The sequence below is a fragment of the Pinus tabuliformis genome, chromosome 2_2, assembly GCF_031772625.1.
Source record: "Pinus tabuliformis cultivar Carrire ecotype Pingquan chromosome 2_2, CPIR1, whole genome shotgun sequence".
Taxonomy (NCBI): Eukaryota; Viridiplantae; Streptophyta; class Pinopsida; order Pinales; family Pinaceae; genus Pinus; species Pinus tabuliformis.
This window is the reverse complement of record NC_142300.1, coordinates 899,126,365-899,198,453: the sequence shown is the minus strand read 5'-3', so window position 1 is coordinate 899,198,453 and position 72,089 is coordinate 899,126,365.

Here is a 72,089-nt window from a genome sequence, read left to right as displayed (position 1 = left end):
TTCATAATTTTTAATGAGGAATCCAAAAATACAAATTTTTCCTCCAAAGGAGGTCCCTAGAAAAAGCGAATGCCAGGTGGCGCTACGCACCTACCAGAAAAGCCTGTGTTAAAAATTTCTATGCGTAGCGCCACTGATTCTGTGCGTAGCGCTGTTTTCAGATCACTTTTTGGAGGCCTTCCCGGTGTCCAAATTGGGTGCACGATAGCTTGTTGGAAATATTATTGAGTCTAATTTCCAACACACCTTGAATTTTTCAATTGTGAGTTCATTTTCCCTACTAAAAGTCAAATCTCCCAAGACTGGTCAAAATATGCAAAATGAGGTTGTCTAAAGGCAGAGTGCTATTTCAGTCAACTTTTGAAGGTCTTCCTCAACTCCAAATTGAGCTCATGATAGCTCATTGGAAATTTATTTGTGTCTAGTTATCATTTAACTCATCAAGCAAGTTATTTTTCCAACCAAGATAGGAGAAATCTTGATTTTTCCAAGGTCACTTCAAAGGTGCATTAATTCTCCTGAGGCAATTGTATTTTTGAAATTTTTATAAAACCATGACGCTGTGTAAAACGTGAAGGAGTGTTTTATTCCTTGGCCTATTTTGGACAAAAACCTCTCTCACTTTCTCCAAATTCATTTTTTATTGCTCATAAACATCATTTGAGTAAAACCTATCCCGATGTGTGGAACAGGGGATTTGTCGAAATGAAGGGGATAAGGGGCTTCTAAATTCTTGAGAAAATTTTTGGAAGTAGGGAGGGATGTTAGGAAACATGTGAAAGTGGAATTTCAAAGATTGAGTGAGGGGAAGGGGTCCAAAAGGGAAAAACACAGGCCTAGTCTAGAAAATTGCCAAATTGTAGCAAGAAACTAAGGTTTGTGAGAAAATGAGGAATTTAAGGGATATCAGTGATGGGAAGTGTTTAATAAGATACATTAAGGATATGGGAAGGTGTATGAACATCAGAACACAAGATTTCTTGATAATTTGACCATCCAAGAGAAATTACCTTCAAAACCCTAGGAGAGGGAAATGAACCTTACCTAGGCACAACTGAAGCATGAACAAGATGTAGAATGACCCATTGGAAACTGACATGATGATGAAAACCCTCTAAATGATGGTAAACTCAGCTGAATGGTGACATGAACCTCTTGGGAAGAATCACTAATAGTTTCATCATCCCTCTCATATGCTGAATCTGTTTCCATATTTGCCACTATATGGTGTTAAATGATGAGTATGAAGAGATTTTATATCAAGAGTAGGTGTTTGTTGTTTGATGAATGGGATTGATGAGTGGGACTGATGAATGAGGGATTTGATGTTGGATGTATGGTTTTAGGGAGTGATAGGGTTTGGGGATGCAAATTAGGGTTTGGTGTAGAAATTTTGAATAATATGACACTTATCCACAGAGATTATCCCGATTATACACTATTGCGGAATACATGCATAATACATAACCTCCTCTACGTTGATCATCAATTTAGCAGCATTAAAAACAATGAAACATCAATCGCATGCACACATTAACACAGTATGTAACCAAGGGAAAGCTTACAGCTGAAAACCCCACACTATCTGTATATTATAATGATTGAGAACATGTAACAATACATAGTACAATACTCCTCACAAGTACTCAGTACTATCTCCACCTGTTACACACAAAACTAGCTCAGATCCGAACAAGTCACAGGTTCAAATCTTCTCTGCTGCTTTGCCTGCCTCCACTGCACAATGCAAAGTGAAAATCACGTGAGAACAGGATACAATTGCCTTGATATTGGCCCACGCTGCGCAATCCTCATTGGCATTACTCAATCTATGCATGTGCAAAATCTCATGCATAACTGATAGTCACAACTCACCCTTTCACTTACCTCTAACACCTGTCTCTGTTGAGCTGTCCATGCACTGAGTTAACTGATGTATTCTTTAGTTTCTTTATGAGTTAATAATTAGTGAATTAATTAATCAATTCACACAACTCATCACTATTGTATTCTGCAGTTAGACTAAATACAACTAGTTTAACCAAGTCAAACTAAACAGAACTCCATCAACTCCACATCCAACTCCACAGAACTCACATGGATGAGTTCTAACTGAAGTCCTCCATGCAATAGCTCAACTAACACATAAGAAACCACGTGATTCCTTATGTCAGCTGCATGTGCCACATCCGTAGCTCGAACTGAAGTGCTCCAAGAGAATAAGATAATGTTTAGAGTCCAAATATTACTAAGGGCTAATAATATTTGACTGTTTCTATTTTTAGCCTGGCAGTCTAAAAATAGACTCTGATCAGTCCGCTGTGAACCAAAAATAGAAGTCCATATATTTTTTTCCCGACATGACCAATCATCCATAAACAACATCTTGCAACTCATAGCCCATGATCCATATGTCTAAAAATAGACATAGTCTAAAAATAGACTTTGCGCCAAAAATAGCCTGCGGGCCCACTTAGTGAAGGCGACTCCTTTCCACTAAGCTCCATCATCTTGTTGCATTTTCAACATTTGGCAATAGGGGGATAGGATGAGTGTGAATGAGAGAAGGAAGGGAAAATGAAATGAGGGAAATGTAGTGAAGGGGAATGTAACAATGATGCAGGGGAGAAAAATATCAACAATGACAAAATTGCAAACCCTAGACAGTTTTTGTAATGTAACTATGTAGCAAACTAGGGTTTAATTTTGTCCCTATTAAAACACCATCAATGAGGAGTAAATCTCTTGGAATGGCAAAGTGGAATGTTTCACTTACTTGAGGAATGAAGCTTGCAAAGATTTGGAGCTTGGGAAGGTCGATTTGGTGAAATTTAAGCTTGGAGGGTAGGTGCGCCACACCAAGAAACAGGAGCGTCGTGCCCAACAGGTGCGTCGCGCTTGTTCACTTCTCTTTGCAAATTCTGCGCTCTGTGCACCACGCTGACCAGGTGCACCGCGCCTCTACCTAGGTGCACCGCGGCGTGAAGCTTTGCACAATTTTGCTGCTATTTTCTCCTTTTGTGCCTCAAATCGCGATTTTGCTTGTTCACTCTCTCTTTAACATGAAAAATGAAGTCTTCAATACAAAAACACTTTATATATACCCATTGAATTTAATTTTTCATTTAAAAGAACCCACTTTTCTAATGTTTGCTTTTCACTTGTTCTTTAAAAACTCTATTTTGCATTTTGGATCTCTTTTTGGCCTTTGATGGACTAATGCTTTGAATTTCTTATCTCTTTTGCAGCAGCTGGAGTGCAGGAGTTTGGCAAGGTGACCAGGGCTGCATTTTCGGACTTATTACATATAGGAAAATAAAATTACATGAAATTTTATACATAAAAGAAAAAACTTTGTTTTTCCTCAAAGCAGGGTTTTGAGGAAAAATCAATCACTGAGTATGTCGTTATTGAAATTTTTGATGCTGAGACCTTATTAGACCTCCTCATGTGCCTGATGACCATTATTGAGCTTTTACATGACTATGATGACAAACCCTAGACCTAATGAGTCCTAAAACCCTAAAAATGACTTTAGCAAGTGTAAATGCAGAAAATGACTGTAAATGACCTGAATTTGTGAAAATAGGCCAGCAGGTAAAGACCATGAGGGAAATTTGAGACTGAGCCACTACCATCAGATGATCCATGACCTAATGGAATGCAGTTGATCAGATGAGACACCTAAGAATGCATGCAACAAGAGAATTTTGATCATTGATGGAGTGATAAAGATACCGACACTAACATGTGTCACTTGTCTAGCCTGGTCCAATGGGGCTACTTCTTGCTTCCGTCGTGGCTTCCAAATGAGCTTGGATCTCTCACTTAGAGGCTTCACTACATCTTTCCACTATCTTTTAGCCATGTGCAAAACTTGACTATGCGCCTAAACTTCACTACACTCCTTTTAAATCTGCTAAGTTGACTTTTGGGGTCCCTATATTTGACTTACTCCATCTCACAAACTATGAGACATTTTTGGGACTTCCATGTACCATTTAAAAGTTATTTATGAGCTATTTCCACCTATAGGGGTTTCACTTGCACCTGAGATGATCTGGTGCTCTAGAATTGGCTCTAAATCCTTTGCACCTTTTTGCTGCCATTTTGTCATAGTGCTCCATCATGATGCCTTCTTTGACACCTGTGCCACCTCTTGAATATCAGGAAATAGTCTATTTCGATCACCCTATTAGCATCATTAACAACATATATCAATAATCTCCCCCTTTGACATTGATGGAAACACTAAAATCAAACAACACATCTTTTGCAATCAGATTTTTCTCTTTTTAAGTCTTTCAAGTTTTGCTTTGCTCCCCCTGAGATGGGACTCCTCCTTATCCTTCAGTTGTTTTGGTACTGCTGCTATTTTTGTTTCCTTTCACACCCTTTTTGTTTTATCACCAAATCACTCCAAAACCTCTTATTATTTGATTTGATAATACTTGTTTGATTTTATCACTATCACTCCTCTTTTGACATCAATGTAAAAAAAGCCATCATCCTCCCGCTATCACCATGCTTCTCCTATATTCAATCCTTTCTCTAGCCTTTTGATCCTTGTGGACCTAGAAGCTTCACCATTATATGCTAAAAAATATAACAGCTTCCTTGCTTTCTCTTGGAGGAGGAGCTAGTGAAGGGAGGCAAAATAAATGACTCCCACTATTTTTCTAAAATATTCAAACTATTCTCTAGGGAGTGGATTTTTAAATATATCAACAACTTGTTCACTGGTGGTAACATACTCAAGCTTCACAATCTAGGTTGTAACTTACTCTTTCAAGAAATTATACTTGATGGGGATATGCTTGGTCTTAGAGTGAAATATTGGATTCTTCGACATGTTAATTGCACTTTTGTTGTCACAAATTATGGGGATTGATTGATCATAAAAAACTTGTACATCTTGTAAAGTTTGCTTCATCCACAAAAGTTGAGTACACCATGATTTTTCTGCAATGTATTCCACTTAAGTTGTTGATAAGGAAATAAAAACTTGCTTCTTGCTCAACCATGAGACTAGACAGTTTCCAAAGAAGAAAAAATGAAAGAAAAATTATGGCAATAAGGAGATCTACCACTCACAACTAGCAAGATGCAAGTATTGTCACTCCTAGCTTCCCACAACCTACAAGGTTGACATCGTAACAACTGGAGGAAAAAGAGAAAACAGGATTTTCTATAGTTGTGATAGAAAATACACTAAAGGTCATAAATGTGGTGATAATAACTTATTTTACATATATTGTGAAAAGGATGAAGAAAATAAATAAGAAACATCAAAAGAAGAAGATATACACCAGGAACCAACCCTACAGGTTGAAAAACAATAAATGAATTTGACCATATATTGTAATGCATTGGTGAGAATTACCACTCCTCAAACTCTTAAGATAGAATATATATCAAGAAGAGAAAGGTAATAGTGTTGATTGTTTCAGGTAGTTCTCATAGTTTTATTCATTGCAATATAACCAAGGATTTGAATTGTAGAAATTTTGAATAATTTAACACATATTCAACAGAGATTATCCTGATCATACAATTTAAGCGGAACATGTATAATACCTAATCTCCTCTACGTTGATCATCAATTTACAGAAGCAGAAACATCCACAGGCACACATAGAAGCATCAATCAAACTCATAAACACAGTATGTATCCTGGGGAAAGCATCTCGCTAAAAACCCCACACTATCTGTATATTATATTGATTGAATCATGTAAAAATACAAAGCATAATACTTCTCACAAGTATCTCCACCTGTTACACACAATACAGCTCAGATTTGATCTCCAAATCTCTCTCGCTGCTTGCCTGCCTCCACTACTCAAACCTGCTCGAGAACTGATGAGAATAGCTTCCCAAACTCGTTTTTCACCTGCAAAATAGTCACTCACTCTTTGTGGACGTGAGAAAAGGCTAAAATGTGGGTCAAATACGTGAGCAAACTCATTGGCATACTCAATCCCTTGATTGTGCAAGATCTGATGCACAACTATAGTCACAACTGATAGCAATCTGATTCTCTAACACCTGTCCCTGCTGAACTGAACATGCACTGACATGCAACTGAGTTAACTGATGTATTCTATAGTTGCATTATGAGTTAATAACTTGTGAATTAATTAATAACTAATTCACCCAACTCATCTTTAGTCTATTGATCAGTTAGACTAAATACAACCAGTTTAACAAAGCTAAACTGAACACAACTCCATCAACTGTACCTCCAGTCCACTAAACTCAACTCAATTGAGTTCTAACTGAAGTCATGCATGCAACAACTCAACTGACTCATAAGAGAAACGAATTTCCTTCTGACAGCTGCATGTGCCACTTCCGTAGCTCAAACTGAAGTGCTCCAAGAGAATAAGATTAAGTTTATAGTCCAAATATTATTGTGAGATAATAATATTTGACTTTTCTATTTTTGACTTTGATCACTCACACTGTGATCACTCACACTGTAATCACTCACACTGTGATCACTCACACTTTCATCAAAAATAGAAGTCCATCTATTTTTCCCAACTTGATCAATCATCCATAGACATGATCCATATGTCTAAAAATAGACATAGTCTAAAAATAGACTTGCGCCAAAAATAGCCTGTGGGCCCACTTAGTGAAGGCGACTCTTTTCACTAAGCTCCATCATCTTGTTGCACTCTCAACAAGAATTTCTTGTTGCACACTTTTCAACACTCCCTCTCAACAAGAAAGGCTTCCTCTCAAACCCGATCCTGTAACTCTGGAATGTTCTCCATGCAACACATTTGGCCGGTCCACTTGCTCTGTCATCAAAGTCTCTGACTGCTATTGCCTCTGTCAACTGAAACTCTGCATCTCTGTGCTCTTCAGTATCTGACTGCTCTAGCCTCTGTCACTTTGATCTCTGACTGCATCCGTGCTGCTGCTGGTTCTATCTCCCAGCATTGCATCCGCACTGCACCTCCCAACTGACCTCCCTGTTGGGATAGAAACATCCTCTGATGCTGAAGCTCTACCTGCTGCTGACAAGTGCTCCCTCTCTGAAATCTGCGCTACTGCAACATCTCCATGCATCTCGCACCATTGCACACCTCTCTGTGCCACCTAACACTGTGCAAAACACTTGTGCCTCTCGCATTGCTACAGCCTGCTAGCTATGCGCTGTCCTGGGATTCCCTGCACTGTCGCTCTCTGTCGCTCCATCCGCATCTGTCTCTACCCAATCAGTCAGTTCCTGCTACTACACATCGGGGCTCCCGTAGCAAGGTCTCATCCAAGAGGTTGGGTACCTCAAGGATCTTTCCCCTCCTCCTTGGGACAATCAATCCACATCACCCCACCTCCTACCTGGAGGTATGGATGCATGCGATCCCTCAGCCCACCTGGCTTGAAGTTTCCCCCTACTGGAGGTCTCTGGATGAATAGATGTCTCTACTCGATCTCCTTTCAGCTTCCCCTTTTGTGGCTCCTCCACAACCTCCTGAAGCTGCTGCACCAATCGTGGCTCCTCCACAACCGTCTGAGACTTCTTCTGGCTCTGCATGTTGAGAGGTAATATACGCTCCCTCTCAACCACCAAGTCTCCATCAGTTGCCTTGTTGCTCAAGGCTTTGCATGCATCTTGAACCTCAAGAGCATACAGGTTCTTGACCCGTGAACCAATCTGCTTCACCTGTCTAGTGATGATGTGTCTAAGGAAAACCTTTCCCTTAGTAAAGACCACATCATATCCTCTGTCTTCCAACATCGCGATCGACACCAAGTTTCTCTTCAGTCCTGGTACATACTTGACATTGGTCAAGGTAAGGCGAGCTCCATGCTCCCTCTGAAAAATAACCGTGCCTACACCTGAGACACTATACTTCTCATCATTACCCATCCCTATGAGTATCTGGAGATCTTTCTCCTCCAAAGTACTGAACAAACTTTTGTCACCGGTCATGTGGAAAGAAGCTCCACTGTCAAGAAACCAACCACTTCCCATCATGGATGAAACCATGCATGCGAAGAGTGTGAAGTCCAACTCAAACTGTGAAGCAAGTGAGGCTGCCTCACCTTCAGATCCTTCCCCGGATCCCTTCTTGGACTTCTTCTTTGGGCAATTAGTAGCATAATGACCCAACTCATGACAACGAAAGCATCTCACCTTCGCCTTGTCAACCTTCTTCCCATCATTGGAAGAACTGGATTCGGAAAGAGAAACCTTCCCCTTCCCCTTCCTCGCCTTACTCGCTAAGGCACAGTTCTCCTCATCCTGCATGGATGAAGAACCGTCTCTGGTGCTCCGCCTGATCTCCTCCTGCACAAGATCCGACCAAAGTCTCTCCCATCCTGGCAATTTCTCCCGACCATTGATAGAGTCCTGATAGGAATGCCAACTCTTCGGAAGACCAAGGAGAGCCAAGCTCACCAAGTCCTCATCATCGACAGTAACCCCCACACTTCCCAGCTCATCTCGACACTGAGTGAACTTCGTGAGATACTTGGGAATACTGTCTCCCTTCTCGCATTTGATGTTTCTGAGTTTATCTTTGAGCGCCAGCTTCCTCTGATCGCTCTTGCTTTGGAATAATTCTGTTAGTGATTTCCACATCAAATATGGAGTAGCCTTTCCATGGAGGCTGGACACAATGTGATCCTTCACGCCCTCCAACAGAATTCTTCGACATTTTGTGATCTTCTTTTGCCAAGCATCAGCTTGAGTAGCATCAGTAGGCTTTGGGATATCCGTATCTATGAACTCCTTCAGCCCGTTATCATCCAATACTACCTCCATCCTGTCCTTCCATGCAATGTAGTTTGAGCTGCCCTCAAGAGCATACTCCAATCGCAATCCGTTGAAAGACATTGCTGCGTTGTCACCAAGAAAACACTGCTGCAAATTCGAATTCCACCAGCAACCAACTCAACTGCTTCCGATCTAGAATTCGTGACTGAATAGTAGATATGATGATCAATCCTCGCTTGATATCCTATAAAAATCTCTTCTACAAATCAAGCTGCTCTGATACCATGTAGAATTTTTTTCTACAAATCATCTAGCTCTGATACCATGTAGAAATTTTGAATAATTTAACACATATTCAACAGAGATTATCCTGATCATACAATTTAAGCGGAACATGTATAATACATAATCTCCTCTACGTTGATCATCAATTTACAGAAGCAGAAACATCCACAGGCACACATAGAAGCATCAATCAAACTCATAAACACAGTATGTATCCTGGGGAAAGCATCTCGCTAAAAACCCCACACTATCTGTATATTATATTGATTGAATCATGTAACAATACAAAGCATAATACTTCTCACAAGTATCTCCACCTGTTACACACAATACAGCTCAGATTTGATCTCCAAATCTCTCCCGCTGCTTGCCTGCCTCCACTGCTCAAACCTGCTCGAGAACTGATGAGAATAGCTTCCCAAACTCGTTTTTCACCTGCAAAATAGTCACTCACTCTTTGTGGACGTGAGCAAAGGCTAAAATGTGGGTCAAATACGTGAGCAAACTCATTGGCATACTCAATCCCTTGATTTTGCAAGATCTGATGCACAACTATAGTCACAACTGATAGCAATCTGATTCTCTAACACCTGTCCCTGCTGAACTGAACATGCACTGACATGCAACTGAGTTAACTGATGTATTCTATAGTTGCATTATGAGTTAATAACTTGTGAATTAATTAATAACTAATTCACCCAACTCATCTTTAGTCTATTGATCAGTTAGACTAAATACAACCAGTTTAACAAAGCTAAACTGAACACAACTCCATCAACTGTACCTCCAGTCCACTAAACTCAACTCAATTGAGTTCTAACTGAAGTCATGCATGCAACAACTCAACTGACTCATAAGAGAAACGAATTTCCTTCTGACAGCTGCATGTGCCACTTCCGTAGCTCAAACTGAAGTGCTCCAAGAGAATAAGATTAAGTTTATAGTCCAAATATTATTGTGAGATAATAATATTTGACTTTTCTATTTTTGACTTTGATCACTCACACTGTGATCACTCACACTGTAATCACTCACACTGTGATCACTCACACTTTCATCAAAAATAGAAGTCCATCTATTTTTCCCAACTTGATCAATCATCCATAGACATGATCCATATGTCTAAAAATAGACATAGTCTAAAAATAGACTTGCGCCAAAAATAGCCTGCGAGCCCACTTAGTGAAGGCGACTCTTTTCACTAAGCTCCATCATCTTGTTGCACTCTCAACAAGCATTTCTTGTTGCACACTTTTCAACATGAATTTCTTTCTATATCCAATACCAAAGTGTTGTGATGGTTGAAACTAGAGGAACTATAAATTGCTCAAGGAAGTGCCATAATATCAATCTAACCATGGTGGAATATGTATTGAATAGACCAATGCTTGTCGTTATAATGGGTGGTGTAGATTTTGTATTAGGAGTCAAATGGTTACAATCTATGGGGACGATAGCTTTTAATTTTCAATAACATTTCTTTAATTTTTTATCAAAAGGAAAGGAAATTGAATTAAGGGGTATTGTAGGGAAACCTGGGAAGATAATTAGTTCAAATGGAATGAAAAAGATTTTGAACAAAGAACAATGAGGGATAATTGCACAATTATGTTCACTACATATTCAAACATCTAAGTCATCCATTTCTTTAGATTTCGAAAGAGTCCTTGACAATTATTCCAAGTCATTTGAGGCTCCCAAAGGTCTCCAACCTTTTTTTTATCATGATCATGATATTCACTTGATTCCAGGAAGTGGTCCTCCAAACATTACACCTTATAAATATCCTTATTCCTAGAAGAGTGAAATGGTTGCAAAAATTCTAGAGGCAGGTATAATTCAACCTAGCCAAAGTTATTTCTCTTCTTCAATAATATTGGTGCACAAGAAGGATGAATCATGGCATATGTGTCTGAATTATAGAGAGATCAACAACCTCACTATTAAAGATAAGTTTCCCATTCCTGTCATTGATTAATTGTTGGATGAACTACATGGAGCAATTTACTTCATGAAGCTAGATCTTCATTTAGGATATCATCAAAATAGAATGAAGATAGAAGACATTTTGAAAACAAAAATTAGAACTCATGAAGGTCGTTATGGATTTGTCATGCCTTTTGGCCTTACTAATGCACCTTCCACATTTCAAGTTTTGAGTAATTCCACTTTCAAACCCTTCCATAATAAAATTGTGTTAGTAATTTTTGATGATATACTAATCTATAGAAAGTATTGGAAACATCATGTTCAACATGTTAACAGGGTGCTCAAACTACTAGAGGAGAAACAATTATATGCAAAATCCTCCAAATGTTTGTTTGGGTACATGAAGTTATATTTGGGTCATATTGTATCTGATGAGGGTGTTAAGGCAGAGCCTAAAACAATTAAAGCCATCAAGGAATGGAAAATTCCCACAACCTTAAGGCATCTTCGAGGGTTTCTCAGGTTAACAGAGTATTATTGCAAGTCTGTTAAGAATTATGGGAAGATAGCAACACCTTTAACAAAATTACTGAAGAAAGATGCATTTTTTTGGACTCTAGAAGCAACTAAGGCCTTTGCACATCTTAAAGAGGCAATGTGTGAAGCTCTGATACGTGAATTCAAAAAAATCTTTATTGTGGAATGTGATGCCTCAAAAAATGGCATTGATTCTATTTTAATGCAGGAAGGAAGACTCATTGCTTTGAAAGTCGTACAATCAAGGGAAATTATTTATAGAAACTTATTTATGAGAAGAAATTGTTGAAAATACTACACGCACTAAAGAAATGGCACCCTTACCTAATGGGAAGAGACTTGAAGGTAAAAATAGAACATGATGGTCTTAAATACTTCTTGGAACAAATATACCTTCAAAAGAGTAGCAAAAATGGGTCACAAAGATGTTGGGTTATGAATTTGAGATCATCTACAAAAAAGGGTAGCAAAATGTTGTTGCATATGGAATCTCAAGAAGTGATGAGGGTGTGGAAGCATTGCTTTGTTCCATTTCTATTATCCAACCTGTTTGGATAACATAAGCAAGGGGTGAATGGAAGAATTATGAAGAAGTATAGACACTCATTCAAAAGTTGTACTAAGATCCCAGTGCATCTGATTCATTTATTTGGAAAATTGATTCACTTTGGTACAAAGTTTGCTTATATCTATGTGAGAACTCCCAACTTAAACAAAAGGTTCTTTTGGAATTACACACCTCTCCTCTAGGAGGGCATTCAATATTTTTTAAAACTTACCATAGGGTCAAGAAGGAATTTTTTTGGGATGGAATTAAATATGATATTCAAACTTTTCTGGTGGAATGCTTGGTTTTCCAACAAAATAAAGTTGATACAATTAAGACCTTAGGTCTTTTACAACCATCAGTCATTCCAATTCAGCATTGGAAAGAGGTCTCAATTGATTTTATCATAGGTTTACCCAATTCTGAAGCAAAGAGTGTCATCATGGTGGTAGTTGATAGACTTATCAAGTATGCACATTTTTGTGCAATGCCCCATCCTTTCAAAGCTAGTACAGTTGCTATTGCATTTGTGGAAACAATTCAAAAGCTACATGGAAACCGAAAGATTATTGTAAGTGATAGAGATCCCATTTTCCTTGGAAATTTTTGGACAATTATTTTCTTGTCTTGGTACTCAATTAGCTCATAGCTCATCTTTTCATCCTCAATCTGATGGGAAAATTGAGATAGTGAGAAAATGTTTGGAAGGATATCTTCATTTCATTATATATGATAAAAAACACAATGGATCAAGCGGTTACCCCTCAAAGAATGGTGGTATAACAATTCCTTCCATACTGCAGTAAAAATGACCCCATTTATGGTGCTTTACGGATATCATACACCTTCCATCACATTGTGTTTAAGAGACAATCATAAGGTTCAAGTAGTGGAATATAACATCAAACATCAACAACAAGGTCTCCAACTCTTAAAGGATAACTTGAGTCTAACACAAAATTAAATGAACCAAAAGGTGGATCATCATCGTAGAGAAATAAGTTTTGATGTGGGAGATTTGGTATTTTTATGACTATAACCATAAAAACAAATGTTCGTCAAGCAAGCTAAGAAGGATAATAGATCATCACCCAAGTACTATGGACCTTACAAAGTGTTGCAAAATATTGATACTATGGCATACAAATTGGAGTTGCCTACACTTTGGTGAGTACACCTAGTTTTCCATGTTTCATGCTTAAAGAAAGTTATCAGTGACAAGCTCCCAATTCAAACAATGTTGCTAGAACTTGATGAAGAAGTTAAAATAATATTGGAGCCTGAATAAATCATAGAAACAAGAATCCAACAGTGTTGGCTTAGTGGGGCTTGACCCATGTTCAGAGGCGATTGAACCAAACAAATCCCGGTACTACTGGCCCTTTCGGCAATAGTCCATAGAGCGGAGACTGAGGTCTCACCTGAAGTAGTATGGGAGGGTGATAGAACTAGGTTTCTGCACCCTAGAGATGTATGATGATTTTCAGTGGTCCACGATTCAACCCAGCGTGCACGTCTCTATGTGCACTTACCTATACCTCGCAGCCTGAGATGTTGCTGTCGCACAACCCTACTCAGGGCCCGAACAGTGTTATTACCCAAGTCCTTGCTCGCATCCTAATATTATGTGATTACCTGAGCTTATTTGTACTCTTTCAGTTATACTTAACAATATTCACAATTCATATAGGTGCATGCAGTAAATAAACAATATAATTGCAAGTAATATCAAACATGTAATGACACAGAACAAATACACATAATTGGTAACAAAGATTCTTTTTATTATTTTCTTCCTTCTATTACATACTCAACTATACCCTACGCACTCAGCTGCAAAGCCCTTTTCTACTACTACGACCCAAGACACTTTTACTCTTGCTCTATGCTTCGATATCTATCAGATTCCATTCATTCCTTGACTACTTAACTACTTTACAACTTAGAGCCTCACTCTATTTATACAATCCTATGGTCCCCAGATGATGGGTAGGCTGAATTTACATTCAAAACTTAGGGAAGATAGCCCTATGACTCTAACATACAATTCATGCTCCGTGCCCGTAATTTGTGGAGTCTTTACAACAATATTAATCAAAACTTGGGCTTTGAGCCCCAAAACATGTTGTGGGGGGATTCCATGCCCAACAAGCCCCCAACACAAACATCGTGACTCACCCTCGAGTCACTCTATTGGTGCGGCGATCTTGGCGCGAAGTCCCTCCAACTGATCCCAAATGGTCTTGATGTTTGCAGCACACTCAGCTAGTGCTTGCTGAACCTGCTGCATTATCTCTTATGAGGCCTCTATTTCTAACGTGATGCACTACATCTATGCATGCATCCCCTAAATCTGCACAAGCTTTCCTTCAATATCTACCATGATTGTGAAGGCTTCATCGATCCCTGGCTGGACGAGCGCTTTGAGAACTGCTTCCTTATGGCACACCGCGTCCATCTGTTCCTTTAACGCTTTGGCTTGCTGCATCTTCGCAAGCCGCTGAGTGAGGAATACTATCTACGTAGTCCCCCTGATGCTGTCGTATTGATGTTGGAGTTCGCATGCCTCTGTCTCCATCCGCTGGATATTGAGATCCTCCTGCAAAGTCGTGAGGACCTCTAGTGCCTGTTCCAACATATTTATATAGTCGCGTACTACACCTCCAATATCTTCCAACCCTGCTGTAATAGCGTTGGCGCACTGTTCTCTGATCTCTAGGGGAGTGGAAGGCTACGCCTTCAACCGTAGCTCGGTAATCTGAAGGTTCATCTCTAGCTGAACCTTTGTTGTCTCTTCTCTCACGTCGTAGACTCCACTTGCCAAACTGTGGATCTGCACTTCTGCCACTAGATCTGCTGTGATAGCCAGCTCTGGGATGCGTCGGCAAGCGTCATCTACCATCTGTACCAACCGTTGATTCTACGACACCAACTCATCGCCCTGCAAGCTGAGCTACTCCATATTGATCTTTTGTTCACTAAGAACTTGGATCACACGGTTCTCCCTAGCAAGCAACTCTGCTGTTATTCCATCCTGTAACAGATATAGCGTTTCTCAGGGAAGGGCAGCTAGATTAAGGCCAAGGCCTTTCATCATGCTGATCGAAAACCGATCCATCGCATCTAATGATACTAATGCTCCCTCTGGAAACACTATTGTGTTGGCCATCCTCGTGCGCAACATCTGCTCTGCTACTGAAGTGCCTGTTGTGACATGCATGGAAAAGGTACCTTCCTCAGGGGGCCACACCTGTAACTCCTGCAACTTCACCCTAAGGGCCCCCAACACAGACTGGTGCTTCACTTGTGACATCGTGAACCGTTTCACCGATGTCATGGAGATCACCTTTGGTTAAGGTGAGCGGGTCAATGGCTAGCTTCGAGGCCTTAACCTTCTTCCTTGGGCCCAATCTCTCTACGATGCACGACCATTTGAGTTGTGTGGACGTAATCCTTGGGTTTGCGCTCCCTTCTACTATTTCTATGTCCTTTGCCTTTTGCCCTGATGACGTTGCTTGGCCCTCCTCTTCCTGTACCGTTGTTGCCTCTGCTGTCTGCACTGTTGCTACTATTTTTGTTACCTTTTGCTCCGTAGCTTTTTGTTTCGCTTCACGCACTGCCCTTACCTCAGCTATCGCTTTTTTGTTCCTCCTTCTCTATGCTAATTGGGTGACGCACAGCTTAGCATCGTCCTTTTTATTTTCTGTTTTCGCCTGCTCGAGTTCTGCCAGATCCGGGGCACACCATTCGAGAGGCCATCTCTCCAATATAGTGAAGATTTCATTGTCAGTGGCTACAAATGGTAGCTCTGTCCACTACTACACTGGATCCTTTCATGCCCTAATGTAAATGTTGTGCATGTCCTCCTTGAAGTCTGCAAAACTCTGCAGAATATTGTGCACCGTAGGTGACAAACGTGGCCTCTTGTTGATCCACATTTAGATGCTTGCCTCCATGAGCACCTAGAAAATATTTGTATCGCAAATTTGTTTCGCGTCCTTGGTGGCCTAGCGCGAAGTGTACTTCGCGGCCTCTGGTAAGTCTCGATCAATGTTCAGGAACTGACTATCCTCTGGAAGTTCTCCCGCTACCAGCAATATGGATAAGAGAAACCACATGTAGTGGAAGGTCTTACCCTGCTCCTAGGCTTCGCGATAGTTTAGAAAAAATTCCTCACAGAGGAATCCGGCCTAGTTGAACTGGACCCCCTCCATGCACTGCTTGGCCAACGCGACCACCAGTGCTGGTACCTCATCGGCGCAGCATTTTCCCATCACTTTACCAGCCAGGAGTTGGGTGGCTACGCGCACCCCTTTGTCCTTAATGCTGGAGATGGCATAGCCCCTCTTCTTTTTCTCCATCTTATACTTTGCCTTCATTCCTTCTGTGAGAGCCAAATCACTACTTTTTTTGGCTATAGTCGCAGGGTCCTTTCCCTTACAGGGGAGCCGAGAAATACGGTAGATGAGGTCTGCAGTGACGGGAATAGGCTCCTCTAGCTATAGGTACCCATCATGCACTAGGCAGAGTATCTTCCTGATGACGAAAATGGTGATGGGCGTGTGGTGGAAATGTGGTATCCATAACAAGTGCAGCAACCTGGCCTTTTCCACATCGCGCAGCCATTTACGTGGATCTAATGTTATCACCACCCCCTTAGTATTCTGCTTCATTAGATTCGCCATCTCTAGGTGCGAGAACTTCTTCCTGTCCGTGAGGTCCCTATCTTCAAATTTCATGGTGCGCATGGGGCCTAGGTGCGAGCCCTCAAATACAATGCCATCGGGGAGGAGCGGGGTCTGGAGTGAACTCTTTGTTGCATCCAGATCCTTTGGTACTTTTGTTTTCCCTTTCCGTGGAGGGACGTAAGCAGGAAGTTTTGTTGCAAAGTGCAATGGTTGGATATCCTCCTCCACATCTTCTTCTTCTACGGTGCTGATCAGGGCCTGCAGGTCTTCCTCTTCCTCATTTGTTTCGATAGTGACTGCCTTCCCCTTTTCTTCCATTGATAATTTGCTGTGCCGCGGATTCCTCAAGGACATGCATACTAGACCCACTGCCTGTTTATCCTTCTTCGACCGCGGTGTCCATGGTGATTTGGGGATTTATGTCACCGCTCCAATGCCCTTGGGAACATCCTGTACCATGGGGGCCTGCGTGGCCTCGATGGCAGTTCCTTCTTCAATTCCCAACCTATCCTTAGTGGCTGTCATCATCTCTACACTGTATTCTGTCTTTCGTGAACTCATGGGCTCTATTATCGCTTGACTCTCAACACTTTGTGCTCTACTCAACAGCTCAATTCTCAAATGACTAAGTGTTGTTCGGTGGCTATCCCTTTGAGTTTTATAGCACCTTTTGAATTCAAATTCGACTGTTCCCCCTAATTCTGGGCCATCAATGCTTTCTTGGTGGTAGATTTTCCCAAATGGTCTCAGCAATGGAACCATTTGTTGGCCTAGTGGGGCTTGACCCAGGTTTGGAGGTGATTGATCCAACCAAATCCCAGTAAACAGTTCACGGAGCGTAGACTGAGGTCTCACCCCAAGTAGTATGGGAGGGTGCTAGATCCAGGTTTCTGCACCCTGGAGATGTCTGATGATTTTCAGTGGTCTGCAGTTCGACCCAGCGTGCACGTCGATACACGCACTTACCCGTACCTCATAGCCTAAGATGTTGCTGTCACGCAGCCCTACTCGGGGCCCGAAAAATGTTATTGCCCAAGTCCTTACTCGCAACCTGATATTATGTGATTACCAGAGCTTATTTGTACTCTTTAAGTTATACTTAACAGTATTCACAATTCATATAAGTGCATGCATTAAATAAACAGTATAATTCCAAGTAATATCAAACATGTAATGACACAGAACAAATACAAAGAATTGGTAACAAAGCTTCTCTTTATTATTTTCTTCCTTCTGTTACAAACTCAACTCTAACCTGTGCACTCAGCTGCAGGGGTTTGCACACTCAGTTGTGGACTCTACTAGGCCTCTATGCACTCAGCTGCAGACCCTTTTTCTACTACTACAGCCCAAGGCACTTTTACTCTTGCTTTATGCTTTACTATTTATCAGACTCCATTCATTCCTTGACAGCTTAACTACTTTACAACTTAGAGCCTGGCTCTATTTATACAATCCCATGGTCCCCGGACCATGGGTAGGCTGAATTTACATTCAAAACTTAGGGCGGACATCCCTATGACTCTAACATACAATTCACACTCCATGCCCGCAATTCGCAAAGTATTTACAACAATATTACTCAAAACTTGGGCTTTGAGCCCCAAAACATGCTATGGGGGGGATTCCATGCCCAACAAATAGCTATGAAACAGATCAATTTTAAAGTATATCATTATGTGGAAGAACATACTATTGAACACTCCACAAGGGAGGATGAATATTTTATTGAGAATCATCAAAAACTACCCAAGCGTTGAGGAAAACACCTTTTTGAAGGAGAGGGGCATGTTAGGTACCTATAATAATAGTGTAGCCCCGATATTGTTATTTTTGTGCCCCAAAGAAGCCCACTATCATTATTTTTGTGCCTTTACATTATTATTGTTATGTAGCCCCTAACTATATTTTGACCCCTTAGACTCCTATATTTACCAAGGAGACCTTTTCATTTGAATAATCTAAGAATTGTTCATTTATGTGATGTAAAATGATGTTTCCCCCTCAAAGAGGCTTATTTTCAAGTTGTTGATATATCTTTTCTTCTATTTTTTGATTTGGTTACATAACAAAAATTGTCGATGACATAACAAATTCGTTGCGAAAAATCAATTGTTGTCGATCTATCAATGCTAATTTTTCCATCATTGATTGAAATCTTATGCTTAGTGATGTTGGTAGAGTGACTCCAACTTCTTTCAATATTCTGAGGACCCATTTCGTTCAAAATATGTATGATTTTGGTGACTGACTAACCGTCGTTATAATCCATCATGAGACACCACAATACTCCTATATCCATTGATCTTTTGATGAAATGTTTCATTGAAAAATGTATGATTTTTGGAGTAGATCGACCACCCCTGTCGTCAATCGTGAAACACTAGAAGAATGCCCTTTTTTTGGTTTACCAATGGTTGATAGACATCAAAATTATGACAAATTTGGAAAACTCCGATAATACAACTATACAAGGTTTCATTTTTAGTAAAACCTACTTTTGTCCTTATAACGACAAAACTTCGTGGCAATAGAAACAAAAGGCCATTGAAAATTAGCTCAATTTTTATTAGTGACTAATAAGGAAAACATTAATACAATAATAGAAATGTAATAACTCAATATTCCAATATTAACAAGACATAGATATATTTGCATGCAACTTGTCCATGAACACACTTAATAGTTGTAGACACACACATTTATTGATACCCTTAATATTGTTGGTATGAAGATAAAGACTTTCAAGTTTGATTAAAATGACATCTACCTCAAGTATGTTTCTTGTTAACATGTTTGAATAAAAAATTAGAAGGGTCAACTTGCCTAATTTTGTATTGCCTTTAAGGATACTATCAATTAACATGTTTGAAGCAAGAAATTGTAAAAAGGAGAAGAGTAGTTTCATAGAGATAGAAGAATTTTAGCCCAACATGTTTTCGAATATAGATAAAGGATTCTAAGTTCTATAGAAAGTCAAATTGAACTAGAAATATTCCACTTTATTTTTTTATAGAGAAAACAATACTTGATGACTAAGTGTAATTTCCTAGAGTTTGAAGGAGGTGACCAACAAGATTGTTAAAATAAATGTCTAATACTTAGAGAGAGGTGCATTTTCTCAAAGAAGTTCAATACTTCAATTCATAAGACTAATGAATAAGGAGAGATATTCTAACTTGACTAGATGGCACAATTATCTTAGTCTAGTCTTTGTTGAATTTTTTTGAAAGAATGATTGGTTATTATAAATACCACCCTGAAGGTTATTATAACCAACACTTAAAAATCGTAATGATTGAAAAGATGCATAATGTTTAGGAAGCTGGCCTATCAATTTATTTTCCCTTAAATATAGTGCTAGAAGTTTGATGTAATTGGCGAAAGATGATGAAAGATTCCTGGAAAATCTATTGGAATGAGCAGAAAAAACCTGCAAGAAAATTGGAAAGACTATGTTTAGGGGTCCGCTAAATTTGTTCTCATACATATTGACATGACTTAACCATCTACAATTCTATAAAGATGTGGGAATCTTTCCATTTAGCACGTTTTTGGATAAATCTAACATTGCTATATAGACACATTTGCCAATATTCTCAGGTATTTTTCCATTAAGCTTGTTGTCAAACAATAAAAAATCCGGCATCATTATGCAATTCCCTAGAGATGCGAGAATCCTTCCAGTCAAGTTGTTGGATGAAAGATGCAGGTTCAATAAGTTATGCAACGAGCCCAATTCTACTTTAATTCTTCCACTCAAGTTGTTGGATGACAAATCCAAACTCTCTAATTTCTACAGCGAGCCCAATTCTCCTAGAATTATTCCATTCAAGTTGTTGGATGACAAATCCAGCCTCTATAAGTTCTACAGTAAGCCCAATTCTCATGGAATTCTTCCACTCAAGTTGTTGGATAAAAAATGTAGCGTCCCTAAGTTTTGCAAGGAGCCCAATTCTTCTGGAATTCTTTCACTCAAATTGTTGGATGACAAATGCAAACTCTCTAATTTCTACAACGAGCAAAATTCTCTTGGAATTCTTCCACTCAAGTTGTTGGATGACAAATCCAACCTCTCTAAGTTCTGCAACGAGCCCAATTCTCTTGGAATTATTCCACTCAAGTTGTTCGAATGTAGATCCAGCTGTTGTAAGTTCTGGAGTGAGCTCAATTCCACTACAATTATTCCAATCAAGTGGTTGCCACCTAGAGATAGGTCCTCTAGGTTCTGCAGCAAGCCGAATTCCACTGGAATTATTCCGCTCAAGGAGTTGGAATAAAAGGAAAGATACAATAGTTGTGTACAACTACCCAGAGCTGGAGGGATGTGACCAATCAACTTGTTCTCGTAAATGACCAATTCTTGTAGGGATGTGAAATTGCTCATAGAAGTTGTGATACTTCCAATGAGAGAATTCTAGGATAAATCGAGATATTTCAACTTGACTGGACAACTCAATTCCATTGGTATGGTCTCGATCAAATCATTTTCTGAAATATCCAGAGTTCGCAGTATGGAGAGGCTACCAAGAGATGGAGATAGAGTACCGTTGAGAAAATTGTTGCTGATATTAAGAATTTCCACCTCTTTGACCTTCCCAAACTTGGGTGGAATTATTCCACTAAAAAGATTATATGAAAGATCCAACATATGCAATAAGGAAAGGTTGCCCAGAGTTGGCAAAAGAGTACCCTCAAAGTATCGCCAAGGAAGTAATAGGGAAATAACTCTATTAGTGTTTTTTTGGCAAGAAACACCATTCCACGAGCATACCTTCATTGAATTCCCAATTGTCCAATTGGACAAACATCCTCCTGGATCCGATGTGATGGCCTTCTTGAATGACAAAAGAAAGAACAATAAGAGAAGAAGAAGCAGGAAGAAGAAGAGAGGAAAAGCACAATAACATAAGAAACGATGCAGAAACAAGCTGAAGAGAAAGAATAAAACTGACCACCAGCAGAGGAGGAGAGCGGAAAGATTCATGACAAGGAGCTTGCTCAGGAGATTTAAGAGTTGATAGATATTATAGATATGGAAGAGGGACTAGAGCCATAAAATCAAGATTTCGACCTGAAGGCAAGTACACAATAGGTCACCGTTCAATCTCTACCACCACCAGCAACAAATTTAGCTCCAAACAAGGAAGAGGAAGTTTCTCCTCTTGATGACAATTTGGTTATGGACGCGTACAATCTATCATACAATGAACTTCGGAAGAATATTGTACATGCTCATAAGAAGCATTTTCTGGATGACCTCGTATCACTTGAATTCATTAGAGAAAAGGTGATAGTGGCAGACACCAGGAAGAATCTCGATGAAATTGTCATAGCCAAATTGGCCTTTGCGGGTGTAGCTAAGTCAATCCTGAGTATTTGGTGGTTGAGAATAAGCAATTGGAAAAAAAATTGTGGGTTGTTAGGAAAGAGGTAGAACAACTTCACGTAGCAGCTCAGAATGTAGCTTTTGCATAGTTCCATCTAGAGGAAATGAAGGCATCGATACTTGCTAAAGTATCGACACTTGGAGATACCATGTGGAACCTCTATGAGGAGCTTGTTACTATGCATATGGTAGCTGTCCACTTGCATGGATTACAACAGAAATGGAAAGAATTTTTCAAAACTATTAGAAATATACAAGCTTCCATCGTTGTCGTCCATGAATAGTCAATGTGATACAAAGGGGAATTTCTTGACTTGGGAAAGAAAACAAAGAAACAAGCAGAGTTGGAGAAATCAAGAGTATCAATATTGATCCAGAATAGAAAACATCTTGCCTAGTTCATTGGTAGCATTCAGGCCTCGTATTTATGGTTATACAATAGTATGGATTTCTTGGTGAACTTAGACAGGATCCCATAAGTTGGCTCACTCACTAAAGCCAAACCTAGGAACTAGGTCAGGCAAGAGATTGAAGAATACTTGGAGCAGCTTAGACATATTTCCACCAAGAAATATTTGGAGGTGAATAGATAGAACATGCAGAACTACATTGGTGGCCTTGTCCAAGTGAGAACAATGTTGCTCCTGCTCTAGAAGGAAGTTCAAAATAGTTCCAAATCCTTGTACCTGGATTCCATGGAGGTTAAAGTTTGCATCCAGCCGAACATCATCGCACAGTTTGGGGAAGTCATTGCACAATACCATGCTTGGCACAGACACATGACCGAAAAACATCAAGTGGAATTTTTTGAGCTAGAATTTCTCCAAACGCAACCATGATAATATTTTTTCTTGTTAGGGTGTCTACTTGGCTCTACCCTATTTTGTCTTATACGGGTATGAGTGTATTGTAATATTCTTTTGTAAATAATTTGTATGAAATTCCAAGTGTTAACTGCGGAATATGAAGAGTCATGATGTAATGTAATTGAATAGTAATATGTAAAGAAGTTGAAGAGTCATGAGGGAAGTCGAAGAGTCACCCCTTTTGTTATAAATACATCCTCTTAACTCATGTAAAGGGCTTTTGGGGAGCCAAGCTCTTGGCTAGGCTTAGGCTTAGAATTAGGAGCTTGGGAGTTTTGTGAGAGCCTTGGATTCTCTGTAGCATAGAGGGTGTATATTTCTTTGGAGGAGTAGGTGATCTTGACTTCACGTTCCACTATTGAGGCAAGTGGTCTGTCAATGGTATATGTTTGATTGGAACTTTCACTTTAATAAAAGCTCAGAGGCTGCACATTTTTGTGCATCTGTTGTGAATATAGTAGGACTATTCCTGTTGTATTTGCATGTATGCTATTTAACTTAGGCTTATGCATATGAACTATTTCATTTTCATTGGTATGAATCTTGTTGAATGTATGTTGTTGTATTATTTCATCACTATTAACTTGTGAGCTATTTCGCATATTAGCTTGTGATGTCTTTATACTCATGTGTCTCTTTTAAGTTGTGTATTATTATAGGCTTCTAAGGGGCTCACTCATTTTCCCTTCATGTGTTAGAACCTTCATGCATCACACTTGACTCTTCGCAGGGTCACACACTTGTTCTCACCAAAGTCACCATACATCATTCTATGCGTATTTGCAGCCAAGGCATATCATTAACACCCACTCCATCAACAACCATGTTGTAATCCATATGGGACTCCTACACCAAATGGTGTGAGGTCTAATTGGGACTTCATATTAGGGAGATCCCCTGAATGTTGGTGGATCCAACACCATCAACAAGACCCTAATCATATTTTGACCCATTAGACTCCTATATATACCAAGGAGGTATTGTCATTTGAATAATCCATGAATAATTCATTTGTATGATGTAAAAGAAGGTTTCCCCCTCAAAGAGGCTTATTTTCAAGTTGATGATCTATTTTTTCTTTTGTTTTTGTGATCTGGTTACATAAAAAAAAGTGTCGATGACATAACAAATTCATTGCGAAAAGTCAGTTGTCGTCGATCTATCGACGCTAATTGTTCCATCATTATTTGTACTCCTATGGTCAGTGATGTTGGTAGAGTGAATCCAACTTCTCTAAATATTCTGAGGACCCATTTCATCGAAGTATGTATGCCTTTGGAAATCGACCAACCATCGTTATCATCCATCATGCAACACCACAAGACTCCTACATCCATTGGTATTCTGATGGCATGTTTCATTGAAAAATATATGCTTTCGATAGTAGACCGACCAACCCTATTGTCGATCATGCAACACCATAAGATCTCCCTTTCACTGGTTTACTGAAGTATGATAGACATCATAATTATGAAAAATTTGGAAAACTCCGATAATGCAACTATACCATGTTTCATGTTTAGCAAAACCTCATTTTGTCCTTATAGCAACAAAACTTCATGGAAATAACAACAAAAGGCCATTGAAAATTGGCTTAATTTTTATTAGTGACTAATATGTAAAGCATTAATATAATGATAGAAATCTAATAACTCAATATTTCGGTCTTAAAAATACATGGATATATTTTCATGCAACTCGTCCCTGAACAAACTTAATAGGCATACACACACACATTTGTTGATACCCTTAATATTGTTGGTTTGAAGACACATAATTTCAAGTATGTTGTTGGTTAACATGTATGAATAAAAGATTAGAAGGGTCAACTTGCCTAATTTTGTATTGGCTTTAAGGATACTATCATTTAGCAGTTTCCTAGAGATAGAGGAATTTTAGCCCACCATGTTTTTGAATATAGGTAAACGAGTCTAAAGTTATATAAAAAATCCAATTCAACTAGAAATATTCCACTTTAATTGTTTATGGAAAAATCAAATACTTGATGACTAAGTGTAATTCCCTAGATTTGAAAGGACATGACCAACAAGATTGTTAAAATAAATGTCCATTACTTATAGAGGTGCATTTTCTAAATAATTTCAATACTTCAACTCATAAGACTAATGGATAAGGAGAGATATTCTAACTTGACTAGATGGCCCAATTATCTTGGTCTAGTTTTGTTTTAATATTTTTTTAAAGAATGATTGGTCAGATGTGTGTACAATTACAAAATATTTTGTGGTATAGACGCTGTTGAGATAAAGTGTTTGTAGCACTTTCCAAATTATGGTGGAATTCTTCCTATCAAACATTTTTCTCAACGCTGAAAAGTTCACAATAAGGAGAGGCTACCAAGAGATGGAGAGATACTACCTTCTAAATGTAATCCATAAAGAATTATTGCAAAGACTTTTAGTGTGTTTTTTGCAGGAAACAATCTTCCATGATTATAGCTTCTTTGAGTTCTCAATTGTCTAGTTGTACAAAATCCTTGTGGATTTAATGTAATAGCCTTTTTCAAATGAAGTTTTTTCCTGCATGTTCCTTTTATTTCTACATGATGTCAATTGACACATGAAATCGTCCAAAGTGCATTGCATCCAAACAAAATTGCAGGGTTAAAGTGAAGTACTTCCACTAGGTGTGGGGTCATAGAGATGATCATATTCCTTGTGAAATATCATAAGACAAAGAATATATTGATCTCCTTGAGAAATTAAATGTTACAATAGTTGGAATGTCCAATGATATTATTGTTTCCATTATCACAAACCCCACACGCATCAACATGACTTCTTTTTAAATTGATTGGTTCCATGACCTATATATCATATTTTTATTGATTTAGTAATTGATTAATAATAATTAAATTTATATGAAAAAAATATGTATTAAATTAACAATTGTGAGGTGTCCAACAATTATACAGCTTGAGTGGGCCTAATGGTTAAGAGCATGTGTTTCCTCTTAAGAGGTTGTAGGTTCAAAACCAAAGGGGGGTAGAGTATGAATGCCTTTGTAGACTTAAATCATCAATTTCAATTCATAAGTAACCATAATTTATAAAATAAATTAAAAATGGCTTAATCAAATAACATATGAAAAGCATTTGGAAGGAGAGGAAAAGCATAAAGGAAAAAAGATGTTAATTTTTCACAAAGATTCTCAACCAAGAATGTTTGTTTCTAAATGTATAAAAAAGCTCAAACATAAGAACCATATGTCACTTCATTGTGTACACTTTTCAAAATACTTAAAATATACATGTAAACTAGGAAGTAAAAAACTAAAAACATGTGAAAGAAATCATAATTAAGTGGAGATGGAAAACATAAATAGATAACATAATAACCACTCACATTTTATTCATCAAAATATTATATATTATTTTAATTTCCAATACATATTTGATCAAAATAGTATTATGGTTTGATAAAAGATAAGTCATTTAGGGAATCGATACACTCCATAAAATGGTTTTATTTTTGGAGGTACCATCCAATGCCATGCTTTATCCCACATAATTATTAACGTTACAACTCCACCAAATCCAAGTCCTACCCCTAACCCTAATGCAATTAATGAGATATGTTCATCCACACGACTCAACCATCTTTGGTCATGACTGACATTTGGAGAGACTCCATCTCCTTTTTTTGGGGTAGCTTTATTGCATGATTGTAAAGGATACCCACATAGGCACTTGTTCTTTTGAAATGAAGCCACACTGAAAGTGTCCATCTGCATTCCTTCAGGGATTCGCCCACACAATCTGTTAAATGATACATCCAGGTATGCCAACATAGTTAATTTAGAGAGTTCTTGAGGAATCTCTCCACTCAAATTATTTTTAGACAAGTCTAATTGCTCTAGAGTAGATATCTCACTTAGAGATGCAATAATTTTTCCTTCCAAGTGATTTCTAGATAGATTCAACAAACGCAAGGCACTCAAAATTGCCATGCTTGAGGGAATTTCTCCAATAAAATTATTGCTAGACAAATCCAAAATGGTATTTGTTAGCAACATATATTTTAGAGAATACTCATAACCTTTAATGTTCACTTGCACATCAGTGTAAAATGTACTACCAGTGAGCTGGGAAGACGAAGGTATTTGAAATCCTAAGAGTCTCCCTAAATTAAAAGGTATTCTCCCCGTAAAATTATTATTAGATAAATCCAACACCTATAATTTAGGAAGATTTGTGATCCAATCAAAAATACGACCCTAAAGGTTATTATAACCCAAACTTAAAACTCGTAATGATTGGAAAGATGCATACTATTTAGGAAGCTAGCCTATCAATTTATTTTTCCTTAAATCTACTGCTATAAGTTGGGTGCAATTGGCTAAAGATGATGGTAGATTCCCAGAAAAACTGTTAGAATGAGCAGAGAAAACCTCCAAGGAAATTAGAAACACTATGTCTAGGGATCCACTAAGTTTGTTCTCAAACATCTTGACACGATTTCAATGTGTACAATTCTGTAAAGATGCGGGAATATTTCCATTCAACAAGTTTTTGGATAAATCTAATGTGTATAGAAAGACACATTCGCCAATATTGTCAGGGATTGTTCCACTAAGCTTGTTGTCGAACAACAACAACTCGCTCATGTATGTGCAATTCGCTAGAGATGCAGGAATTCTTCCACTCAAGTTGTTGGATGACAAATACAAATACCCTAAGTTCTGCAGTGAGCCCAATTCTCCTAGAATTTTTCCACTCAAGTTGTTGGATGAAAAATTAAAAATCACTAAGTTCTGCATCGAGCCCAATTCTTCTGGAATTCTTCCACTCAAGTTGTTGGATGACAAATCCAAACTCCATAAGTTCTGCAATGAGCCCAATTCTCTGGGAATTCTTACACCCAAGTTGTTGAATGATAAATACAAATTCTCTAAGTTATGCAGTGAGCCAAATTCTCCGGGAATTCTTCCAATCAAATCATTATATGAAATATCCAACACACGCAAAAAGGAAAGGTTGCCCAGAGTTGGTGAGAGAGTACCTTCGAGACTTAGTGCAGAAAGGCTTAGGTCAGTGACTCTGCTAGTGTCGTCCATGCAGAAAACACCATTCCACGAGCATACGTTCGTCGAATTCTCAGCTCTCCAGTCCGACAGCGATCCTAGTGGATCCGATGTGATGGCCTTCTTGAACAATAGAAGCGCCTCCATGTCCCATTTATCCTCCATTGATGTGAGGGTGCATTCTTTTGAAACAAAATGATGATGGGGCTCCCTTAATGAATTGAATGTTGTGGCAGCTTCTTTGTCCAACACTGCCAACAGTATCAAAAAGCAGACAATCCCTTTATCCATGGCGCTCTCTCTGTGTCCAATGCTTTGCATATGAATTCACTACCTATACATATCCCTTTTATAGCAATTGCTAAGAGTCGTAGAAATTGGTTGGCGTGATGAGTGGGTAAACACAGATGGAGAGATACTACTTTCCAAATGTAATCCATAAAGGGTTATTTCAAAGACTCTTTTTGTGTGTTTTTTTGCGGGAAACAATCTTCCATGAGTATAGCTTCTTTGAGTTTTCAATTGTCTAGTTGTACAAAATTTATGTGGCTATAATGTAATAACTTTCAGAAATTATTTCCTCCATGTTCCTTTTATTCCTACATGATGTCAATTGACACATGAAATCCTCCAAAGTGCATTGCATCCAAACAAAATTGCAGGGTTAAAGTGAAGTACTTCCACTAGGTGTGGGGTCATAGAGATGATCATATTCCTTGTGAAATATCATAAGAAAAATAATATAATGATCTCCTTGAGAAATTAAATGTTACAACATTTGGAATGTCCAATGATATTATTGTTTCCATGATCACAAAGCCCACAAGCATCAACATGACTTCTTTTTGAATTGATTGGTTGCATGAATTATATATCACATTTTTATTGATTTAATAATTGATTAATAATAATTAAATTTATATGCAAAAAATATGTATTAAATTAACAATTGTGAGGTGTCGAACAATTATACAGCTTGAGTGGGCCTAATGGTTAAGAGCACGTGTTTCCTCTTAAGAGGTTACAGGTTCAAAACCACCGGGGGGTAGAGTATGTATGGATTTGTAGACTTTGTAGTTAAATAGTGGTCTCATACACCAATGTGGTGTCTGGCTTGGCCACGACCTTAAAATTGGATAATAATAATAATATATTTCCCTCTTAAGATTTGTTTAATTTTTCCATTTTACTTTTATTTTAAAAATTTCCATAATAATAAAGTAAACATCTTTTTTTCCTTTCAATACAAATTTGTTAATATTTATCTTCAAAAATATTTTTCTCAATAAAATGAATTTTAAGATTACAATATTCATTGAATTTTTTACCCAAATTAAAATATGAACACGAAGAATCATCAACTTCAATTCATAAGTAACCATAATTGATAAAATAAATTAAAATGGCTTAATCAAATAACATATGAAAAGCATTTGGAAGGAGAGGAAAAGCATAAAGAAAAAATATGTTAATTTTTCACAAAGATTCTCAACGAAGAATGTTTCTTTCAAAATGTATGAAAAAGCTCAAACATAAGAACAATATGTCACTTCATTGTGTACACTTTTCAAAATACTTAAAATATATATGTAAATTAGGAAGTAAAAAACTAAAAAATGTAAAATAAAATAAAATAATTAAATGGAGATGGAAAAGAAAAATAGAAAACATAAAAACCACTCACATTTTATTCATCAAAATATTAGATATTATTTTAATTTTCAATACATATTTCATGAAAATAGCATTATGGTTGACTAAAAGATAAGTCATTTAGGGAATCGATACACTCCATAAAATGGTTTTATTTTTGGAGGTACCATCCAATGCCATGCTTTTTCCCACATAATTATTAATGTTACAACTCCACCAAAGCCAATTCCTACTCCTAACCCTAATGCAATTAATGAGATATGTTCATCCACCTGATTCAACCATCCTTGGTCATCACTGACATTTGGAGAGACTCCATCTCCTTTTATGGGGTTAGCTTTATTGCATGCTTGTAAAGGATGCCCACATAGGCACTTTTTCCTTTGAAATGAAGCCACACTGAAAGTGTCCATCTGCGTTCCTTCTGGGATTCTCCCACACAATTTGTTAAATGATACATCTAGGTATGCCAACTTAGTTAATTTAGAGAGTTCTTGAGGAATCTCTCCGCTCAAATTATTTGTAGCCAAGTCTAATTGCTCTAGAGTAGATATCTCACTTAGAGATGCAGGAATTTTCCCTTCCAACTGATTTCTAGATAGATTCAACAACCGCAAGTCACTCAAATTTCCCATGCTTGAGGGAATTTCTCCAATAAAATTATTGCTAGACAAATCCAAAATGGTATTTGTCAGCAACACATATTTTAGAGAGTACTCATAACCTTTAATGTTCACTTGCACATCAGTGTACAATGTACTAACAGTGAGCTAGGAAGACGAAGGTATTTGAAATCTTAAGAGTTGTTACACTAAAAAATGTCACCTTGACTACTTACAGTTAGTATGGCTCAAATCAACAGTCATGCTACCCTCTTAGGCAAGTCTATGCCTCTGTTATCCATCTCAAACTCAAAGAAGAGAGAAAGTCTTGTAAAAACTATGTTTATCTCTGGGGTCGCAGGTTCTCTCTAGCCTTACCTGCGGGGACGCAGCCCATGTTCACAAAAGCTGCGTCCATGGACGCTCTGTATGCTAAAGGACAGGTGCGTCCTCCTGTAAAAGGCAAAATACGCAAGTTTTATCTTGAGAAAGTTACTTGTGGTTACTTCTAGAACATTCTAGAGGTCGGTTTGATGAAATGGATACGCCTCCAGTTGGTTCATGTATCTCTATTAAGAGGGGACTTATCCCATCAAAAAAGGAGCTATCCCACCCATAGAGGGGGATGATCCCATTGATAGTGGACCTGAATAACCTCTTTACAACACTATAAATAAAGGCATTGAGCCAGAAGGAGGAGAGGTTGAAGCTATACATTTTCTTTGGGTAAATGCTGCAGGATTTAGGTCTTCCATTAGAACCTTTGTGAGGAGAGATTGTCTTTACATGATTCTATTTGGAAGTGGGTGAGCTTTGTCAAAGTAGAGGAAAACACTTGATGGACCCTGGGAGGAACTTGCACAACACCAAGGCCAGGTTGTAAGAGTTTCTTTGTTTCGTTATTAATACAAACTGGTTTATTTTTCTCAATAGCTTGTGTTAATGAGTTATTTCATGTGTTCCTTGGTCTGCATGTTGAATGTATGTTTTATTATATGAAATACAAGTGCTCGGTAATTGTTTGATTGTTTGTGGTTGCAGGAATTGACTTGAAGGGGGAGCTCATCTGGATCGTCAAGAACGGACGTCAACAATAGCGTTTTGGAATAAGGTAAGCCTAAACACTTGTGCTTTTCATATTGTAAAAGGTATATTTAGAGAAAGATCACTCCATTTTGTCTTGTTTGTCGCTAGAGAGTTCATACTCCTAGGGAGGTCAGTTGTGTCAGCCCAAATGACTTTTTCCGCCACGACAAATTGGCGACTCCGCTGGGGAATCCATTAATGAATGAGTCTTTTCCTTTATATGAACTTTGCTTTGTGAAAATCATTTTTATTTTCTGGTTTTTGACTGTGAGAATTAGTATTTGGGTGGCTTAGCTGTAGATTTAGTTGGCTTTAGTTTTTCTTCCTTTTTCCAGAAGGACGCACTCTCTGTGTGCTTCACAGTGCGTCTTTGGACGCGCTGTTGTCGACTGCACAGTGCGGGCCTGCACCTGTGACAACGGGTGGCCTGCGTCTTCCTGTAAAAGTTAAGAAAATTCCATTTTTGCTTTAAATTGCTTTTAGATTTTGTTTTTCCTTAGGGTTTTCTGCCCAGATCCTTTAGTACCCTGTCAAGAATTCTCACCTGAACTGGTTTTGTGAGCTTTGAGTGTTTTAGTGGATTTCAACGAAGTTTAGACCTAGGGTTTGATTTTTGAATAGGTTCTGTAGTGACTTTGAGCTTAGAAAGTTGTCCAGCCTTAGATATCTCTGGTTAGTCAACCTTCTTAGAAGTCGGGCCTGTCGTAAAGTCTCCTTGTTTGAGCAACTTGCCATTTGAGTTGTTTTGGGTCAAATTTCGAATTGCTTGTTTATAAAGTGTTGATTTCCATTTAAAAAAAAAAAACAAAAAGATTAGAGTTTTGTTTTGGCTAGTTTTTGGTTCTGCAATAAGCTAGTCCTTGATTCGATTGTGATCAAGTAAAACACCTTAGAATAATCATTGTTAGTTTTGGCCTTGTTAGAATTGCTTAGAAAAATTTGCCTTTAGTTTGTTTATGAGTGGATTTTCATAGATTTTAATAGTTGTTAAAGATTGATTTTTGGTTATATTAGATTTATTTGCTTTGTTTAAAGAAAAATACAAAAACTTCTTCTTTAAAAGTCTTGTTTCAAGTAGCTTTTTGTTTTTCAAAGAAGAAAATAGTTTTTTCGTGCATGTAAAGAGAAGTTATGTTTTTATGCTTGGAAAAGAAAAACGAATTGTTTCTTTGATTTCCTTCAATTAAGAAGTTGCTTTTATAAAAATTGCATTCTCTCAACTTTTTAGTTAAAACAATTTATCGAAAAAGCAAAAGTAGTGGCTAAATCATCCTAGGTGCATTTTGTAGTGGTTTCGAGTCGAGTCAACACACCACTAGTTTCACTTCCATCACCTTTTGACTTAAAGAACAACCTTAAAAGTAACGCTTAAATTAAAATTGAACTAGTAACTTTTATTTTCTAGGGCTCTGAAGCACCAACATAGCTTAGGCTAGGGTCTTGGAGTAGGTGAGTACTTAACTCTCCAAGACTACAAAACCAAACAGTTAGTCTATCTTGAGTAGAACAAATCCAATTGTTTCAGTTACATTCTGGGAAAGCTCCTCTTAAAGGAGAAGCACGAGCTCGTGTCCAAACCAGTGAGGGGATCATTCCTCCCTCGTTGGGAACGATGCCAGTCAGTACGTATTAAAAACGGTAAACCTCGGATTAACCATTGTCGAGGAGCCAGGGGTCACTTATCGGTAAACCTTGGATTACTGTCAAGGAGCCGGTAAGGGGATTAGAGCTTGTTACTCTGCCCTTGCGTGCTGTCGGAGTTTAGACTGTTCCCCCAGGTGTAATTGTTGTGATTGGTAACCTTAGTGGCCATAATATCTAGGATTCTACCCAAGGTGACGGTGGAGGGAAGGTCCCACTGTACCTGGAGCAGACGTCGGCTATACTCACTTGGATTTTCTGGGGGGTACGCTTCACTTCGAGACGGTTAAAGTGGAGGTACTTGGTCCAGTCTATTCATTAAACAGGTTGTCGGCGTAACTGTTCCACCCGCCATTTCTGTACTGAATCCTGCGAGGTTGGGCCTAATCACCAACTAGCGCTTTTGGTCCAGAAGATACTGTTTGTGTGTGCTTGGACACTCTAGATTATTTAGGTGTGTGCTTCAAATTTGTTTGGTTCTTTAGAAGACTTAGGTGGTTTGATTTGAAATTTTTTACTTTGTTTTCGTGTGTTGTAGTTAAAAATCATTAATTGTGGCGGAATTACCGAGACGGTCCCGTCGCATTGCGGGCCAGTCTCCTGAAGTTGTTTCTGTGGCCGAATTGTTGAGAAGATCCCGTGAACTCAGGGGTTCACCTCCTCGAGACGACCCCAGTATTTTAGAAGGTTTAAAGGTCCTTGTAGGTTCACCTAGAGACAGTAGAGTAGGTTCGCCTGAAGAAGGAGAATCTTCCTTGGTAGTCCATCCAAATTACCAAAGTTTAGAAACAGGTTACAATCCCGAAGCTGTTACAGTTTCCGAGCTTGCTGGTAGTTTCTCATCTGCCAGTGAAACAGGCGAAGAACCTGAAATTTCCGAACCTGTTACTCCAACTCCTAGTGTTCCTGATTCACCAAGAATAGAAAGAATTATCACCGAAAATCTTCCTGTTGGGTTAATCGCAATAGAAGAACTTGTTCCAGAGGAAGAACTAGGCGTTTATGATTCTGAAGATATAATTACCCTTGATCTAAGGGAGCGTGAGTCCATCTTTTACAGTCCTCCTAGAAGTGAACCTTGGTACCTTGCTTTAACCAATTTTTTAGACAACTCAGTAGGTTTTTCTACACCTCGTACTCCTTTTCCACCCGGAGGAATTCATAATCCTGTAAATATGTCTGGTTCGTCATCTGTGTTTACGCAAAGTCCCGAATCATTTTTACATGGTGGTCCTTCTATTCCTACTGGGTATCAATCACTTTCTGGTACCTTTGCGGGAGCATCTCCTCGACCCATTGATCATGGGTTATTAGTTGGAAACAGTGGTAATGTACCATTGAGTATAGGTGATGTTTATATGATGTCAGGTTCAACTCCCGTTAACCAACCTCAAGGTGGCCAATTACCACCTGGGGGGCAACCTTCGTTAATGCCTGGGGGGCAACCTCAAGGTACTTCATTCGTGTCTGGGGGGCAACCTCAAGGGTATCAACCCCAAGGGTATCAACCCCAGCCTCAATATGTACCCCAAAGTCAACCCCAGTATCAATATCAACCTCAAGGCTGGCAACCTCAAGGATGGCAACCCCAAGGGTATCAACCCCAAGGGTATCAACCTCAAGGATACCAACCCCAAGGTCAAGGTCAACCCCAGTACTCGTATTTACCTCAAGGTTATCAACCTACGGGTCAGTACCCTGGTCAAGGTTATCAACCACCTCAAGGACAGTCATATGGGACTGCACCTTACAGTTATCAACCCTATCCTCAATACGGTTATGGATCTCAGTATCCTCAACCTGTTACGAGTCAATACCCTGGAATGTTAACATGGGATCCGTCACAAGGTCAACAGATGTTGCAGCCAAGTATACAGTCGGTACCTCAAGCAGGACAACCTGTGGTTCCTGGTCCACCCCAGCAACCGCAACCTGTCCAGTCAAGTGTTCAGACCCCTGTAACTTCGGTAGTTACTCAGCCGCCAATTGCACCTGGTACTCCACCTCACACGGCTGCAACAACTACCGCTTCATCTACCATGGTTACTTCTGGAGTATCGACAGCTCTGGTTTCTACAGTCCCTGTAACCACGCCTCAGACATCTATACCGTTGTCTGGATCTACGGTCCAAACCACAGTCCAGATGCCTGTAGGCCCACCTGGTACAAGTACGGTTGTTACTACTCAACCTCAATTTGTTCAACCTCCGTACCAGGGACCGTATCAACCTGCGCAAGCTGCCCAACAACCGGCTTACCAGTATCAACCGTATCCTGGGTACACTTATCAACAACCTCAGCAACCCCAGTACGGTCCGGTTAATCCTGGTTTTCCAGGAGGATATAATATCCCCAATGCGATTCCTGTTCCTAGTTATCCTGGATATCCTCCTCCTGGGGCTGGTATTGTGACTCAAAATTTTAGAGATCCTAACCGGCAGTTACCGTTTATTGCAACTTTAGATTTACCCGACTTGACGCGCCTAACGAACGATCCAATTCAATATCAACAGTTCTGGCCGCCAATGCCAAATAAGTTGCCCAGCGATATACCCAAGTTCGAAGGTAAGTCTGGAGAGGATCCATCTAATCACGTGATGACTTACCACCTCTGGTGTGCATCGAATTCCATCTCAGATGATTCCATCCGCTTACGTCTTTTTCAGCGTACACTCATTGGTCTCGCGGCCAAGTGGTACATTGAGTTGCCACGGGCCTCTTTTTACAACTTTAGCCAGTTAGCTACCTCGTTCTTAACACATTTTCAGTTACCAGTCAGATACGATAATGGTACAGAATTATTAACTTCGCTAAAACAATCGACGTCCACGTACATTTCTGATCACATCCATGAGTGGAGACGTCGAAGGAGATTAGTGAAAGTTTTTATCCCGGACCAAATCTTAGCTGAATGGTTTGTCAAATCATTATTACCACGAATTACTGAAGATGTAGCTAAGGCCGGCGTAGTTACTGAGGAGCAAGTCATTGCTCAAGCACAGTACCTTGACTTAGTTTACACTCAGTCAGGTACGTTACACGAGAAAATCCCGGATCTTCCCAAGTCAAACCAAATCGTTGCTGCTCCTTCGGGATCTCATGCCACTGATGGTATGATTGGTATCGTGACTACGAAGAGCAAGAAGAAGTCTTCCAAGGCTTCAACTACTCCAATTATCACTTTTCCTGATTCTCCGACAGGAGAGTCTTCTCCTGAACTCACCGCCGACATTCACGCTGTCGAGTCATCTACGGCCAAACCAAAAAACGGTGGAAAGAAGAAAGGAAAGAAGAAGGCCAAAGCAGACAAGGCTCCAAAGGAGAAAGTAGAAAAATCGGAAACCAATGACGAAAAGCGCAAACCTCGTTATCCTTGTCTCATTTGTGAAGAAGATCATTTTACGAGAGACTGCCCTCATCGGGCCGAGGTAGTGAAAATAGTTAAAGGTTCTCCCACTCCTGCTGTGTTAAAGAATCCATTTCCAGAGCAGGAGAATAAGATGATAGGTTCTTCTTCGAATGCCAGTGAAGAACCCATTTTGATGATGTCTCATGTCAGGATTGCGACTCGATCGCAAGATTATGGTAGTAAGGCTCCTGTTGATGGTAAAGAAGCAGAATCTTCTCACTCTAACCCATCAACCTCAACTCCTGGTTCCGATCCACTACAGATCGAAAAACCTAACCCAGACTTAGTGATTAAGCCGCCCGCCAAGGGTGTACTTCGAAGGTCTGCTTTCAATCCACATGCGAGAGCAGCCCAGAATTACAACATTGTTGAAGACTTAGCTGTTTCACCTTCAGCAATGTCGGCACTCGAAGTGCTGCAATCATGTCCAGCGCAACGAAAATTGCTTTTGTCGGCTATCGGAGCTGTCGATGTTCAGGACCCGAACCTAATGATCTTTGATCTAGAAAATAGTACACCACGTCTCCCCCATCAAATGGCTTTCCAAATCCCAGTGATAGTCAAAAACAGGCCTATTCATCGGACTGTGATTGATGAGGGAGCTTCTACGTGTATTATGTCGATTCAATGTTGGAGATCGCTTGGTTCTCCTTCGTTGAACCAATCCCCCACCATCCTTAAGGCCTTTGATGGCCGTGGGTTCCGTCCGTTTGGTATTCTACAAGAATTGCCTATAGGGGTCGAAGGTAAAACCGTTAGTCTGGATGTGGAAGTGGTTGATGCCCCTCTAGACTACAACCTTCTCTTGGGTCGAAGTTGGTCATATGCTATGACAGCGGTCGTTTCATCGGTCTTCAGAGTCATTAAATTCCCACATAACGGTAAGATCGTGACTATTGATCAGCTGACATACTTTTCATCCGACCCATCCTCTTCAGAAACTATCCAACATGTTGGTAAAACGACAATCCCTTACAAGGACATTGGTGTAGGTTTAGTTAAGGATTCCGGTTTACTGGGAACTTTTCCTCTCCCTCCACTCAATGTAGATCCTTCATTTGCAACGATTCATATGATCACGTCAGAAAACATTATTCATGATGATCCTTGGTATGTTCCCTCTGACTCTGAGCTAGATTCACTCGGTGATGTTATGCCGTTGAGTCCGTATGAAATTGCTTATGAAGCTCTTATGTCTTTTACCGATTTTCATTCAACCGAACCCGACCAAATGAATGTGGTCAGTGAAGAGTCATTTTCACCTCACCTTAGAACGGATAACGTTTCCCGAAGAAGTGTCATCTGACGAACGACTTCGCGAAATCCTAAGTGTAGATGATCTACCATGGGAAGATCTCCATCACAGATCTTCGTTTTTACCTAAGGGCGATGCATTTGAAAATGATTTTTCATCTATCTTTACCGCTGATTATGTCAAAGACGCTCAGGATCCAACGAAACATTCTGATTCAGAGCTGAATTTAGGGAATATTTCTCGTACTGTTCCCATTGATATATCAGTGAAGCCCGGAATTGAGGAGAACATTCATATAGGTGCCGCATGTACTAAAGAAGAAATCGAAACTTACAAGGCCCTATTCCAAGAATTCCGCGACGTGTTTGCCTGGTCCTACGAGGAAATGCCAGGAATCGATCCTGCCATTGTTGTTCATGAAATCAAAACCTACCCGGATGCTAAAACCATTCGGCAACGGTTGCGTCAGATTCACCCTCGAAAAGCAGCTGCAATTAAAGCAGAAGTCGAAAAGCTGTTGAAAGCAGGTTTCATTTATCCGATCCCGTTAACGGATTGGGTATCGAATATTGTTCCCGTCAATAAAAAACAAGGAACAATAAGAATCTGTATCGATTATAGGGATATCAATCGAGCTTGTCCAAAAGACAACTATCCTACGCCTTATATCGATCAAATAATTGATGATTGTGCCGGAAGTGAGATGTTTTCCTTCATGGATGGTTTCTCAGGATATAATCAAATCAATATTCTACCTGCCGACCAACCAAAAACGGCATTCATTTGTCCATGGGGGACATTTGCTTATTGCAAATTACCTTTTGGGCTTAAGAATGCCGGCGCTACTTTTCAACGGGCCATGTCTTATGCATTTCATGACATCAAGCACATTGTGCAACCCTATCTCGATGATTTGCCTGCTCATTCTTTACACCGAGCTGATCACCTTGTCCATTTACGAGCAATCTTTATGAGGTGTAGGCATTATCGAATTCGGTTGAATCCCCACAAGTGTGTTTTCTGTATAGAAACAGGTCGATTGCTGGGATTTGTTGTTTCCAAAGCCGGCATTCGCGTCGATCCCTCGAAAGTCGAGGCTATCATCCAATTGCCTCCTCCTTCGAGTTTGCGCCAACTCCAAAGTTTGCAAGGGAAAGCAAACTTTTTACGCCGATTCATCCCTAACTACGCCGAGGTCACTAAAGGTTTTACACGGTTGTTGAAACAGAACGTACAATTCTTTTGGGACGAGATTGCCCAACAATCTTTTGATGCATTAAAACACGCGTTGACCCATGCACCGTTATTGCATCCTCCCAACTACAACCAGGACTACTTCTTATACCTCGCAGCTTCGCATTCCACCATTGGAATGGTGTTAGTTCAAGAAGATGAATTCAAGGCAGAGCATGTGATATATTATCTTAGCAGAACCTTAAATCCAACTGAGTTAAAATATTCACATGTGGAGAAATTGGCCCTGGCAGCCGTTCAAGCTGTCCAGCGTTTTCGTCACTACATTCTTCTCCGCAAAACTACTGTTATTTCGGATTGCAACCCTATGATTTATATCTTGACAAAACAACTGCTAGGGGGCAAGTACTCTAAATGGATCGTCATCCTGCAAGAGTTCGACTTAGAGTTTGAGAAGTCCAAGTCTAAGAAATCTTTAGTCTTCGCGGAATTGATGTGTGATTTCCCGAGTGCTGACACAGAGACTGTGGCAGAGGAGTCCATTGCGGACGAATCTTTGTTTCTTATTAGCACTGTAGATCCGTGGTATGGGGATATAATCATCTATCTCCAAACCCAAACCTTTCGGCCTGAAGCTTCCAAGGAAGACCGTCGAAAAATTCGGTTTCAATCCCAGCAATACAGAATTATTGGAGATACACTTTATCGCCGGGGGGCAGACTTAGTTTTTCGACGTTGTTTAACTCACGATGAGGCTGAGAGAGTTTTGAATGATTGTCACTCTGGAGCATGTGGCGGTCATATGTCTGGGTATGCCACAGCTCAGAAGGTGTTGCGCGCTGGCTATTTCTGGCCGTCTATGTTTAAAGATTGTATCCTTGCCGTCAAAAAATGCCACAACTGTCAAGTGTTTGATCGAAAGATGCGCGCTCCACCTGCTCCTCTCCACCCTATAATTGCCGCTGGTCCATTCGCCAAATGGGGTATTGACTTTATTACTTGTAACCCTCACTCGGCCGGGGGGCATGCGTATATCATCCTCGCGGTTGATTATTTTACTAAGTGGGCCGAGGCGATGCCTACATTCGACGCAAGCGGCAAGACAGCTGCAGTTTTCGTATTCAATCATATCATAACTAGGTTTGGTGTCCCACAAGCAATCATTACTGATCATGGGAGCCATTTTCGAAATATCATGATGACTGAGCTTACAAGCCAGCTTGGTTTGCGCCACGATAGCTCTACACCTTATTATCCGCAAGCCAACGGTTTAGTTGAGTCAATCAACAAAGTTCTAGTCATCATGATTCGACGGATCATTGGTATCCATCGAACGAATTGGCATAACATGTTATTTTCGGCGCTATGGGCATATCGAACTTCAGTGAAAAATTCAACAGGTTTCACCCCTTTCCAGCTAGTTTATGGCTTAGAAGCTGTGTTACCTATTGAGTGCGAAATCCCATCACTTCAAATGGCTGTCGAATTACTTCCAGCTACTTCCGAAGAGGAGAAACGGTTGTTATACTTGGCTAAATTAGATGAGACTCGACGTGACGCTACTTTAGCTATCGAGACTCACGCAAAACGAATGAAAGCTCAGTACGATAAAAATGTAACTCCTCGAAGTTTTTCAGAAGGAGACCTAGTACTATTATATGATCAAGCTAACGATAAGCTAGGTGCCGGAAAATTCGTTCCCATGTGGCATGGGCCCTACATTGTAAAGCGAAAGCTAGCAAAAGGGGCTTATGAGTTAGTTGATTTTGATGGGGACTCTTTGGGCAAACCCAGAAATGGACTTTACCTAAAGAGGTATTATGCTTAAAGTGATGGATGGAGAAATTTTTAGATAGGTTAGTTTTTCCTTTCTAGCTAGCAAGTGTGTTAGTTTAGTCAGTGTGCTTAGTTTAGCGAGTGTGGTTTTCGTCATTATCCTGGCTTATCTTGGTTTTACTCTTGATATTGTAGATGTCGACGCCTCTCCAAACATACATTGGATTTGCTGATGGTGCTTGTCGTAGTACACGGAATATCTCTTCCGCAGCTTGGGTTATCTATTCACCCTCTGACGAGTTAGTTTCTATGCATGGGGTAAGCCTCGGTCAAACAACGAATAACATTGCAGAATACAGTGCAGTGGTTGAATTATTATCCGAATCTATTTCATTTGGAATTCGACGTTTGATTGTGAGGTTAGATTCTGAACTTGTTGTATTACAGCTTAATAGAGTTTATGCCATTAGAAATCCTGTGTTGTTAAGGTTGTTTTTGAGAGTGCGTCTCTTGGAACGTGAATTTGATTACATTGAATATCAACATATTCCAAGGTCCCTGAATACATTAGCAGATGCAATTGCTTCTCGAGTGTTGGACAGACATTTATAATAATCATGCAAGTAAATTTAAAGACATTTTATCATACATGTTAAACAAGATAAGCCGGTAATAGTGATATATATAGATAGAAGTGTGTCCAAAAAATATATACATCGTCTTCGATCATAGGTTGAAAACACCTTATGATCGGCAAAATGATAGTACAAAAAGTCAAAAATGTCACATGTGACTACAAAAAGTGACTAGTCAATCACTGGTGGTGCTCTCTGTACGACACCACTGCGCGGGCTACCTTACGCAGAAACCTCCTAAACGGTCCAGGGACCGCAACTACAAAACGCTGAAGCCTGATAGGAATGTCGTCCATAGTAGTCTCAGGTATGTCTACCGTGAGACGATCTAGGTCATGCTCCAACTCAGCTAGGATGTCTGCAGTCGCGTCCTGTGGGGCCGGTACCGGTGCAGCTGGATGTCGTCTATCATAAGGCCGGAGATTGGCTGGACGCTGTGGACCAACATCTGCATTTTGACAAAATTTTACTATTAGTTTGAGACGATATATATAAAAAATACAAAAAATACATAATTAGAAAACTTGTGAAAATAAAAGTACCTCTGTCGTCCCATTGTTCTCCTTGTGGAAGAACCATGTCCGGATCACCTCTGAAATCCATTCCGGCATATGGAAAGTCTTGTATCACAAAAAGCTGGCCCTCTAACCAGTCAAAGTAACTGTCTGAGAATCGAACCACTGCCGTGCCCTTGTCAGGATGCCGGGCCATCACCGCAACCCATCGAATAAGCTTTGGCTCCCGAGGACCCAAGTCATCAACAGTGAGTTGCTGAGGGATCAGCATTGGAACTCTCTCCAAGGCAAAGCTCACGACTATAGGCCCATATCCAAAAGTCTTTAGTCGTCCGTTCTTTGCCTTGGTCAGTTGGCTCTTCATATGAGCCGACACAGCTTCACACCAGTTGAAGATGGTGCCTTGGTAACAGTCAACTGCCATCCGCATTTGGGATCCGGAAGCAATGTGTAAAGCGGCCGCGCCGCAAATTCTGGTAACCGTGAACGCAATGACTCTGAGTTCCGGCAGAGCGATGTGTTTTATCTCTACGCCTTTTTTATGGCGAGTCCCGGGTCTGCACCACTCCTCGCGGAGATGATCGAGGGATTGGCCACCCGGCCTGGTCCCCGCAAGATTGAGTTGCTCACCTCTGTTTGGCAAGCCAGTAAGAAAGTATACATCCGAGGGCTCTATCTCGAGCTGGTGCCCTCCTATGTAAAAACATTGATCTTGAACGTTCCATCGCTCAACCAGCCATTCCAAGAATCTTACCTGGCCCCTCATGCCCGGTATGGTCCAATATTTATACAACCCGCATGTTCTTAAGGCATCCAAAGAAGGCTGGTGGTTTATTGCAGCTTCATCCTCCTCTACGTGCTCTCTCTCTCTCCAGTCTAACATGATTAATGCCCTGCATATCAAAAAAGACAGTTAGAAATTAATTTGAAGAAATTTGGTGGTTTTTTGAGAGAGTTGGGGTTTTCAAATGCGCATTACTCGGAGGACGCACCCCGGCTTTGTAGCACAGGGCGTCCGGACGCAGCTTGCCTGAAGGCGGGCTGCGTCCCCCGACCATTTTCCCGTGTGAGAAAAAGTCGGGGGACGCAGGTCACCCGAAGGGCACCCGCGTCCGCCGAGAGGCGCATTTTAAACCCAAAACCCCCCCAAAAAATGAAACAGAGACCAAAAACTAAATTCTAAACGGATAGAAATGCAGAGTAGGATGTGTAAAATACCTGGGTGAAGCGGCGTTCGATTCCGACGGTCAGATTTTCCGCAGCGACCACGGGAAGTTTCTTATCAAAAGCTCCTTTTTCAACCTCCAAAGTCAAACGGTAAAAATGACATGGTAAAAGGTCTTTTTATAGGTTTTTTGGGTGAATGAGTTCATTTTTTACCATGAAAAGATGTTTTTCGACGTATTTTTGCCTATTTTAAGGAGGTATGAGTAATGTGTCGCTTTTGTGCAGGACAAAGGGATTTTGAGGGAAATTGTAATTTTCACAAATAAAAATATCAGAGTCCTCTTTTAAGCCCTTTTCTGACTCCTAAAACATGAAAAGATCGCCGAGTGTTTCTTTTACACTCGTTAAAACGGAATTAAAAGACGGTCCCCTTTTAGCTCTTTTCTGACCGTAAAATCAGGAAAAGATTGCCGGGTTTTTGTCGTTTCAAACTCGATAAGGAACTAAAACGACGTGTCTTTGATCGCTTTTTACTTTTCAGGTCGACGACACTATTATGAAAGTACTCCTTGGTCGCAAGATCAAGCGGTTCCCCCAGGTATTATTTTATACTTTTTCGGGCTTGAGGGACACAAACTTACGAAAAAGTTCAACTTGGAGTTTCCTTAAGTTTTTCAGACTCTCTAAAAATGAAAAACGTCGAGTTTCTCCTATACTAGGCTCATTAAACTTTTACAGTAAAGGACCTGTTCAATTACAAACGGGAACGAACCACTCCTTCCTAGGGTTCGAATTTAAACTAGGTTGGACTCGTCCGAAGGATGAGCTTATAACCAAGCATATGTTATCCTCCTCAAGCTTGTTAAAAATAAAGAGGTACTTGCCAGAAATGGTGGGGGAAAAGAGAGAAGAATGAACCTATTTGTCACCTTTTGTCTCAAGCGAAACTTTATTACCACTCTTGAACACGACACTTTTGCATATCACCTGAGTTGGGAAATCTTTTACCTCACAGTTGACCAAATCACTTTGAAAATCTTTAACCGGGTTCAGGGATTAACTTTGAGTTATTCGTCACCAAACCATCTGTCGTGTCGTTATGTGTTCAAGAGGTCTGCAAGAAAAACTTTCATCTGCAAAATACTTGTCATCCATTCGACCATCCCTGAGTCAGTCCTTACAGCAACATTTCTTCAACTTGGACAATGATTTCGTGTTGCGGGCTTGCCTGCAACGAGTCGCTTTCTATCGACATCGACACATTATCTAGAAAGATGACTTAGGAATCGACAGTACCTTGAAGTCTGCATGCATCAATGGCAGGTTTCTCGCCTTTGACGACAGTTTACATCATTGACTTTCGATCAAAGGATTCCGTGAAATCTTCGACATCAGAACATCTATTCACATTTCACGGGTTGTGCTTGGTACTTTGAGAACCATTGACATTACTGGTGGTCTCTCCCACGCTTGTTAACAGTTCACATCATTGACTGGTAATCAAGTGGTTTCTAACATGTTCGACATCAAATCATTTAATCACATGCTTAGAATCGTACCAATTCGGGAAGTAGAAGTGAAGACCCTGGATCTAGTTTCTACCATCCAGGCTGCGAGGAGTTTTGTATTCATTATCTATGTAGACTAATCATAAACAGATGGCTGCGTCCATACTGTGTCTACAAAAGTCTATAAAAATGATGTACTGCAAGATCATTCCTGTATCAGAATAGTTAGTCCATTAGTTAAAGTTTTGAATCTGAGTATGGGAATGCCTACCTCAGTGATGATATAATCTTATACATGTATTTTGTGTTGAAAATTGCAGGTTCTAACCAGGTCATCCACAAGTCAATCCTTGAAATGATAAAGCGCTTCACCCTTCCTAGAATTACAAAACACCAATCTATTCCAGGCTTCGCACTTTAGGGGGCAATCTGTTACACTAAAAAATGTCACCTTGACTACTTACAGTTAGTATGGCTCAAATCAACAGTCATGCTACCCTCTTAGGCAAGTCTATGCCTCTGTTATCCATCTCAAACTCAAAGAAGAGAGAAATTCTTGTAAAAACTATGTTTATCTCTGGGGTCGCAGGTTCTCTCTAGCCTTACCTGCGGGGACGCAGCCCATGTTCACAAAAGTTGCGTCCATGGACGCTCTGTATGCTAAAGGACAGGTGCGTCCTCCTGTAAAAGGCAAAATGCGCAAGTTTTATCTTGAGAAAGTTACTTGTGGTTACTTCTAGAACATTCTAGAGGTCGGCTTGATGAAATGGATATGCCTCCAGTTGGTTCATGTATCTCTATTAAGAGGGGACTTATCCCATCAAAAAAGGAGCTATCCCACCCATAGAGGGGGATGATCCCATTGATAGTGGACCTGAATAACCTCTTTACAGCACTATAAATAAAGGCATTGAGCCAGAAGGAGGAGAGGTTGAAGCTATACATTTTCTTTGGGTAAATGCTGCAGGATTTAGGTCTTCCATTATAACCTTTGTGAGGAGAGATTGTCTTTACATGATTCTATTTGGAAGTGGGTGAGCTTTGTCAAAGTAGAGGAAAACACTTGATGGACCCTGGGAGGAACTTGCACAACACCAAGGCCAGGTTGTAAGAGTTTCTTTGTTTCGTTATTAATACAAACTGGTTTATTTTTCTCAATAGCTTGTGTTAATGAGTTATTTCATGTGTTCCTTGGTCTGCATGTTGAATGTATGTTTTATTATATGAAATACAAGTGCTCGGTAATTGTTTGATTGTTTGTGGTTGCAGGAATTGACTTGAAGGGGGAGCTCATCCGGATCGTCAAGAACGGACTTCAACAATAGCGTTTTGGAATAAGGTAAGCCTAAACACTTGTGCTTTTCATATTGTAAAAGGTATATTTAGAGAAAGATCACTCCATTTTGTCTTGTTTGTCGCTAGAGAGTTCATACTCCTAGGGAGGTCAGTTGTGTCAGCCCAAATGACTTTTTCCGCCACGACAAGAGTCTCGCTAAATTAAAAGGTATTCTCCCTATAAAATTATTATTGGATAAATCCAACACCTATAATTCAGGAAGATTTGTGATCCAATCAGAAATACCACCCTAAAAGTTATTATAACCCAAACTTAAAACTCTTAATGACTAAAAAGATGCATACTGCTTAGGAAGCTGGCCTATCAATTTATTTTTCCTTAAATCTAATGCTATAAGTTGGGTGCAATTGGCTAAAGATGATGGAAGATTCCCAGAAAAACTGTTAGAATGAGCAGAGAAAACCAACAAGAAAATGGAAAACACTATGTCTAGGGATCCACTAAGTTTGTTCTCGAACAGCTTGACACGAATTAACAGTGTAAAATTTTGTAAATATGCGGGAATATTTCCATTCAACAAGTTTTTGGATAAATCTAATGTGCGTAGAAAGACACATTCACCAATATTCTCAGGGATTTTTCCACTAAGCATGTTGTTGGACAACAACAAATATTCCAGGCTTGTGCAATTCCCTAGAGATGCGGGAATTCTTCCACTCAAGTTGTTGGATGACAAATCCATAAGCTCTAAGTTCTGCAGTGAGCCCAATTCTCCTGGAATTCTTCCACTCAAGTTGTTGGATGACAAATCCAAACGCTCTAAGTTCTGCAGTGAGCCCAATTCTCCTGAAATTCTTCCACTCAAGTTGTTGGATGACAAATCCAAACGCTCTAAGTTTTGCAGTGAGCCCAATTCTTCTGGAATTCTTCCACTCAAGTTGTTGGATGACAAATCCAAACACTCTAAGTTCTGCAGCGAGCCCAATTCTCCTAGAATTCTTCCACTCAAGTTATTGGATGACAAATACAAATACCCTAATTTCTGCAGTGAGCCCAATTCTCCTGGAATTCTTCCACTGAAATTGTTATATGAAAGAACCAACGTACCCAATAAGGAAAGGTTGCCCAAAGTTGGTGAGAAAGTACCTTTGAGACTTAGTGAATGAAGGATTAGGGTATCATGAAGCCAAGTACACAATAGGTCACCATTCAATCTCTGCCACCGCCAACAACAGAGTTAGCTCCAAGCGAGGAAGAGGAAGTTTCTCCTCTTGATGACAATTTGGTTATGGACACATACAATTTATCGTACAATGAACTTCGGAAGAATATTGTACATGCTTATAAGAAGCATTTTCCGAATGGCATCATATCATTTGAATTCATTAGAGAAAAGGTGATAGTGGCAGACACCAAGAAGAATCTCGATGAAATTTTCATAGCCAAATTGGCCTTCGCGGGTGTAGCTAAGTCAATCTTGAGTATTTGGTGGTCGAGAATAAGCAATTGGAAAAAAATTGTGGGTTGTTAGGCAAGAGGTAGAACAGTTTCATGTTGCAACTAGGATTGTAGCTTCTGCATAGTTCCATCTAGAGGAAATGAAGGCAGCGATACTTGCTAAAGTATCGACACTTGCAGAGACCATGTGGAACCTCTATGAGGAGCTTGTTACTATGCATATGGTAGCTGTCCACTTGCATGGATTGCAGCAGAAATGTAAAGATTTTTTCAAAACTATTAGGAATATAAAAGCTTCCTTCATTGTTGTCCATGAATAGTGTTATCACTCAGGATGTCCCTTGGCTCCTTAAGGGATATGGCCGAGGTAACCACAAACCAATCTTTGGGCTCTAGGTCCTAGCCTACCTGCAGTCTAAGAGGGCTCTCTCTTTAAAATTTAGCTTTGTTTTGGGTTGATTTTAGGCTAGTTATGGTGTACATGGGTTTTGTTTTAATTTTGGTGGGAAGGATGATGTTTTCAAACAGAGTTGGGATGCATAGAGTCAGAAGTTCAAACCATTGGGCATGGAGTCATGGATTAGGGCTTGCTGTTGCATTTTCTTGGTCACAAGAGGAATACAGAGTAGGATAGCTACACATAGAACAATATCAAGCTGGAATAAAGATGGAATGAAGGTCAGAGATGAAAGGCAACTAAGAATCTTTCATTAGCTAATAGAGAGGGAAGGTGAATGAAAGTTTGTCTAGGAGCAATCAAGAATTCCTAAATAACTGTCATATGTGAAAGAAACAAGGTAAACATGATCATTTAAGTATGCATATTCATAACCATTTCTGAAGAAAACATATAGAAATAACAAGAACTGAGCATAGAGTGCAGTCAAGCAAAGCCTAAGCTATTCTTCTTTCTTGCTATTTAGATGCTAACACAATGGTGGAGTAAACATATATAAACTGTAAACAGAGCTAAGAAAACACTTATTGAGCCATGTAGTAGCATAGGAATTCCACAGTCACTCTTTGGCCATTAAATAACACAAAAGACAGTTCTTCATCCAAAGCATTCCAGCAGTCTCTGATTATAGAGCTCTCAAAGTATACAGCGCAAGTCTCGAATGAGAACTATCAACCAACTAGCCCTTTAAAAAATGAATCAGGGTGGTTTATATAGAGAAAATATCCAAAAATATCTATTACAGCAGATCTTAAACAGATCTGAGGGAAATGAGTTCTTTAATCTAATTTTGTCCTGAAATTAATGCAAGAAGATATCTATTTGAGCTGCGCTGGAGGCGGCTGCATCAAAATGAGTTAATATGGTGTCTTTGGTGGCTTGGTGCAGTGTTTCTGCAATAACAGGGACTTTAATCTCTTATCTGCACCTCTTAGGCAGTTCTGCTGCTTTTAGGTGGCTTTAATGTGCACTAATCCCGATCTGATGAGCTTTGAATGGCCTTTACTGCTTCTTTGACTTGGATGGAGGCCTTTAATGTTCACCTGCTTTGATATTGCTGATCTAATACTCTTTTCCGCTTCACTGATACTCTTTAATTGAATCTGGACTTTATCGTTCCTCTAATATGCTCGAAACTGTCAAATCGCACCTCTTCTGCCCTTTCAAAGCAAAAATAACTGTTGCAAATGCTTTTCGTGGCCTCTAGAATGCTATTGGCACTGGCCGATTGAATATGAACATACATGAAGAAATCCTGTCAAATAATGGCAGAGGAATGCCACCTGATAACTGTGCTAGGCTGAGGCTGGCTTTTAATTTGCGTTTTTTGGGCTTTGCAGGTAGCCGAGCAAAAGGAAGCCCTCCATTTTGAGTAATTTTTCTTAGCAATGCGCTTTGAAAACTGCCTCTGTTTCTCGTTTCAGGCCTTCTTTGACGCGATTTCGCCCTTTGCGCCTTTTTTGTGATGACGTCAGCATGCGGCGGGTCCCGGGTACGACAGGGTGACGTGGCAGCGACATCAGCGGAGGACATGTGGCGGATGACATGGCAGTATGGCAAAGTGACGTGGCAGTGACGGATGAGCTGGCAGTGACACGGAGCAGCGGAGGTGACGTGAGTGGCGATGTGGCGCTGACGTCAGGGGCGGAGAGACAGAAGGCGGTATGTGGTTTTATCGGACCGCCTTCTGTACGGGGTCGGTATGTGTCAGAGCCCTCCCGATGCAATAAAAGGCGGACACATCTCTTCTGTACGACGGCAAAACCGCCGTGCCATCGGAAGTTAACCATCGGATGTCGGGGCGACCTCGAAATTGGTGAGAGCCGTTGGATCTGGGAGGGAGGATCAGAGGGCCAAAGGAGCGCAGAGCTGGCAACAGGTTAATGTACGGGGGCCCGCTATATATTAAAATAATTACGTGCTGAAGGGGGGGTCTAAAACCTTGGAAATGCAGATTTTATGGGTTATGGGGAGCTATGTGGGTATGAATTAATTTAATGTTTGACCAAAACTATTAAACATTAAATATTTTGGAAAATGACTGCGGAGGGGAAAAGTCATAGGGTTATGGTGAGTAAAGAAGTAGGTATAGGTTATTAATCCAACCAGAGGTTAGATTAATCCCAAGGTTAGGACACGGATGGGTTAATAGTAGCCCCAGATGGACTATCATTTCCCAAAACCATATATACATAGCTATAATGCTATAAGGTGGGATACTAAATATATTTTTGGGGTTTTTTACATAGTTTTTGTAGCAATAGGGATGGGAAAGTAGTTAGGGAGCTACATAATAGAATTAGGAGTTAATATGAATTTGTGAGGTGAAGTGTAGGGGAGAGGCTAAGTTTGTGAACTGAAACTTAGACATAAGAATAGAAAGGAATGTGGACGAGTGATTTTACACAAGAAATGTGGTTTCTTTTCATTGAATAAAGTCAAAGCTTGACTTAGTATTTTACAAAAATGAAGTGATAACAGGACTAGTTGGGCAGATCCCGAGGTCCTCAAGGGGATGTTAGTGAGTGATTCTTGGGGGAATAGAAGGGGAGTTAGACATGCTTCCAAAATTGTGCCATCAAAATAACTGCTTTGACACTTTTGTCATTGATGAGACAAGCTGTAATTGACAATACATCAGGTGATCAAAACCTTGCTCCTGCGACCTCAAATAACTACCCAGCCTAATACACCTAACATTTTTTCTTCCTTTCACATGGGTGCATTTAGACTTGCAGACCCTGATTATCCTCTTTTCTTTTGATTGCCCTCCTATCTAAATGTACCCTTATCTCTTCCAAGGGCCCAGATTAAGCAGTTGGGCTACTTCATTTCTCTACCTAGCTACTCATCTACCAAGCTTAAGCTGTTTGGACAGATATTCATTCTCTATCTTCTAAAACAAGCAATTTAAACCTAGGGAAGCCAAGATTAAGCTATTTGGCTTTCCCTTAACTGTAAAACTCTTCAAAAATGGTATGATTCTTCAAAATGGAACTTCTTGGAAATATGGAACCTTGCAGTATGAAAAGATGACATATTTGGCATGTAAAATAGTCAATCATGAAATATGAGACCTATTGCAATAGGAGGCTAACAGTGGCTCCACCTGGGGTTGGTTTTTCAAGATGAAAAGCCAAGAACAGCAGGTCAGAATGCCTTGATCTTCAATTTTTGCTGTAAACTAAAATTCTCCTTCTTCTCAATGCCTTTGACTGAATTCTTATAAGCTGATATGCAGTATCCTTTTGAGTTGAATTGCAGAAAAATTACAGCTCTGCTTCTTGCCTTTTGGGTGCTTGTAAACATATTGAAATCTGCTTGAGCACTTCTTTGGAATTATTTCAAAAACAGAGATCTGAAATAGAGCTTTCTTTGATCTTTCCTTCAAAATTTGCTGCGTTGTTCCCTCTTATTGGCCTGCTATAAGAAAAAGTGCTAAAAATACAAATATTAATGTACAGATAGTATACAGAGTTGTGTTGTGTTCAACAAAAGGGATCATGATAGTGCTTTAGCATTCGGCCATTGATAGGGCCTTCTTCAGCTATGCTGCCATCCAAACTCTTCAGAAAATATGTGTTGTTGCCTTGAACAGTAGAAATAATAAAGGGGCCTTTCCACAGGAAATCAAACTTGCCATGCTTTCCTTTGTCCTCTCTTCTTGAATCCCATCTTAAGACTTTGTTGCCTATGCAAAAATCTTCAGCCTTGGTTCTTTTGTCAAACATTTTCTTGAGCTTCTCTTGTAAAATCTGAGCTCTGTCGTAAACTTGCTCTCTTGTTTGCTGCAAATGGATGGTTTGGTTTATTCTTCTTTGGATATCATTTAGTTCTACCTGAATCTCTTGCAACAATTTGATAATATGGATTCCTAAAGAAGAGGGGAACTTGGCCTCCATGCCATAGACTAACTCATATGGGCTCATCCCAATGGATCTCTTGGTTGACAATCTGTCTGCCCATAGGACATTTATAAGCTTTTTGTGCCAGTTCTTCTTGTTCTCCTCCAAGACTTTCTTAATGATGTTAATCAGACTCTTGTTGGATGATTCGGCCAAGCCATTACCTTGAGGGTAATAGGCTGTGGAGTGACCTAAGGTAATGTGGAATTTGTGGCAAAAACTGATCATTTTCTTGGATTTGAAGGCAGCAGCATTATCTGTAATGATCTTCTCAGGACAGCCAAATCTGGACAAAATGTTGGTTTCAAGGAATTGGATGATGGTGGAGTCATTGGCTTGCCTACATGGGATGGCTTCAATCCACTTGATAAAGTAATCTATGGCTGTTGGAATCCACTTATGTTGGCCAGAAGAGGATGGATGGATTTCTCCAATGAAGTCAAGACCCCATTGTTGAAAAGGCTTCTCGGTTGAAATGGGTTTAAGGGGCAAGGGCAAAAGCTTTCTTTTGCCTTCAAATATTTGGGATTTGTGGCATGAAACAACAAACTTTCTTACATCAGCAAACAAAGAGGGCCAATAGAAACCAGCCCTTAGTATCTTATCAGCAGTGGACTTCCAATATAAGTGCCCTCCACAATCCCCTGCATGAAATTCTTTCATGACACTGTCAATTTCATTCATAGTCAGACAATTCAACAATATTCCTTCATGATTTTTCCAAAAGAGGGCACTATCTAAGACACAAAACTTTGATGCTTTCATTTTTAAAAATCTCTTTTTGGTTATGGACAACCCTGGAGGAGCACATAGGTTTAACAATATAAAACATATATTAGCATACCATGGAGATTGCAAAAAAGGTTGACTGATCTGTGGAGTCGCCAACTCCTATTCATTGTCTAGTTGATTAATGTCTAAGGCTTGAAAATTGGTTTCGGACATCAGTTTGGCTAAACCTTGTCCCTTTATCAGCTTGGTGGGTTTTATCTCAATGTCATACTCAAGGATATTGGCAATCCATTTGCCTCTTTTGCCTTCTATGCCCTCTTGAGTTAATATGTCTTTTACAACAGCATTTGGCACATAAGCAATCACGTGTGAATATAAAATGTAAATTCTGAAATCTTTGACTGCTTTAACAAGGGCATATGCTTGCTTCTCCATGATTTGGTACTTCAAGGGTGCATCTCTAAGGGCTCAGCTGAAAAATGCAATTGGCTTTTCATTTCCCTGATCATCTTTCTACAAAAGGATAGAAGCAATGGTGTGTTCAGATGCAAATGAGAAAATGATGAAATCCTTATCAAATTGAGGACTTGTGAGGACTGGGGCTTGGGTTAAGGTGGATTTTATGTCCTCAATGGCTTGCTTGGCCTCTAAAGTCCATTTTACCTTGGAATCCTTCTTTAACATGTTATTTAGCATTCTTATTAGCTCGGCCAAGTTTGAGATAAATCTCCTTAGGAAATTGATCTTTCCTAAGAATGCTTGCAATTCTTTGATGTTTCTCGGATAAGAGATTTGCAAAATGGCTTGGATTATTTCCAGATCTATTTTAATTCCATCTTTTGAAATGATATGGCCTAGTAATTTTCCTTCTTCAAGGCCAAATAAAGACTTCTTGGGATTTAAGGAAATGCCATATTTCCTACAGGTTAGGAACACTTGCCTTAGGTGTTTAAGGTGCTCTTGATCAGATTTGGAGAAAGGGGTAAGGTCATCAAGATAGACAACCAAGAAATCATGGATTTCCTTGGAAAATGCAATGTCCATGGCCCTTTGAAAGGTAGCACCTGCATTCTTTAGGCCAAAATGCATTTTCACATATTTAAAGGTTCCCCACGGTGTTGTAAAGGCTGTCTTGTCTTGGTCATCCGGGTGAACAAGTATTTGATTAAAACCTGAAAAGCCATCTAGCAAAGAAATTCTTGAAGACCCCACTATTCTTTGTAGAATGTGGTCCATTTTTGGCAGTGGGTAGTGATCTTTAAGGGAGACTTGGTTCAGATTTCTTAAGTCCACACATAGTCTAATCTCCCCTGTTTTTTTCCTTGTGGGAACAAGATTGGATACCCATTCTGAAAATCTAATGGGTGCTATGATACCAGCCTCAAACATTCTTTTCACTTCTTTCTCAATCAAAGGGAGAAGCACATGATTGAGTCTCCTTAGTTTCTGTTTGAAGGGCTTTTGATTTGGCTTTAAGGGAATGGTATGTTGAATAACAGAGGTGTCATAGGACTTAAGGTCCTCATAACTCCAGGAAAATACATCTTGAAACTCTTTAAATAAATCAACATATTTTGGTTTTTGATTAGGAGGCAAAGACTTGGACAGTTTAATCATTTTGGGCTTCTCTACTGTCCCAATATTACAGTCTTCCACAACAGCGTTTAAGGGCTACATCTTTGGCTTTTTGGGGACATCGTTTGAATCAAATATGTCTTCTAATGGAGTGAGGCCAGCAGGTATAAAATTGTCTTTTAAATCAATTACTTCGGCCTCTACTTCAGCTATTTCATCTAAATGCATTTGCTTCAGCTCTTGCATGTTTTTCTCATAAAAAATGGTTGGGTGGAGCATTTGATTTGCTGCTTCAGCTGTTATAGTTTGCTCATTTTGGCTCATTTGCTGTTGTGGGTCATCCATGGCATCTTCATCAATGCTTGAGCTTGAGAAATCTTGTTGTAAGGTAAGAAAATTGTTGATTTGAGCATCATCCTCAAATACTTGCCAATATTTGATATTGTTAGGGATAGCAGGCCTGTGCTTTATCTCAGCAGTAAAGTGGTGATTGGGCTCAAAGGGCAGCTTGCAAGTGCTAGCAAAAGTAGCTTGACTATGAGCATGCATGTTATGGCTTCTAGAAATCTTAGCAAGCTTGGATTCGGTGAAGGAATTGAGTATTTCTGTGGCAGCAGACCTATAAGCTCTTAGCCTATTGTCATTAGTAACAAGGTTACATTTCATCTGTTGAATGATCAAATCGGAGTCATCTAGAATGGACACTTTTGCAGCTCCTAGAGCTTTGAGCATTTTAAGGCCTAAAAGGAGAGCCTCGTACTCTGCCATGTTGTTGGTGCATTTGAAGTTTAGTCTGTAAGCATGACCCTCTGCATGGCTGTTATGTGTATTGTGAATCCATATTCCTGCCCCTGCTCCTAGCTTATTAACAGAACCATCAAAATCTAAATACCATGTGATTTCTTGCTTGTGGTTAATATTAAGAGTTTCAGTCATTTTATGATTGGGCGGACCTAGGTTTTGTGCTTCATGTGGTTCTTTTTGTATGCTGGTTGCACTAATTATTTTAACAGTTTCACGAGTATGGGCAACCGACTCTTGATTGATGCATGTTTCTTGTTCTAAAGGCAAAGGCTTTTCATCAGTGGGAGGGCAGCTATCATCATTGAACAATATAAAGGAATCCATATCAGAATGGATTGAGTAAATGGGAAAGTTTTGGGGTTTTTCCTCACTACTTACCACATACTTCATCAGTTTTTCTCTATACAGTCTCTTTGGTTGCCCAAAGACTGAAATAGTGGCATAGGAGAGGTCTAGTTGGAGAGATCCTTGGAGTTTTTCTCCCCAAGATCTTGATAAGAGCATGCCATACTTCGGTGGAATGTCAGTAACCACCACGTCCATTAGGATCGTTTTGCTAGGAAATTGGACTAAAGACACACAAAGGTATTTGATTAAGCCTAAACACTTGACTTGACTAGAATCAAATGAGAATAAGTCTTTGTAGGGTCTAGTGACATCAAGGTTTAGCTTCTCCATTACAACTTTGGGCATTAGATTGTGTGAAGCACTTGAATCAAACATAGCATTGTGCAACACTTTATCATGAATGTGAAAACTGACATAAAAGGGTATAACAGCTCCATGTCCTGATTTACCATTGACTTCAGGACCAAAAAGTAATTCAGGCTGATCATTTAAGACATTGACATCATCCCTGTTCTCTGGCATTTGCAGTGATCTTTTTATTTGCTGTCTGTACACATCATGTTTGGCAAGCTCAGAGAGAGGAATAGATATCTTTAATTTACCAATTTCTGCTTCTAAATCAAAAGGTTTTTCTAACTGTGTTTTAGTGTTGTGACAGGCAGATTTTCCCTTTTCAATTGTATCTTCAGTGATCTTCTCTTGGTTATCAATGATTTCTTGAGATTGTTATGTTTTGGGAAGGCTTCGAGGAGTGCTATTTACATTGTCTTTTGAGGGAAAGGATACAAAAGGCTGGTTATTAGAGGGCTGTATGTCAGATACATCCTCTATGGTCACTTCTTTTAATTTTGGGTCTGTTTTATCAGCAGGTTCTGTGATAGTGGCCTTGTCTTTTACTTTCTTAGGTTGCTTGGCATCCTTTGGCTTGATGGGATCAGACACATCAATGGTTCTTGTTCTCAATTTGTATTGTTTATGGACTTCGTAGACAGCTGAATCATAGCCTTGTTTGAAGTCAAATGACTCTCCAGACTTGGTCTGAAATTGATTTATATCATGGTCATCTTGGTCTTCTTGGGTTAGAAATACTTGTTGTTCACTCTTCAAACCCATCAAGTTTATGTGAGTGTCCTCTATCTGCTCACTAGATGTGGATGCCTCAGCATAGTTTTCATGAAAAGGAGATCTTATATCATGGTCAGGACTTTCCCTTCAAACGTTTGGGTTCTAATTTTTTCTAAAGTTTGGATTTCTAATAGGATTGTTTTGTTGTCCTTCCCATGAGGCTTTTCTTTCAATAGTTCCCATTCTATTTTCAAAGCTATCCATACCTTTGATGATTGAGTCCAATGTTTTCTCAAAGGTTGAAGGTTCATCTTTAAAAGTGGTTCTTCTCTCAGCTCTTGCTCTATTTCTCTTGGCAATCAGATTTGCCTCCACACTAATAGCTACATTCTACATGTCTGCTAAGGTTTGAGGGGTTCTTTCCCTTAACTGATAAGCCATGTCTGAATCAAATCCATCAGGGAATTTGTATAAAGCAAGATCAGGTGGAGGTCTAAGGTTTTGTGGAATAGCGTTGTAAACATTGTTAAACCTGGCACAATAGTCTAAGACAACTTCTTAAGGGCCTCTTTTGATAGTGTCATACACGAATAATATGTGCAGAGGGTCCTTCTTCTTCTCCCATCTATTAAGGAATGTTTGGTAAAGGGCCTCTGGGTCAGCTATGGAATTTGCAGGAGGAGCTCTAAACCAGGGCCTTACATCTCCTGTTAAACTTTGGACAAAAATCTCCATTCTTACACTATCATCATCTATTTCATAACTCTCAAAATAGTCCTGCATTTTCTTGGTATGTTGCAGGGCTGTGCCAGAACCAGTAGCATCAAAATACGTGATTTTGGTTTGATAATCTTGAGGCATAGCCCCTGGATTTGTAGGTAACTGTAAAGGTGCATATCTGTTAGCCATATTTACAGGGACAAGTGGAACGAGTGGAACAGCTGGAACAGCTGTAATAACAATGGTGATAGTGGTAGTATGCACAGTGAAGGGAGGTGTGGAAAAGGTGCTTGGAGAAGTGGATGACGAACAAGGGGAAGTAGGGGTTGAACGAAACAAAACTTTAACAGGGGTTGGAAAACAGCTTGGCTGAACTGTTTTAGGACTAGAATCAGCAAACTCTTCTTGTTTGTGTTTGCTAAGGTTTCTAGAGATTAAATTGGGATTTTCAAAAACATCTGGTGGATTTGGGTCTGGATTTGACCTAGTATTACGTGTTTTCTTCTTGGGAGCCAACTTCTAACTTGTTTTTTGGGAATTTTATGAATAAGGTCCCCAGTGGAGTCGCCAATGATGTTATCACTCAGGTTGTCCCTTGGCTCCTTAAGGGATATGGTCGAGGTAACCACAAACCAATCTTTGGGCTGCAGGTCCTAGCCTACCTACAATCAGAGAGGGCTCTCTCTTTAAAATTTAGCTTTGTTTTGGGTTGATTTTGAGCTAGTTATGGTGTACATGGGTTTTGTTTTGATTTTGGTGGGAAGGATGATGTTTTCAAACAGAGTTGGGATGCATAGAGTGATAAGTTCAAACCATTGGGCATGGAGTCATGGATTAGGGCTTGCTGTTGCGTTTTCTTGGTCACAAGAGGAATACAGAGCAGGATAGATACAAATAGAACAATATCAGGCTGGAATAAAGATGGAATGAAGGTCAGAGATGAAAGGCAACTAAGAATCTTTCATTAGCTAACAGAGAGGGAAGGTGAATGAAAGTTTGTCTAGGAGCAGTCAAGAATTCCTAAATAACCGTCATATGTGAAAGAAACAGGGTAAACATGATCATTTAAGTATGCATATTCATAACCATTTCTGAAAAAAACATATAGAAATAACAAGAATTGAGCATAGAGTGCAGTCAAGCAAAGCCTAAGCTATTCTTCTTTCTTGCTATTTAGATGGTAACACAATGGTGGAGTAAACATATATAAACTGTAAACAGAGGTAAGAAAACACTTATTGAGCCATGTAGTAGCACACGAATTCCAAAGTCACTCTTTGACCATTAAATAACACAACAGACAGTTCTTCATCCAAAACATTCCAACAGTCTCTGATTATAGAGCTCTCAAAGTATACAGCGCAAGTCTCGAATGAGGATTATCAACCAACCAACCCTTTAAACAATGAATCAGGGTGGTTTATATAGAGAAAATATCCAAAAATATCTATTACAGTAGATATTAAACAGATCTGAGAGAAATGAGTTCTTTAATCTAATCTTGTCCTGAAATTAATGCAAGAAGATATCTATTTGAGCTGCGCTGGAGGCGACTGCATCAAAATGAGTTAATATGGTGTCCTTGGTGGCTTGGTGCAGTGTTTCTGCAATAACTGGGACTTTAATCTCTTATCTGCACCTCTTAGGCGGTTCTGCTGCTTTTAGGTGGCTTTAATGTGCACTAATCCCGATCTGATGAGCTTTGAATGGCCTTTACTGCTTCTTTGACTTGGATGGAGGCCTTTAATGTTCACCTGCTTTGATATTGCCGATCTGATACTCTTTGCCACTTCACTGATACTCTTTAATTGAATCTGGGCTTTATCGTTCCTCTGATATGCTCGAAACTATCTAATCGCCCCTTTTTTGCCCTTTCAAGGCAAAAATAACTGTTGCAAATGCTTTTCGTGGCCTCTAGAATGCTATCGGCGTTGGCCAATTGAATATGAACATACATGAAGAAATCCTGTCAAATAATGGCGGAGGAATGCAACCTGATAACTGTGCTGGGCTGAGGCTGGCTTTTAATTTGTGTTTTTTTGGCTTTGCAGGTAGCCGAGCAAAAGTAAGCCCTCCATTTTGAGTAATTTTTCTTAGCGATGCGCTTCGAAAACTGCCTCTATTTCTCGTTTCAGGCCTTCTTTGACGCGATTTTGCCCTTTACGCCTTTTTTGTGATGACATCAGCATGCGGCGGGTCCCGGGTACGGTAGGGTGACATGGCAGTGACATCAGCTTAGGACATGTGGTGGATGACATGGCAGTACGACAGAGTGACGTGGCAGTGATGGATGAGCTGGCGGTGACACGGAGCAGTGGCAGGTTGATGCGGAGGTGACGTGAGTGGCGATGTGGCGCTGACGTCAGGGGCAGAGAGACAGAAGGCGGTATGTGGTTTTATCGGACCGTCTTCTGTACGGGGGCGGTATGTGTCAGAGCGCTCCCAATGCAATAAAAGGCGGACACTTGTCTTCTGTACGACGACAAAACCGCAGTGCCATCGGAAGCTAACCGTCGGACATCGGGGCGGCCCCAAAATTGGTGAGAGCCGTTGGATCTGGGAGGGCAGATCGGAGGGCCGACAGAGCACGGAGCTGGCAGCAGGTTAATGTACGGGGTCCCGCTATATATTAAAATAATTACGCGCCGAAGGGGGGGTCTAAAACCTTGGAAATGCAGATTTTATGGGTTATGGGGTGCTATGCAGGTATGAATTAATTTAATGTTTGACCAAAACTATTAAACATTAAACATTTTGGAAAATGACTGCGGAGGGGCAAAATCATAGGGTTTTGGTGAGTAAAGAAGTAGGTATAGGTTATTAATCCAACCAGAGGTTAGATTAATCCTAAGGTTAGGACGCGGATGGGTTAATAGTAGCCCCAGATGAACTATCATTTCCCAAAACCATATATACATAGCTATAATGCTATAAGGTGGGATATTAAATATATTTTTGGGGTTTTTTACATAGTTTTTGTAGCAATAGGGATGGGAAAGTAGTTAGGGAGCTACATAATAGAATTAGGAGTTAATATGAATTTGTGAGGTGAAGTATAGGGGAGAGGCTAAGTTTGTGAACTAAAACTTAGACATAAGAATAGAAAGGAATGTGGAGGAGTGATTTTACACAAGAAATGTGGCTTCTTTTCATTGAAGAAAGTCAAAGCTTGACTTAGTATTTTACAAAAATGAAGTGATAACAGGACTAGTTGGGCAGATCCCAAGGTCCTAAAGGGGATGTTAGTGAGTGATTCTTGGGGGAATAGAAGGGGAATTAGACATGCTTCCAAAATTGTGCCATCAAAATAACTGCTTTGACACTTCTGTCATTGATGAGACAAGCTGTAATTGAAAATACATCAGGTGATCAAAACCTTGCTTCTGCGACCTCAAACTACCTACCCAGCCTAATACACCTAACATTTTTTCTTCCTTTCGCATGGGTGCATTTAGACTTGCAGACCCTGATTATCCTCTTTTCTTTTGACTGCCCTCCTATCTAAATGTACCCTTATCTCTTCCAAGGGCCCAGATTAAGTAGTTGGGCTCCTTCATTTCTCTACCTAGCTACTCATCTGCCAAGCTTAAGCTATTTGGACAGATATTCATTCTCTATCTTCTAAAACAAGCAATTTAAACCTAGGGAAGCCAAGATTAAGCTGTATGGCTTTCCCTTAACTGTAAAACTCTTCAAAAATGGTATGATTCTTCAAAATGGAACTTCTTGGAAATATGGAACCTTGCAGTATGAAAAGATGACATATTTTGCATGTAAAACAGTCAATCATGAAATATGAGACCTATTGCAATAGGAGGCTAACAAATAGTCAATGTGATACAAAGGGGCATTTCTTGACTTGGGAAGGAAAACAAAGAAACAAGCAAAGCTGGAGAAATCAAGAGTATCAATGTTGATCCAGAACGAAAAACATCTTGCCTAGTTCATTGGTAGCATTCAGGCCTCATATTTACGGTCATACAACAGTCTCGATTTCTTGGTGAACTTAGACAGGATCCCATAAGTTGGCTCACTCACTAAATCCAAACCCAGGAACCAGGTTAGGCAAGAGATTGAAGAATACTTGGAGCAGCTTAGACATATTTCCGCCAAGAAATATTTTGAGGTGAATAGATAGAACATGCAGAACTACATTGGTGGCCTTGTCCAAGTGAGAACAATGTTGCTCCTGCTCTAGAAGGAAGTTCAAAATAGTTCCAAATCATTGTCCCTGTATTCCATGGAGGCTAAATTTTGCTTCTAGCTAGACATCATCACACAGTTTGGGGATGTTATGGCACAATACCATGCTTGGCACAGATACATGACCGAAAAACATCAAGTGGAAATTTTTGAGCTAGAATTTCTCTAAACTCAACCATGATAATAGTTTTTCTTGTTAGGTTGTCTACTTGGCTCTACCCTATTTTGTCTTATACGGGTATGAGTGTATTGTAATATTCTTTTGTAAATAATTTGTAAGTGAAATTCCAAGTGTCAATTGCGGAATATGAAGAGTCATGATGTAATGTAATTGAATAGTCATTTGTAAAGAAGTTGAAGAGTCATGAGGGAAGTCGAAGAGTCACCCCTTTTGTTATAAATACATCCTCATAACTTATGTAAAGGGCTTTTGGGGAGCCAAGCTCTTGGCTAGGCTTAGAAATAGAATTAGGAGTTTGGGAGTTTTGTGAGAGCCTTGGCTTCTCCGTAGCATAGAGGGAGTATATTTCTTTGGAGGAGTAGGTGATCTTGACTTCACGTTCCACTATTGAGGCAAGTGGTCCGTCAATGGTATATGTGTGATTGGAACTTTCACATTAACAAAAGCTCAGAGGTTGCACATTTTCGTGCATCTGTTGTGAATATAGTAGGACTATTCTTATTGTATTTGCAATGTATGCTATTTAACTTAGGCTTGTGCATATGAACTATTTCATTTTCATTGGTATGAATCTTGTTGAATGTATGTTGTTGTATTATTTCATTACTATTAACTTGTGAGCTATTTCGCATATTAGCTTGTGATGTCTTTATGCTCATGTGTCTCTTTTAAGTTGTGGATTATTATAGGCTTCTAAGGGGCTCACTCATTTTCCCTTCATGTGTTAGAACCTTCACGCATCCCACTTGACTCTTCGTAGGGTCACACACTTGTTCTCACCAAAGTCACCATACATCATTATATGCGTATTTGTAGCCAAGGCATATCATTAACAGCCACTCCATTAGCAACCGTGTTGTAATCCATATGGGACTCCTACACCAAACGGTGTGAGGTCTAATTGGGACTTCATATTAGGGAGATCCCCTGAATGTTGGTGGATCCAACACCGTCAACAAGGCCCTAATCATATTTTGACCCCTTAGACTCCTATATATACCAAGGAGGTATTTTCATTTGAATAATCCAAGAATTATTCATTTATATGATGTAAAAGAAGGTTTCCCCCTCAAAGAGGCTTATTTTAAAGTTGTTGATCTATCTTTTTTTTTGTTTTTGTGATCCGGTTACATAACAAAAAGTGTCGATGACATAACAAATTCGTTGCAAAAAATCGGCTGTCATCGATCTATCGACGCTAATTGTTCCATCATTATTTTTACTCCTATGGTCAGTGATGTTGGTAGAGTGGCTCCAACTTCTCTCAATATTCTGAGGACCCATTTCATCGAAGTATGTATGCCTTTGGCAATCGACCAACCATCATTATCTTCCATCATGCGACACCACAAGACTCCTACATCCATTGGTATTCTGATGACATGTTTCATTGAAAAATGTATGCTTTCGACAGTAGGTCGACCAACCCTATCATCGATCATGCAACACCATAAGATCTCCCTTTCATTGGTTTACTGAAGTATGATAGACATCGGAATTACGACAAATTTGGAAAACTCTGATAATGCAACTATACCATGTTTCATGTTTAGCAAAACCTCATTTTGTCCTTATAGCAACAAAACTTCATGGAAATAACAACAAAAGGCCATTGAAAATTGGCTCAATTTTTATTAGCGAGTAATAGGTAAAGCATTAATATAATGATATAAATTTATTAACTCAATATTTTGGTCTTAAAAAGACATGGATACATTTTCATGCAACTTGTCCATGAACAAACTTAATAGGCACACACACACACACATTTGTTGATACCCTTAATATTGTTGGTTTGAAGACACATACTTTCAAGCTTGATTAAAATGTGAATTACCTCAAGTACGTTGTTGTTTAACATGTATGAATAAAAGATTAGAAGTGTCAACTTGCCTAATTTTGTATTGGCTTTAAGGATACTATCATTTAGCAGTTTCCTAGAGATAGAGGAATTTTAGCCCACCATGTTTTTTAATATAGGTAAACGATTCTAAAGTTATATAAAAAGTCCAATTCCACTAGGAATACTCCACTTTAATTGTTTATGGAAAAATCAATACTTGATGACTAAGTGTAATTCCATAGATTTGAAAGGACATGACCAACAAGATTGTTAAAATAAATGTCCATTACTTATAGAGGTGAATTTTCTAAAAGAATTTCAATACTTCAACTCATAAGAATAATGAATAAGGAGAGATATTCTAACTTGACTAGATGGCCCAATTATCTTGTTCTAGTTTTGTTTTAATATTTTTTGAAAGAATGATTGGTTAGATGTATGTACAATTACAAAATATTTTGTAGTATAGACCCTATTGAGATAAAGTGTTTGGAGCACTTTCCAAATTATGGTGGATTTCTTCCTATTAAACATTTTTCTCAAAGTTGAAAAGTTCACAATAAGGAGAGGCTACCAAGAGATGGAGAGATACTACCTTCTAAATGTAATCCATAAAGGATTATTTCAAAGACTTTTAATGTGTGTTTTGCAGGAAACAATCTTCCATGATTGTAGCTTTTTTGAGTTCTCAATTGTCTAGTTGTACAAAATCCTTGTGGATTTAATGTAATAACATTTTTCAAATGAAATTTTTTCCTCCATGTTCCTTTTATTTCTACATGATGTAAATTGACACATGAAATCCTCCAAAGTGCATTGCATCCAAACAAAATTGTAGAGTTAAAGAAGTACTTCCACTAGGTGTGGGGTCATAGAGATGATCATATTCCTTGTGAAATATCATAAGATGAAGAATATATTGATCTCCTTGAGAAATTAAATGTTACAACAGATGGAATGTCCAATGATATTATTGTTTCCATTATCACAAAGCCCACAAGCATCAACATGACCCATAACATAATAACCACTCACATTTTATTCATCAAAATATTATATAGTATTTTAATTTCCAGTACATATTTGATCAAAATAGTATTATGGTTGGATAAAAGATAAGTCATTTAGGGAATCGATACACTCCATAAAATGGTTTTATTTTTGGAGGTACCATCCAATGCCATGCTTTATCCCACATAATTATTACTGTTACAACTCCACCAAAGCCAAGTCCTACCCCTAACCCTAATGCAATTAATGAGATATGTTCATCCACACGACTCAACCATCCTTGGTCATCATTGACATTTGGAGATACTCCATCTCCTTTTTTGGGGGTAGCTTTATTGCATGCTTGTAAAGGATACCCACATAGGCACTTGTTCCTTTGAAATGAAGCCATGCTGAAAGTGTCCATCTCCGTTCCTTCAGGGATTCGCCCACACAATATGTTAAATGATACATCCAGGTATGCCAACATAGTTAATTTAGAGAGTTCTTGAGGAATCTCTCCACTCAAATTATTTTTAGACAAGTCTAATTGCTCTAGAGTAGATATCTCACTTAGAGATGGAAGAATGTTTCCTTCCAAGTGATTTCTGGATAGATTCAACAACCGCAAGGCACTCAAATTTGCCATGCTTGCCGAAATTTCTCCAATAAAATTATTGCTAGACAAATCCAAAATGGTATTTGTCAGCAACACATATGTTAGAGAATACTCATGACCTTTAATGTTCACTTGCAGATCAGTGTAAAATGTACTACCAGTGAGCTGGGAAGACGAAGGTATTTGAAATCCTAATAGTCTCCGTAAATTAAAAGGTATTCTCCCTGTAAAATTATTATTGGATAAATCCAACACCTGTAATTGAGGAAGATTTGTGATCCAATCAGAAATACCACCCTGAAGGTTATTATAACCCAAACTTAAAACTCGTAATGATTGAAAAGATGCATACTGTTTAGGAAGCTGGCCTATCAATTTATTTTTCCTTAAATCTAGTGCTACAAGTTGGGTGCAATTGGCTAAAGATGGAAGATTCCCAAAAAAACTGTTAGAATGAGCAGAGAAAACCTCCAAGGAAATTGGAAACACTATGTCTAGGGATCCACTAAGTTTGTTCTTGAACAGCTTGACACAATTTAACTGTGTACAATTCTGTAAAGATGCGGGAATATTTCCATTCAACAAGTTTTTGGATAGATCTAATGTCGATAGACTGACATATTTGCCAATATACTCAGGGATTGTTCCACTAAGCTCGTTGTCGAACAACAACAACTCAAACATGTATGGAAAATTCCCTAGAGATGCGGGAATTCTTCCACTCAAGTTGTTGGATGAAAAATACAAACTCCTTAAGCTCTGCAGCGAGCCCAATTCTCCTGGAATTCTTCCACTCAAGTTGTTGGATGACAAATCCAATCTCTGTAATTTCTGCAGCGAGCCCAATTCTCCTGGAATTCTTCCACTCAAGTTGTTGGATAACAAATCCAAATCATCTAATTTCTGCAGCGAGCCCAATTCTCTTGGAATTCTTCCATTCAAGTTGTTGAATGACAAAACCAAAGTCTGTAATTGCTGCAACGAGCCCAATTCTCTTGGAATTCTTCCACTCAAGTTGTTGTTTGACAAATACAAACACATTAAGCTCTGCAATGAGCCCAATTCTCCTGGAATTCTTCCACTCAAGTTGTTGAATGACAAATCCAAATATTGTAAGCTCTGCAGTGAGCCCAATTCTCCTGGAATTTTTCCACTCAAGTTGTTGGACCACAAATACAAACCAATTAAGTTCTGCAGCAAGCCCAATTCTCCTGGAATTCTTCCACTCATGTTGTTGGATAACAAATACAAAAGCTCTAAGCTCTCCAGTGAGCCCAATTCTCCTGGAATTCTTCCAATCAAGTTGTTGGATGCCAAATTCAATCTCCATAAGCTCTGCAGTGAACCCAATTCTCCTGGAATTCTTCCACTCAAGTTGTTGGATGACAAATCCAAACTCGATAGGAAGGAAAGGTTGCCCAGAGTTGGTGAGAGAGTACCTTCAAGACTTAGTGATTCAAGGGTTAGGTAAGTGACTCTGTTAGTGCCGTCTATGCAGGAAACACCATTCCACGAGCATACGTTCGCCGAATTCTCAGCTGTCCAGTCCGACAGCGATCCTCGTGGATCCGATGTGATGGCCTTCTTGAACGATAGAAGCGCCTCCACGTCCCTTTTATCCTCCATTGATGTGAGGGTGCGTTCTTTTGAAACAAAATGATGATGATGATGGGGCTCCCTTAATGAATTGAACGTTGTGGCAGCCGCATTGTCCAACGCTGCCAACACTATAAAAAAGCAGACAATCCCTTTATCCATGGCGCTCTGTCTGTGTCCAATGCTTTGCCTATGAATTCACTACATATACGTATCCCTTTTATAGCAATTGCAAAGAGTCGTAGAAATTGGTTGGCGTGATGAGTGGGTGAACAGAGAGGTGATTTCGGGATTTGATTGTGGCAAATGGGTGGAATGCGTGGAATCTGATGTGATTTCGGGATTTGATTTCGTGGCAAATGAGTGGAAGATATAATTTCAGGTATTGCTTTGATGAGTGCATCCCGATGGAAAATATTAATTTTTAAACACGCCTCCATTTTGCAACTCGACAATATCATGAATCAATAGGGGTTCGGAAATCATGATTTTGATATAACTTTAAAAAAGGGTAAATCAATAAATCATGGTTTCTGATGATTAACCCATTCTTAATCTATATTTCCTACCAATTTTCTTTGACGTGAAGGATTTTTGCAACCACATTCGTTTCCTTAATCAGCAGATTGAAACTACAATGAATTTTTAATGGATTAATAGAATGAGAGCAGAGTTAAAACATTACCATGAAGATGAGACAATTGTGAAGTAATAGCTAGGTATGATAATGATAAAATGTCTAAGATTAATTTGAAGTTATCTCACACCAATCATACAGGGATTTTTATTAATGGGCTATTTACAGGATTGCAAGATAGAAAAATGATTTTGACTCAAATTAATCTTAGTAATAAAAATAAGTTTAGTTGGTTCGAAATATAGATCTCATTCTAATAATGTAGGCTGATTTCTAGACATTATCAAAATCGGTATAGATCACAAAAGTCAAAAATCAAGCAAAGATAAGTTTATTGATAGCAAGGAGCACTTAATCAATCGTGGGGAAGATAAGTTTATTGATAGCAAGGAGCATTAAATCGATATAGGGGAACAATTTGTATTTAAAAGATAAAATTGTTTAGGATGTAAAGCAAGTTTAAATTATCATATTGATTGTGACATTGCAAAGTTGAAAGAAAGTTGTAAATGGTTGAATTTAGGCTTCTGTGATCCATATTGAGTTTATAGAGAAGAGTTTTCGGTGAAAATCACATCGTAATTCATTTGTCAACGCGTTTCGAACCAACAAGTACGGTTCATCCTCAAGAAATCTTATTTGAAATTTTATATTTGATAAATTTATTAAAATTTATATGGATAATATTTCAAAACCTAAATGATAAAATTGTTTTGTTTTATGGATGTTTGGACTTTTGGATATATACTTCATTTAATAGGTGAAGTTTAAACGTTTTATATTTTTATTCTTTTTTCATTGGAATCTACTGATACAATTTTTGGTCATATCATAATTTCATGTTGTCTAAATTGCATTCTTGAATCTATAAATAGATTCACCATTCTAAAATCCCCTTGGGCACTCAGATTATATAAACTCAACAACTAAAATATACAATTCCAACACATTCTAGCAGATTTTTAAGTAAGTTTAACCAAAACAATATGTTGGAAAAAGAGTCAAATTATAAAATACTTAGACTATGATCATTGAATGAATTTTAATGTTCTACTATTTACCACTTTTTTCTAGCAATCTCACCAAAACCCAACTATAGAAGAATGGTTAGAATTACAATTTTACATTATTCTATTTGCATTTTTAATTGCAAAAATGCATTCAATGACCTCAAAAACCCTCATAACCCAAATTGTGCAATGTAAACAATTGAAAACTATGATTCTAATATTTTGTAACTAGATTTTGCACAAAAATGATTTAAAAAACGTGACCATAAATGATTGAATTTGTAGCACATTTATACTATGCTATACTTCACCTAGTTGGCCACTTTATCAAGTCTCTTCTCGCTACATGGGACAACATTGACATGAAATTGAAAGCCATATTTTATAATTCTGTTCATGTGTGGCATATAAATATAGTGACCTTGTGACAATGTTTCTCCTTATCAAAGATGGCTAGGATTTTGTTTTAACTACAGGTCTGCTAAAGTTGAGGTTCTAATTTTCTTTACATATTTTTTCAACATGTCTTGATGCTTTCAAGTACATTTAGCAATGTGTTTGGGAACATACATATTGTTTAGTGATGTGGGGGTTCGCATCCCAGGATGCAACAACGGGTTCGCAAGGGTTTATGGAGGAGAAGTTTTGTCACCATATTCTCATGGTTTGGAGCAATTTAGTTCCCTGTACTTGAGATTTATGTTATATGTAGTGGATTTTTCTTTGAGTTTTGTGTGTAGTGGATCTGTTTGTGTTGGGAGTGTAGGAAAAGGATGACTATGATTTCTAGTTTATGTTGTGTTGATTTTTTATGTCCTTTTTGGTAATACATTCAATCCATCAGATTCAAAATGTTAGTTTATGATGGTGGAGATGTGAATTGTGGTTTTGTGATGGTGGGTGCATTTGATGATTAATGTTATATTTTTATTATTGTGGATGCTTCGAGACTTAACTCAAAAGAAATAAACCACATATGCCTAAAATCCATATATACTTTTAATGGTTTTTTCTATGTGTTTTGCCAAAAATGGAGTATTTATGTTGGGAATGTAGGTTGAGCATATCTGTGAGTGTTGGTTTATGTTGCAATAGTTTTTTGTGTTCTTGTGGTCAACATTCTCCCTTCATTTCATCTTATAAACAAATTTGTACTCTTAATTTGTTTGATAGAGGTGTCTCTCATGGGGTTGTCATGGTGAGTGTCTTAGATTTTCCTAATATGGTTTAGACATTTGTTTTATATCTGTGTTGGCTAACTCTACCAATGTTGACATCTTATGTGGGGATTTTCATTCAAGGACATAGTGGTGGGATGACTTGGTTTCCTAGAGGGGAATTTTCATTTTCATATTGTAGTGGTTTCAAAGTAGTTTAATTATATATTGTCAATGGTTTTCTTCCTACCTATATGGTATTCTACTTGCAATAGAGCTTTTTTCGTAAGGAATGTAGCACATGGGTGTTAGTTTTTTCTTTCTCATAGTCTAAAAAACAATGGTTTATTGTTCATTTATATGGTGGATGTGCTTCTCGTGGTGTTTATGGTGGTGGTTGTTCTAGATTTTTTTATTTTATTTATTTATTTATTTTCGGATTTTGGGGTGACATATTGTTCTTGGTGTTCCGGTGGAAATTTAGCTTTCATGTGTGGTTCTACGTGTTTCAGATTTGTTCTTTAGTCTTGGAAAAATAGAATGTGATGGAGGAGGTTTTGTGTGTTTTATTTGTTATGTTAACAATGATGAGAAATCATCATTTGACTAGATTCAATATTCTTTTAAATTTGTTTGTAATTTTCAAAACATTGTTGTAATTGGGTATTTTGAATGTCTCTCTATAAGAGCTTTAATAATTGCAGTTAGTAGCTAGTTGTTAGTGGAGATCTTGGTGGATTGTTTTGGATTTTCCTCCTTTTGTTGTGCTTCATTTATAGTTGGGTTATGGTGGACACGAGTGCTAAGGTTTTTATGTGTGATCATAGTAGGGAAATTTAGTGACTTTGTTGTGATGTTCCTCCCTATTATACATGATCTAATTATTTTTTTTTTAATTATATGAGCACTAAAGGGAAAGGTCTATTCTACTACAAGATTTTATTCTCTTTGGCAACATGTTTATGGGGTAGGAAAATACACTAAACATTTTGTGACATTTATCCATGGCCCAGTTTAAATCCATTGGTGATGTTTCTTGGCACTTTAAACTACATTTAATGACAAGATTGCATGCTTTTATGTTTTTTTTCAACATGGGGTCCTCTTCGTTGGTTCTACTCATGCCAAGGTCTTATATTGGGATTTGTGTACCATGATGTGGTAAGACATTCTTTGTCTTCTATGTTTTGCTATAGGGGCTTGGTGACATTTGACATTTTGTTTACATTTTTGGGTGTTCTGGATATGGAATTTGGTGTTTGTGTTGTATATAGTGGTGGGTTGTGTGCCTATCATAGATAAGTTAGTTAATTTTGGTATTGTATTTGTTGTTTTGGATTTCCAAGGTTTGGTATTTTTCCTTTGAACTCTTCAAAATATATAGTTTGGCTTGTTTGGTGGTTTGTTATGCAATAGTGTCACCATGCTTATTAATTTACTTGGTGAGCATTATTGTGGTGAATTATGTGAAGGCTTTTAATGTACTTTCATTGAATTTTAATATTTTTTCTATTATTTGATGTGCACAATATGGCCACCCAACATCTCATTTTCTCTTCTAGTTGTGTTACATTTTAAATACTTAGCTATTAGTATGTCCCTAGATAAGATGGTTATCCAATATTCTTTTTTGTTTGGATACCTTACTAATTTTTTTCGTCAAAACATACTACTAATAATAATAATAAAGAAGAAAAGATATAATAAATAAAGTAGAATGGTAATAGTTATAATAATATAGCTACTTATTGAATATATGAGAAAACACAAAATAAGATGGTTTTATGGAAAATAAAAAGTGTGATAGAGGCACAATTACATAATGGAAAGTGGATCCTAGGGATTGGGTTCTCTATTTTGGATGTATTCTTTATAAGAAAGGAGAAGGAGAAAAACATATCATTTATTTTTCTTGGGGCAATTAAGAACAAGGCTAAGGAAAGTTCACGTAGTAGTTGATTGAAGGATTGGGGGTAGTCAGCTACAAAAATATATGGTGCATCTCATCATATGGTTGGGTGGAGAGTTTCCACCCACAAATTGGTTGTGGTTATTAGGATTATGAAGGTGAAATGGCCCTTGAAATTGTTAGTAAGTTGGTTTCTCATCTCGTAAATATGCTTCTACTACTAACTACTCATGTCAATTATAAAATTGGTATTAATAAATATTTATTTTATCAATTCATGTTATGAATTATTATGTATAGATTGTTCTTGTATTTTATGCCATTACATATGGTATCATATCCATAGATACAACCTTCCAGACCTATGGATCCTCCCACTCTACAAAAATAGGTTTACACAAAAAATGACCTTTGAACCAATGGATTTGAATATTGTTTTTTGAATTTTATTTTTATTTTCCAACAGGTTTGTGGTTGGAGATTTTGTTCACTCGTAGTTCTTTTATAATTGTTTTCACTTTCAATCTTTGAGGATTTCATTATAGTGAGTTTGTTTGGAGACATACATAATTTGAGGTGAATAGGGCATTGTGTGTGGACTCAAAGGATTATGTGTGGCCTCACTTAGAACACTAGTAGAGTTTAAATAAAACTTGTAAGTCAAGCATATTAGCTCTCAAGTCTATTGCTCTATATCTTCAAAGCATGACTATGTACATCTCTAAAGTAAATTTTGATCTGTGTGTGTAGACTATGTGGAAGTAACCTCCAATAGATACTCTATAATTCATTGATTCTCTCTCCTATTTTATTTGATGTATAATTTATAGCAACCAATAAAAGATGCAAATTTTTTTGTCTCTTAGAACTAATGAAATCATGGATCCTTTGGCATAACTCCACCATCATGGAAATCTTTAAATTAGATAGGTGTGGACATGGGGAAGTTTTCTTTAGTATCCTCCCACGTCAACAAGTGTCTCTCCTAAACTCTCTTAGCCTTTCAATATAAAGAAACAAATATATTATTAATTAGTTCAATATAGATTGAGTCAGAACCTCAATATAGCTTAACTTGTGGTATGTGTTTGCTCAAATAGTGATCATACACCTCATATCTAGGTG